This window comes from Eubalaena glacialis, chromosome 16 (assembly GCF_028564815.1).
Source record: "Eubalaena glacialis isolate mEubGla1 chromosome 16, mEubGla1.1.hap2.+ XY, whole genome shotgun sequence".
Classification (NCBI taxonomy): domain Eukaryota; kingdom Metazoa; phylum Chordata; class Mammalia; order Artiodactyla; family Balaenidae; genus Eubalaena; species Eubalaena glacialis.
The window spans coordinates 33,983,047-34,055,135 of record NC_083731.1 but is presented as its reverse complement, the minus strand read 5'-3'; positions in this window follow the sequence as shown (position 1 = coordinate 34,055,135).

The window sequence follows — 72,089 nt, the reverse complement described above, 5'->3', positions numbered from 1 at the left end:
GACCTGATCCAAACAAGACTGTTTACATTGTTGACCAACAGCTGAATGAACATTGTTCTGACCATGATGAGCTTTTTATGGATAGTCAACGCTCACAATAGTGGAGAAACAGATCATTCAGACACAAGCCAGACATTTACAGAGAAGTCATTCATCCCTGATGCTCTCATTTTCAGACTGAAATTTTCCACCAGTGATTTAATAATTATGCTGTTGCATATACCCTGCAAGCTAGACATATGTGTTCCTTTATGGGACCTCAAGGCCTTGTCTGGGCAGCACTCCGTTGGCCCCGAGCCTAATGACCTCATTGTAGAGACTCCATCCCACTGGTCTCTCCAGCTTTGTTCAGGCTCAAGGAAGAGGAGCTCCTCTTAGTTTCCACCCATAGGGAACTAACAACTACTGAGATGATTAAATGTTCTGCCCCATTACATATGTTTATAATATTACAACTCAAATATGCAAGGAAAACATGGCTCCTTTATAAGTGATTTGCTCTTTCTGTCGAGAGACATTTCTGATAACTTTCCTCCCTTAACCCTCTCATCTTTTCCCCACCAAATCCCCAGCCTGAAGATTAAGGGAGTTGGCAGGGAAAGTGGGAGTCCACTTTCTCTTCCTAAGTGAATAGAATATTCTCTTATAGCATATCTTTCTCTTTACCGAAATGATCTCCTCATTTCCCTCTTACCTGGACCTAGTGCTGATAGAAGGAAACTGATCTGTTGTTAGGGCACGTAAGTCAGGAAAGTTTCTAAGGTATTATACTTCTTACATAGATTTAGGAGAGATCTCTGAGGCAGAGAAGAAAGAGGGAAAATTCTTTCGAGCCCAGCGTTTGACACGAGGTGGATTTCAGGATAAACAGGGAAATGCTATATACCATTTGTTTTGTCTCAGAGCTGTACTAAACGGCCACATTTTACAATCTTGTCCTAAGGCTTATTATGAAAGACTACAATAGCACTTTTTATCTTCTCTTCTAACTGTCTATACCCCTCTGCCATAAGCAATTTCTAGATAACAGGCCCTGCATGGGATGACAGAATATCCTGTCCTGTTTTCGTAACCTGTTTATTCTAGAAATTGTTTTCATAGTTTCAAGGACAAAGTGAATACATGGCTTTTTTATAGTTCCCTTTGGTATTTCAGTATTTGATTTGTTTGTTGTCCCGTGTTTGACTTGGATAGTCCAAGACCTTCATAAATGTTGGGTGAAGGGGAGAGGCTGTTCAAATTCATTTTTATGGTTACTACTAATAATACTCTTTCCAAAAGAAGAAATGTCTTAAGTATTTAGCCAACTTGAATAAAACTCCATATCCCTGAGGTAAGTGGGGAAAATCCCAAAGGTTAAGCAAACTAATCAATCTTAAAGGCTTTCATTGAACACATTTTCTCTTTCCTTATCTTCAATTGGACTTTTCCCCCAAACAAAAGCATTTTTATTTTTACAAGAAGGAATAAATAATCTCCTTCTCAATGTTCCACTTCAGGGCCCAGTAGCCAGAATCAAACTATCCTTGTCTCTTGAGGAAAAAAATCCATCCTTCTCCATCTTGGACTAGTAAAGGAAAGCAGTGCTTGCCATATGCCTTCCATGAATTGTCTTTACTAGCGCATAGCTTTTGCTTTCATAGAACTTTCTAACAGATAAATCACGAAAACAAAGGACAGGATCCCCATAATCCCCCTAAGTTTGCAGTTCTGTTTTGCACTCTCTCAGCAATTTAATTGTCGTTTTTCTTGCCATTCTCCCAATGGACGTAAATAGGCAAGCCAAAAATAAAAGTAAAAATCCTGACCCCAGAGGCTATTCAGTACACCCTGCTTGATAAAGGTTAACGTGTGTGCAAGGTTCTCATCTGAATGTCCACAGTGATTGACTGATATAATTGTCTAAAATAGGTTGTGTTACACCCTGAGATTGATCAATTGCCCCAGATCCGGAAGTTAGTATAACATGTCTGAACACTCCAGGCCAGCCTCTCATAATCTTCATCATTTGGCAAACATTAGTGTTTTCCTGACAAAGAAATAGCACTCTTGGCTAACAATGTGTTAGAGATACCACATAGCTATTTGCTGAGCTTTTCAGTGTTAAGCTATTAAAAATCATAATGTCTTACATACTCTATTCTATATAAAAGGCCTGTGGCCAGATCTACGTCTGGCCCAAAGGAAGGATCGCCTTTCATATTCCAAATCATATATGCAAGAAAAGTACTCTCAAATGTGAATTCCCCAGTTCCCTAAGCAGCAAAACTTATGGGTTGTGAGGATCCAGCTTATATTTAACATATTTAATTTTATATTTTATAAGTTGCAATACACAGATTTTCACACAAATAAATACTGGAGGGTAAACGCTAAGACAATGCTGAGATTCATGAAGGGTGTGATTTAAAACATCATTAACGATTTCAGAATTAAACCTCATATTCTTAGTAGCTTTCATGTAATCCCAGTCCAAATTTCATCCAACCATAAAAATCATTTTGAACTAATCTGATAGGAAATTAGTTGAGCCATAATGTGTAGGCAAAATCAGCTAAGTTTAAAATGTAATGGCATATATACATGTATATATTATAAATATAAATGAAACAGATCACAGGGTAGTCAAAAAGTGACAGCTGCTTTAATTCGTAGGAGTTTAGACTTCCAGCCCCTCTGGAAATTATGAAATGAGGAATAACAAAAAAAACTACCCCCCATTATTATCCAAGCACAAGCGGTATAAGATCATTTATCTTGATGTATGTCACCTTAGAGCACATATTATCCCTAACTCTCGAAGTGTTTTTTCCCCCTTATTTCATCTCTGACATTCATCGTAAATTTAATGATCCACATACGATTTGCTGGTGTCTCAGTCTGGTGTTTTGAATCATGAAACTAGTGCTAAATTTATGGCACTGTGGTACCACTTAGTGAATCATTAAGCAGTACAGTGATTTTAATGATTTGGATCATACTGGACCTCATCACTATATAATGAGGTTCCATTTAGTGTAAATTTTATGTAAAAATTCAATTTGCAAACCAACAACATGAAACTACAACATTTTTTCTAACTTGACATTGTATTTATTTACTATATATTTCCACCAGGATCTACCTTTAAGTTCATTAACAGGATAATACTTTATTCCATTTTCTTTTCATTAGCATAATATTTAAATGACCCTAAGAATGAAAGTGACCAGTGACACCTTAAACCCCCTTAAACTCTTTCGTTGTCAAGTTTGCTCAACTCAAAGATCTCAGGAATAATTGAAAACTTTTATATGGTTTTATTATCTGTGATAATATATATTCACCTTACCATTCCCAAACTTAATTGCTTTAGAGCCTATCTTTTATTACCAGGACAGGTTACAAATGCAGAAAAGAAACAATCGTTACAGTATGCCTCTCTCATCTCTTCGTTTGATAAAAACCCGTGTGTGACCTTCAACAATTATGATTTTTCTTCTGAGGAGATAAAATAGAACATTCCAGATAGTTAAAATGCCAACTACAGTTCATTTGTGCCATATCAAACCATTAGTCAGAAGTTTCCCTTAAAATAAAATTTTGGCCTCAAAAAATGCATTGATTAGGATGTATCAGTATGGATGGCAAGAAACCTTATGACTGAAATTAGCTTAGTGCTAATTTTTTAATTAGCAGAAAAGAAAACTGAGGCTAAGGAAGGTTAAGTATCTTGACCAAGGTTACGTAGCTATTATATGATGTCAGGAAGCAAACTCATGTTCCGCGACTCTAACTGCTTCCTCCAAAATTCACTTTAAAATTGAAGAATAACATAACAATATAGTCATATTATGTCTGCAGAATAAGTGTCTGATTTTATCTTTTATATTTCAGTTCCCTCTGAATCATTGATAAGCGTGTCTGCATCATGACCTGCTTCACCCTGTATTAAATTATGGTTTTAAAAACTTAGTTCTAACATGCGTACTAACAATAGTAGGTTCACAAGGTACACTGAAACTGAATTTTTTACAGTCTGCGTGCGTAGGAAAGAATAATTTTTTAAAGTAGTTCCTTAACCTAAGCAAAAGGTATTCAAAGGGCTACACACCTAGATGATGTAGAATTTCTTTCTTACTCAAAGTGAATAATACATTTAAAAAAAAAAAACTTAGGAAGGATTAAAGAGAAATCAAGTTCCTAATTTAAATGGACCCATGTTTTCAATAGAAGCAATAAGCTATGCTGTCTTTTAAAGTCACAAAGAACCACGAGGTCCAATCTCCCTAGAAGTTACACTTAGACCTCAATATATTAAGGCCCAAAATAAAAAATAAAATATAGCCATTTCAAGACTTCCTTCTGTGCATCAAGAAACATGGTGTGTCTTGCTTGGTTCTGTATTTATATTGAGAGTGTTAAAATGTTGATAGAGGTTTTAACATTTCCTCTTCTCAGGTAGATGAAGTCACAAAAGCCACTAAAGACACTGATTTTCAAGAGGCCCTCAGTGTAGAGTGCCCAGCTTGGAGAGTGGCCATCATATGTCCTGAGGACCCTAACAGCTTAGGTGATTTTCTCTGTATTTTTTATTTTTTTATTTATTTTTTTATTGTTCTTTGGCCGTGCCATGAGGCACGTAGGATCTTAGTTCCCCAAACATGGATCTAACCCTCACCACCTGATTTGGAAGCACGGAGTCTTAACCACTGGACCACCAGTGGGAAGTCCCACATAGGTGATTTTAATCATTTTTCCAAGCTCTGTTGTCACTTTTCATCTTGTTTGGACTTCAGCATCTGTCTCCTTTGGAAGGGTTCATACTTGAGTATGAGAATACGCCTGGATGAGAGTAAGAAAGAAGGGCTTGTCAAGCAGTGCATGGCAGGCCAGCCTAGTGTTCTATTTATCCCAAATTCTTCCCAATGTTTCCTCCTATTTCTAAGCACTCAGGTAAATGCCTACATGTTACATGAATAGTACTAATTTTTTCAGAATTATTAATCATCTCAAAAATGAAGACAAATATTACTCTTCTTCTTCACATCCGTACTTACTCCTTTTTTAATAGGAAATGAAACTATTTGAGTAGCCAAGACACTTGATTCAGATTTACCACAGTGACATCGAGTTACAAATCCCTCAAAACAATATGATTCCAGTGTGGCCACTCAAAGCTCCTAACTTACATGGGAAGACGTTGGAGAATAAAACAAACTTGGATGTGGTCAAATGTGGGAAGAGTGTAATTGGAAATAAGCCTTGAAAAGCAGGTTAGGTTCAGATTCTGGCAGACAACCAATGTCCAAAAGAGGAATTGTGGAGATACTTCAGGAAAAAAATTGAGAAAGTCTGGAAGGGGGTTTGGATTTCAATCCCTAAATCTCCCCATGGGATATCTATTTTGATCTCATTTCCATAGCACCTATTGTTTACACTTCACTTGGTCTGTGCAGCCATAGTCTTGGTGTCATGTTTTAGATAAACCTTTTAAACACAGTTTTCTTATTTTACTATAGGGTGTTCTTCATTATCCACTTGTTCTGGGGATCTCAGGGAGCTTCAGGAAGCAGAGTCATTATGAAAGATGTTTACTGGTCTTCAAGACACTCGGTCACTCTTTGCTATTATCTTAACCTGAATGTTCTCTGATTGGTGGTGGGAGGGATGGATGCTCAGCTGCTAGGTGGCAGGAATTCTAATAAAGCCTGAAGTCCCAGTGCCAAGAGCCCTGCCCCTGAGATGCACCATAAACCTTCCCACCAAGTCCTGTATGTTGCCAAGGGACCAAGGAATATGGTCCATTCCTTCTTAGTCTTGAGGACTCACTCTCTAATCCGGATGCAGCCACTCCCACCTTTCATTCTCTGAGCATTTTTGCCACCCGTTGTCCCCTCTGATGGAATCTGTCATAATGTCCTGAAAGAGAGCTGGCTTTTGAAAACTAAAACCAGTAGTAAGTACGGGTTGGCTGCTGGAGAAGCAGTTTAGCAGTATCTTCAAATGAAGTCTATTTTCTGCTCTTCAAAACAATAACCTTGAAGCAAGGGAACAAGAAGTTCTGGTTAATTTCTTGGTATAGAAGAAGGCAAAAAAAGAGATTGAATTTTTAATTTCTCAATAAATAATTATCCTGCCGAACAGATCAATTACAATAGCATTGAATGAGTATTTACCCTGTACAGAGATCGGTCCTCACCCCTATGACTAACAAGCATTTATTGAGCATCTACTATGGGCCAGATACAGTTCCAAAAGTCCCTGTCCCTGTTGCATTCACAGTCAAGTGGGGGGACAGTCTGTATTTACAATAGAGATAATAAGGGGGGGATAAAACAGAGACAGGTGGATTACCTATCATAGCTTCAAGTGGCGTGTCCATAAGTGCTAAGGAATCACGGGGCTGGTTAAGTGACTAGTGCAAGGTAGATTACATAAAAATGTCTCAGTTATGTTAATTACATTAATAATATTTTGGCATTTTTATCCTAGTTCATTGAATGCTTTCTACAACCCATTGACTACTGCACTGGGAAGCAGGCAGCAAAAGTTACATTCACAATGTTATCAGCACAGAGGGATAAAGTGCCTGGGTCCGACCCTCCAACCATTCAGCTGCAAATTCAGGTCTCTAATGTTAAATTTTGACTCCTGATTTATTAAGTTCTACTCCATTCATGAAAATGCTTAGAGCTGAGAAAAATAACTTCAGTCTATTTTCACAAGCCTCAGAGACACCTCGGTGTGACTTGTCTCTGATGTAATTGCCAGTTTGGGAAATTCACGCAAGGTTTAAGCAAATGTAAGAGACAATGACCTATGTTCAGTGATACACACTAGAAAATTTCTCAGTTCATAATCACACCAAAAGTTTAGTAAAATGCACCCCTTTTAATACTTGTCAAAAGTTGGTCCTTTAAGAAAATCTTGAAAAATGTTAACTATATCTTAGTGATTGGATGAGTATTTGACTTCATATATTATAGACTTGCAATTATGTCCCAATGAGTTGGACTTGAATGCTTTTGGTGAGATGAAGATCAAGAGAAGTGAAACAATATTTAAACATCACTAATTAGGCTACTATGTTAAGACTCCATTAGAGCGAATAGTGAACCCTCACCACTGTCCAATCTTCTCTTTTTACCCACTGAAGCCAGTTTTTAAGACAGGTTCCCCTTCACCTCCCTGACCTCTGCTAAAAGTTCTAGGCTTCAAAAGTTCTATAAGAAGTATTATATAAACTTAAGTGGACAAGACTTCTTGTTAATTGCATAATACTAAACCTACCATCTTCAAGAGTCTTGTGTTCAGTTTCACTTCTTGGTATAGCATTTATTGTAGGAATTTCCTAAACTCAAGAAGTTAAATTCCAGTAATTTGGGGTTTAGGACCAGGTCCTAGTCTGATTCCACTCCCTGGCATGCAGCAAGCTACAGGAGTAAAGTTCCCTAAACCAAAATGGTAGAAGTCTTTTGAAAAAAGCATGTGTTCCAATTAGGCCAACATGTGTAAATAGTCATAAAACTAGCATTTTATAGCAAAGACAATCTGTAATATTTACGGCCTAAACAATTCATTGCAGTGTTCCAGGATACATTTTTAACACATGACAGCTTCCTCAGTTACTAAGACTTCATGGAACATGAAACTTTACTTTTTAGAATTTTTTCAAATTTTCTAAATAAGTGATGATTTGCCAGCTATAGGTAAAATATACTTAGCAACAAACCTGAACGGTAGTAAATATCCTCAGAATTTTAGTCATCTGTAACCCGGTTCTGGGATAAGAACAGCATTAAACATTAGCATTAAACAGCTAGACAGAAGAGTCTCCAAGCCTGGCCCACCCCGTACAACTCTGGGGGCACGAGTAAAAGCCCAGATGCTCCAGGAGTTTTGGATAAGGTCACCCTCTTACCAGAGTGGGAGAGGGGATCCAGAATGCCAGGGGCCCATGGCAAGACCCTACCACTTTGTCTTTCAACTTCCACCTCCTCCCCACTTACCATCTGCCTCCAGATGAGTCTCAACCCTTTATGTTGAGACCAATGTTTCCATTGGTCACATGAAGCCCAGGACTCCCTGCTGGTCCCTCACCTTCTACACTCTAATCATCATATGGCTCATGAGCAGAGAAGCCACAAATCCCCTACCCAAGCTCCCTGGCACACTCTTACCCCCTTCACTGCCTTGATTCTCTTCACAGCATTTAGCAGCATCTGAAAAACTACACTTATATTTGTCTCACTATTTTTCTCCAGGAGGACGTACAGTTGGTAAAGGCTGGTCTGTTTTTCACACTGTTGTAGACCAAACACTTAAAAGAGTTCACAGCAAATCATAGGGGGTCGATAAACATTGTCATGGAAAAGAATGAATGGATGAATGGATGAAATACAGAGAAATCACGTGAAGTGGATTTAAATCAAGTTATAGTTAACATGCACTTAAATGTGTCAGGCACTTATATGACCATGTTACTATAGTGTGAGGCTGCTACCACAAGTTAGGTATTAGAGATATGGAGATAAAGGGTGAGAGAGTGAGGCCTCTCTCACCCTTCTGGGGCCTTCACTCTACTAAGTTTTGATCTTTCAAACTTGATATTTGTCTTACAAATGTGTGTGTGTGTGTATATATATACACATATATACATGTATATATATATATCTGTGTGTATGTGTATATATAGAGATATGTGTTTCATATATACGGACAGAAAATGAAATATATAGACATTTACACATATATAGAAATAGACACACACACACACACGTATATACACACACATACATGACTTTGAAGCTAAGCCCTAGAGAAAATATTACCAGTTTTGACTATTAATTCCACCTCTGTAAGTGAAAGAAGAGAAAGTACAGACATGGTACTCCCTTTCATCATCTACAATTTTCAATATGTAGGCATGTAAATCTACCACATTATGGGGAATATTTAGTGAGAAATGCGTATTTTGCAAGGACTCAGATCAAATTCCCTTATCTGGCGAGTAAAAATAATTCGTTTGAATGAGAAATTTTCAACAAGGGAAATAATGCGCCAGAAGACATTGAAAGCCAGAAGAGAAAGCAAGGTTATTAGTAGGCCCTTATGCAATTTATAATCACCTATCTCTGGAGGGGTAAAAATGGTCCCATTTCTCATTGTTGGCAATTCTTCTCAATGACCAATATGTCTACCAACATTTTCTTCTGGAAAATACAGTCAAAGCTGTAACAGAAAATCACAGATGCAATCAAATTCATACTAATGGTTGAAATGCACCATATGTCCTCTGATACCTATGCACAATGGCGTGCAGGTTTAATGACTCTCTTATTGTGCCCCTGTTGTAATTAGGTATTAAAGGACATATGGTATGTTCCCGTTTTAACAGTGAATTTCCTTGTTTTTTATTGTTTTCTATCAGAAGCTTAACAGTCTTTCAGGGTAGTATTAGTAGTGAGAATTAAACCACATGTTGATTTCATTTTTCTAAGGCTTGGAATCTCATCTTGATTGGCCTTATTAGCATAGTGCCAAAGAAAACATCCAAATCAAATCTAATTTCAGTTAATATGGAGTGAAACACGTTTGAATTGGTAAGAAATAAGTGAAAACTCTTTGAGGAATAAAGACTTAGGATACTCCATGTAGAGTTTAGAAATCAAATAATAGCTTATCTGTCCAGAAAGACATCACAGTGTGATGATTTGGAAATTTTTCAACTTTCTTGCAAAATACTTACTATCAAAATCATTTTTTAAAAAATAAGCAACTACCTTATAAGAGATCTCTGTATAATAAAATCCCAAACAAATACACAACAAAAATCCAACTGAAAACAAAAGTCAGTGGAATAAGAGCATTGGAAGCTATGACTCATATTTAATTTAGCTTGCTCAAACACAAGCTGAGATTTTTCCAAGACCCAAGGAGCATGATTTATGCAAATTCACTAAGTTTGAAAAAAATCTGGATCAACTCAGAAAACTATTTTTATCCACACACACACACACACACACACACAAATAATTTGAGGAAACAAAGATATGATGGCAAACATTACTACTTCAAGGCATTTCAGCATTCACCTTAAACTTAATTAAATCTATCCTCAGATTTTTAGCATATCTATCAACCAAGCACTGAGTAGTTTTAAATTCAAATGGTATTTAGCATCTAGAAGGCATGTTACAGATTCTTAGGAAGGAAATTTTCACTGGATACTACAGCCTTTCACGTGAGCTTGACTAGTCTGCATTTCAGGTCAAAGAAAGGGAAAGATCCTATCATGCAAGTTTATATTCTTCAGTTGTAAGCATGGCTACACAACCCTGTCCCAGTCAGCACGAGGGCACATTACAAGATAGCCAGCCAGGCTTCCAAATGAGCCATGAAGATTAATAAAATACAATCTCCAGCGGATGTTGGCACCTCCCTGTCAAGCTAGCTAATGAGTATGGTGTTACTGTAAGAGTCAACTGTCACATTATCTCCGGACTAATAAATGGACTCTAAGACAAATAACAATACACAACTAAAATTCAGTCTGAAAAGAGCTTTTCATTTATTGCGGACTGGTGCAGCCCTAAGAGGCTCTCTGGCTGTCGGCACCATAAACGTTGTCAATTTTTATAGGAAGCATTCAATACAGACAAAGTCAGTTTAGGCAAAAGAAATCTGGAATTGTTTTTCCAAATACAAGGTTTACAATTCACAGCAAGCAAGTATTAAGTTTAACCCATATATATCCAAATATCTAATATCTAGAGAAAAGCATGTCTACCCTGAGGCTACCAAAAATATAGTGAACGAAGCTTGTTTTGGGGAAATAGTTCACAGTTGGGGAATTTTTAATTTAAATGAGAATTTATATCTCGTAGTGATAAGTTTATTAAAAATTAGCTTCATGTCAGAAATGAGAGGCCACTACGGTCTTTTTGTGTCTGTGTGTCTTTCCAGAATCTGTAACAGAGGACGGAGGCTGTCCAGGGACTATAAATGCAATATCACATTATGAATCCTATTTCTGAAAATTGTAGTTTGAGTATCCTTGAATTTACTCTGATTAGGAAAATATATTTACAGTATAATAATAAGAATTAATTACTGAACAGTTATAAAAGATCAAATTTTGTGACAAGAAGTGTGATGGACAGAGTAAAGTGTAAGACATGGAAAGCATTTTATCTAGTTTTCAATTATTGAGAAGAGGAAGAAGAACTAGAAGGAAGGAAGGGAAAGAAGAAGGAAAGAAAGGAAAAGAAAGGAGGGGAGGAAGGGAGGGAGGGGAGAAGAAGGAGAAAGAGGAAGGGAGAGGAAAGAAAGAGAAGGAAAATATAGGATCCACTCTGTGCTTTCAGATACCCAAGATACATTACTATTATTTGTTTTAACACATCATCTTTCATAATGTTACTCCTGATCTATCATTTGTAATAAGAATACAATAAACCTGAATCCTCCTCTTAGCATCAGGGAAAGTATGTTCCCAAACACCAATGGTAAAGAGGTTCATTTACTCACTGACTTCTGTGAAAATTTCAGAATGGGGAAAAAGGACGAAAGAATGACCATAATGGGTCTGGTCCTGGTCTACCCAGTCCGATATTCTAAATTATTCAAGTAGCTTAGGACTTTGTAATAGGAAATGCTTGTTCTAGTTGTCTTCAGTTTCTGTCTATTACTTTCACACTGCAAACTGGATTGCAAAGACCTAAGAGGTCTCTCTTTATCCCTTACAACGTGTGTACACACATAATGCGCTCTGCGCGGTACTGGCTCATAGTAGGTGCCTGAGAAGTATCAGTCTTCCCCTCCCTTCCGCGTTAACTCTTTCTCCTCCCTCTTTCTCCCTGCCCCTACTCTGGATTCAACTTTCAAGCATTAATTGTCCGGAAGATGAAGTCAGTTGTTCTGCAGGTGTTCATTCTACAGCTCTCCCTGCTCCTCCCTACTCCACCAAGATAGATATCAAACAAGACACTTCCAAAGATTTTGCATAATTAAAGGATTGATTTTTCATTCCAGTACTGGAATCATTCCACAATATTCTGGTTTGGTTTCATAAGCAAATGAGACAGTGAAAATGTTAGCTACTATTATTGTCATTACTATATTGTTGTTATTGTTATGATCATTATTGTCCCAAATCTCCAAAGTATTTTCTTCAACCTATGTCACCCCTGAAAAGTGATCTCCCTGGGTTTTCTTCCTTCCATCTGAAATAGTGCTTCCTTTTATTTATTTGCTCCTTGAATTTCCTACAGACTTGTAGAAAAAAGATTCTAAACCCAGACTGTTAGGTTAGTTAGCTGCTTCTAAATTAACATCTTTTCAAATTTTAAAACCTGCTTTCTCATTCTCATTCATCCTCACCTTACCATTCTTCCACAGTTTTGAAGAACTTTGACATTATTAAATTATTATTTAGTTATCTAATAAATTATTATGAATAACTGTCATGTAGGCGGTATTCATAATCTCCACAGATTTTCATGTGAAATCAAATCATTTCCTAGATTCTTAGACACTTGTGAGGCAGGTATTAGGGTTATACGAATGAAAAAATTAAATATCACAAGGGATAAATGACCTGTGTAAGGTCATACTGCCAGAATGCAGAGGGTTAACTGAAACGCAGTTCTTCTGACCTCCTTACCAGCCCCTTCCAGCTCAAGTGTTGTCTGAATGCATATCTCTGTCCATTCCACTTTTAGAGGAAAGAGCTTTTACCTTTGCCAGGCTCCGGGATAGTTGCAATCTTTCTGATCTGCCTCAAATGGCACTCCTGTGCTTCCTACACACATACAGCATCGATCGTTTTCACTGTCATATCAAGGCTTTCTCCATAATGGAGTTTTTGAGGTACATTTATGTTGCAGATGTAGACACCTGATGGTCTTACCCAAAGAAAGAGGAAAGGAGAAAGCAAAAGTTAGGGTGGCAATAGATGGGGAGAAAAATTGCTTACAACAAGCTTTACTACTGCATAGATGTGCCCTATTCTTATTCCTTATGCTACCTTTACAAGAAAGAGATCAGAGATACTCAGAGATCAGAGGTAAGTCCTTCAAATGTGACACATGTTGAGAACAGTTCAGCCAACAATCTACAGAGGAATATGACAGAATCCTCCACAGTGATTCCTTCCAGGTAATGTGTAGATTGGCAACAATGAAAACAAAGGTTAAGATCTGTGTGCCAGGCACTTTACATGTATTATTTTATTTAATCCTCACAGTAACTTAAAGCTAAGTACTATTATGGTTCCAATTTTACAGATGCAAAAACTGAGACTTTGCAAGTTAAATAATTCAATTAAGGTCACACTAAGATACAGTAGAGTCGGGATTCAAACTCAGGCTATCAGACCCCACGCCCTCCCCTGTAAGAATAATATTCTGCCACCAAAATGCCACTTGGGCATTTCCTGTTAGGGTGTTTCCTGCGGGAAGGATTATAATCAATATTTGACATTCTCCCTTTTACCAAGCAGCTGTCCTCAAATCCCCAGGCGGGGATTGTAGAAACATAGCGGAGAGGCGGTCACATAATTTCATCAGCCCACTGAGAGAGCAGTTCTGCTCAAATGAATCACTTGTGCACACACACTGGAAGAACCACCTAGGAAAGATTTTCCCCTCTTCCACCCAGATCTAAGTAATGTACTGTTGTGTGTTCCAGGCCTGAAAGGAAGATTCGCAGTAAATTACATATGCCAGTAACATTTGTGGGCTCTTTGTCAGCAAACAAGACTTCAAATGGCTGAGCCAAAAGCCTGAATTCATTGGGGAGGACACTTCGTTCTCACTAAGCAGGCTCTCATAGGCAGTGTCAGAAAAACACACTGTCTTTGTTGCATCTTCTTTGTGTAGGGGATGGGCTGCTTCTCCAGCCGTGTCAGTTTCATGCCAGTTTTGTGGGCTTGGAACTTTTTAAAAATTCACTTAAAAAAAAAATAAAAGAGCATGTCCAAGAATAACAAATGAGAAATTTCTATCTTCAAAATATGTAGATTTGAGATTTGTTTGGGGGAAAAAAGTGCGCGAGCTCCACCGAGCATCTGTAACGATGATATATCTACACATTCTATGGCCAGCTATCTTTAGTTTGTTTTTATATCCCGTGGAGTATGGCATCTGTGCAAAAATTATGAACTGGCTCATATACATGAGGTGCCTATTCAGAGTTTGAAAAATGGGCCTATTCTTCTACAGTCCAATTCTTTATGAAGAAATTAGAAAGAAACTTTAAAATCTCGGAATCTTTCTCTTTATTTGCGTGTGTCTCTAGTCGGTCTGATCGAGCAGAAGCCGTCTGTAACAAGGGTGAAGGTTTTTCTAAGTGGGTTAATTATATTTATTTTCATGGCCACCAGTCCCTCATTTGCTTTTTATAAATTACTCAGGGCAAGGGGCTAATCTCTGTGATCGCTCTCAATCTAGATGTAACAGCTGAACCTTTCATTTGAAGTGGATCTTTCCTATTACAACCTTTTTATGAATCACCTGTAAAAGGAAGGCAGGCTATCTCCACATGGAGATACAGATATATGCATATAAAAATTTATAACTATTCCCTAATCACTCAGACGTGTAGGCTAAGCATCACTTATGATTACTACACAGATACTATTATACAAAGAAGTACATTTATATGGAAACCTAAAGAAAGCTTTTATTATAAGAATAAATGTTCACTGATCCTTAACTCTAACTATCCTATTAATGCAACAATAAGGAGGTTCATTCATCTTTGCCAGTCCATACTTAAGCCCCCTTAAGTGTGTCTTCAGGCAACGAAGAAAAATGAGATGATTTTCTCTCCCACTTTGCTACCCTGGCATGGAATTCTTTCCCCCCGCCCCCTTCTGAATGTTTCCCTCTACTCTTAAATAAGTTTTCAATCAGCATTCCAGTATTGGAATGGAAAGTGAATCCTTTATTTAAAAATCTTTGCAACCAACTATTCGTTCCAGCTGTTTTGACATGAACCATGGTGAAGGGGTGAGGGGTAGGGGGATTAGAGAATGCACACCTCCAGACTAACTGGCTTTCATTTCTGGACACGTCACCTTTGAAAGTTGAGTCCAGGGTAGGGGGAGTGAGAGAGGGAGAGTAAGAAGCAATAGAGAGGATGGGAGGAAGAAAACTAATTCTCCTTGAGCAGCTATGATGTGCCAGGCACCGTACAATGTACCTTTATGTACAAGGTCATAAGGGATGATTTCTTCCCAGCTTTTCAGGTTATGGGAGTTAACTTTGTAACACGAAAGTAATAGACAGTTGGATATTTATGATTGGCAGTCAATTTTCCCTTCAGCTTTGGGAATCCTCTGTATGTAAGACTAGACATGCACCTCTCCGAGACAAGACTGCATCCTCCTAGGCCTGTAGTTTTCGTGTCTCTAGCATCCCAAAGAGCAGGGAAAGCTTTACAGATGAAACAGGTAACTGCTCTGTTGGGTTACAGGAATTACCTAGTAGCACCCTCATCCACAACTTGTTACCCCAACCTACATCATTTTACTAGTGTAGTTTTGTGTTTATATTCTCCAAGATTCCCTTTTTAAATCTATAGATGGGGGTCACGTGTTGACTCAGTGTGGAGTACTACCTTATTTGTCAGTTAATAGTCTAGAAAGGACTAGTGAGAGATGATGAATCCCTTTGGAATATGGGACGTGGGCCTGACAGGTCAATCCAGTCTAGGGAAAAGGGTGGATAGTAGGAAAGGAACTGTGAAGGGACGTAAGTGTGTGGGTGCGTGGGGACGAACGGATGGATTGATACATAATCAGTATTGGCTAGCTGTCTGCCTTTTGGTGAAGTGGTGTGTGGAGGAAATGTATAAAAACACTGAAAAGAAATAAGGCCATGGATGGACCCAGAGGTTACCATACTAAGTGAAGTCAGACAGAGTAAGATAAAAATCGTGTGATATCGTGTATATGTGGAATCAAAAATACGATACAAATGAACGGATGTACAAAACAGAAAGAGACTCACAGGCACAGAAAGTAAACTTATGGTTACCAAAGGGGGAAGGGGGTGGGGGAGGGATAAATTAGGAGTTTGGGATTAACAGATACAAACTACTGTACATAAAATAGATAACAAAGACTTACTGTACAGCTCAGGGAACTATGTTCAATATCCTGTAATAATAATGGAAAAGAATATTAAAAAGAATATATATAACTGAATCACTTTGCTGTACACCAGAAACTAACACAACATTGTAAATCAACTATACTTCAATTAAAAAAAAAAAAAGTTAAAAAACGAAAGAAGTCCATGACAATTGATATTTTTACAAATTCTACCGGTTGCTTTGACTTTTACAAACTGCCATAATGCAAATTCAGTCTCTCCCACCAAAAAAGGAAAGCTGTTTCCCCACACCCCCATAGGCACTAAGCTTCTATTGAATATCTCATGAAAACTCAGTAAAATCAGCTGTGAGAGGAATATGAATACGATGTTTGATTGCTGGAGAATCCCTGAAAGCAAGATTGCCAATGAATTGGCGATAGTGGGTTGTGAAATAGTGCTATTGCTTTTTTTTTTTTTTTCTTTTGTAAATACCTTGTTATAAAAAATGTTTTTCAGGTCACTAAAAACAAGAAAAAGCAAGCCACGGGGACAGGGCCCCTTTAATATTTTGCAAGGCTGACGTCATCGTTGTTAATAAGGCAGTTACTGGGGACCTACTGAGGGCTGTGACATTCCACGCCCGCACTCCCAGTTCCCGCCACGCTCTCCGCTGGACGCCGGCCTCCCCGCGCACAGTTAAATGTCTGCGATGAAGCCCTCTCGGTTTATTGTTACTTAACTTTAAGTCTAGATTCCCTCCACATACGACTTAAAATACAAATTGTGTGCACTTTGAACATAAAGTCTTTGAACATTCCTCACTAATTGTTTAAATGATGTGTGGATTTTGTCTCTAGCAGTTGGTTTCACTCTAACCTTTGGACAAATTGAAAACTTATTTTCAGTAAAACTCCACTCCTCTTTGCAGTCTTAATTTTGTACCACAGGGACTGTTTGATAAGCACTTTTCAGGTAGAAAAGAAAGACATGATGACCCAATAGTCTCTGTTTTCCCCAATGATTAGATGTAGAAATTATTCAAAAAAAGGAAACTGGATTATGATTGGTTACATCTATCCAGGAGCAATTCCCTGAAGTCGTTAAGGGAGCAATAATGAGAGAAAGTTGTGGCTAAAATTGATTTTAGGCGGAAGCCAGGTTCATTTCCCTAAAAAATCTTTTGTATGTTTATTTAGTAATTGTTCATGAAATAATGCTTTAGACAGGCATTTTAGAAAGCATACCTCCTGTTTAATAAATCTGAGACTTTGATAATCATTAATGCACAAATGCCAGCAGAGAGATGCTTTATTCCCCATGTCATAGTACAGCTATTAATGATACTCAAAGGAGTGAAAATTACCATTTCGGAAGTGTCCAAAGCAGTAAACGGGTAAACAAGCCTGCAGTTAGGGCTATGGATGATGTGAATCAACAAGGGTGAAAAGATTTGGTTACTCTGTGTATTAGTGTTAATAGGAATAGATTATAGAGGAATATTTGTGATGTGACCTTCTGTGCACTAATTGAAATAGTATTCAGAGTCAGCATTGGCGTAATCAAGTTAAACACGGAATCATAAATCATCATGAAAAGTGCTGTCACAACTTCGCCGTTAATGCCCTAGACTGCTGGGCAGCATCAAGAAAATATCTGCTATGCCGATCTTTAGGTTAATAGGAACAGAAATGGCATTTAAAGACTATTTGGATCAAATCTGCTCTGAGGTTGAAAGTGTTCCTCTGTTAATTTACTGGTAATTTGAAGTGATGTAGTTAGGGTTAGAAGGAGCACAGCTGAGCCCTGTATAGCAAAACAAAGGGCTGTGGGAGTTTCTTCTAATATTTATTTAATTGCTTTAGGGTACAATGCTAATCAGTTTTAATACACATGTGTAGTTTCCTTTGTTTCTCTATTTAAAACAGTTGGCAAGGTGATCAAATGCCTATAGCTAGCTATATAGCTTGAGGTGATGCATTTGACAAAACAACTTGGGCATCCTTATATTTGTCAAACAGAAATGTCTTATTGTGTATACATGGAAAGACTTCTGAGAAGTTAAACTCTGACGTGTCCGGAGAAAGAATAAGAATTTACTAGCAATATTTTTCTTACAAACATTTTCTATTGATTGAATAGAATCAGATGAACAGGCTTAAGAAAAATCACAGAGGAATTTGTTAAGAAATGATATATACTATTGCCAATAACTCCCCATGTCTCAATGCAGAGAAAGGTTTTGCTAATTTCATCAGTTACTCATCAGGTCATGGAGACAATAAGATGTATGATGCTAAGAAGTAAAGGGCTTGTTTATTATAATTTGCTTCAAATGCTATAAATTAATACAAATTCCAGCAATTGATAATAGAATCTTTTCAAAAGTACCATATTTTACTTCAAATCTGAAAATACTTCAAGTCTACCCAGCTTTAAATAATGTATTTAAAACTTGCAGGCAAGTTAGGTGGATAAATGTAGATCTGTTTGATAAATAATCCTAAGGGAAGTTCTTTCTAATTGTCATTCACACAATTAGAGGGAATGGAGGAAAGGATGACTCACTTGTAAATAAAATAGGATATTTTTAAGTCATCACTGAATTTTGAATGATCTTACAATTTACCTACAGTAGACAAATAGATGCTGTAGGAAATCTCAGCTCACTTTGCAGTTTGGATGTGAGAGTCTTTCTCTTAGGAGAAGACTTGTGATTTTTGCAACCCTCCAGGTTACTTGAGTACCATTTTTAGGATCTTGAACCCACAAGTTGCAGAGCCCAGGTAGCTCTTCTCTGCACATGCTCAGTTTATAGATAAGGTACCTGACACTGGGGGTGAAGCAGCTTGTCTAAATTCCCATAGCCAGCCAGGGTTTGCAGCATTGAATAACCAATCGACATGAATGTCCCTAAAACAGTACTCTGAAAATTCTCACTTTAGAGCCTTATAAGTGTATTATCTTTTCAGTGATATTTTGCTTCTTTTATATGCAATACTTTTCCAACTTTTCTCCCTTTGACAATGCTTAGTAAGAACCTTCAATTCATACTCTCAGGAGCTAATCAAATTTCATAGAATTGGCAAGGATCTGAAGTGATTTCTATAATAAAATGACTGAAATGCTGGCTAACAAAATATGTTCCCCACTTTTAAGAACTGGTGGTTGTATTTTTGGAAAATTACTTAAAAGAATGTTGAAAAGGAGTTTCAATCTGCATTGAAATGGGGTGTTGGTCATGGTACCATAGGCTGATGATCTCTTTGTATTAATTTCTCTAGCAATAAAATGTACTGGTTGTCATAATACAGGGAATTATCTGCCCTTTGAATAGGAAGATAGAGCTACATCAAGTAAGCAGGGTGAGGAAAGGTGGAAGGAAGCTTTGCCCCGGGTGGGAAATTTTATCTCCCACCCTTCTTGCTTTATCACTAGAGATGCAAACATGAATTAGACATAGTTGCTGATGTTGATAAACTCCCAATCTAATAGACACATATCCCTAGTATTACAGAGCTAAATATGACCTTAAAGAGCTTAAAGATGTGGATTAGTGATAGGAGGAGGACATTAAGCCACTTCTCCAGACTCCAAGTCTTGTGGCCCTGGCTTCTCCACCTTGTGCTACGGGCACAGAGGAGCAGAGCACAGCCCATCCCCTAGATCTGGAAGTGAGTGGGAACAGAAGAAGAAAAATGCTAGAGAGAGTCCCCATATCTCTGGGGACTCTACAAATGTACACAAGAACATCAGCACAGGCTGGAGTCAGCCAATAACACATCACCTTTTCCCAGTGGAAGTGGTCCTCTAACCAGAAAATCTGAACGGGGGTGACAACAGAAAACCTTCCTCTCGATGACAACTAACGATTCGACGTTTCGCATCATTGCGGGGCAGGTGACACAGCATAATACCGATTGGTATGTAAGGTTGTCAAACATATGTCTTTAAGGCATTTTTTTTCTTATTTCTTGCTCTCTGTTGTCTTCTGGAAACAGCATGCTGTTCCTAATTTTGGGTTTTCTTTCTCATTAAGGACCTAGAATAATGCCTGGCACAGAGTAAATGCTATATTAATATTTGTTAGATTTTTTTAAGTTATCTAGGGTCAATATTTTACATGTCTACACAGTAGTTGTAATTTGAAGTTTTTAAGATGTGTTTTCATAGATTTTTAAATGGTGGGGTTTTGAGAGGTATAATAGAAGTGTGAATGCAATTGACATCTGAGTGGAGATGTTGTACTTCCGCATAACAATTCCACATCTGACACTAATTTTAAAATGTTTTCTCCCAAATGCCCGCTCACTACCTTGGCTTTACAGGCCAACCTGCCATCCGTGAGCAGAGCTGCGTGTCTCCTCCACTTGAAGAGCCCCAGGAGAATTATATAGTCAGTGGGAGTGCAGGACAGAAAAAAATATACACTGCTTTGCACACAGCCTGAAAATCAAGGCATAAAAGAGGGAAAATAAATCAGTGTGCCTCATTTGGCCTTTGCATGTATAATTCATCAGTAGAAATAAGTATCCAAAATGTTTTACCAGTGAGTATAGGACAAGTTACTTTATTTTTCATTATTTCTACATCCCAGACAATTCCAGTATAGATCATTAACTGGATTATATAAGCTATATATTTAAGGTATATAAATATCCTCAAGTTGTTGATTTTAAGGGTGTAGTTACTGTTTTTGAATAGAGTCCATCAGGTTGATCTATTAAACTGAAAATCATGCAAACCAGGTAGACCCTTTTACAAATAACTGAAGGACATCAAAACGTCAGTGCCCAAGATTGTGAATGGAATTAACATGTATTGAACTCCTGCAATATTTTGATCACTATAGTAAGCATTTCCACATACATTATCTCATTTAATTTTCCTAACTGCCCATGAGATTAGGGCTATGTTTTCCATTTACAGGTGAAGATACTGAGTTTCAGAGAGGTTGAGCAACTCACCCATGATCATACAGATGTTAAACAGCAAAGTCAAGATTTCACCCCAGGTTTCTTTGATCTAAAGCCAAGTGCCTTTTACTACCCCATGCTGCTTCTCTAATTGGATCAAAAATAGTACATAAAATAAGCTATATTCTTGAAAATAGATGTGCATGTATATATACCCATACTATTAGGTCACTGAGTAAGTGGGCAGCAAAATTGAAAGGCCCAAATTTGGGGTCTATTAGCTACTTATTCCTCTTTTGTCCAGAAAGTATATCCCTGCCAGCCCCTTGTGAACATTTGCTACTTTGTAGTTTTAAAGATTCGAATATGTCCCCTTGCAGATAAAAATGTTATTATAAAATTTACCCTAATTCCACTTCATCCTGTGGTCTTTGAAGAAACCTGTAGCCAAAACCATAGCTGACATTTAATACACTATGTGAACATCAGCTTAAAGTTACCATTGTTAAGAATACCATGTAAATTGCATTAAATCCCCCCAAATATTAAACAATTACATAGTTAATATAGCCAAGTTTTATCACGTATTTTTTAAACCTCCAAAATTTAGAAATGCAATTATTCAACTCATGAAATAAGTACATTCATATCAACGTTGACTATGTTACGATATTTTTTCCTGGTCTATTTTCCCAAGATAGTTTGTCTCTATATTCACATCATGAGCTTGCAACATCTGTACACAAAAGACCCTAACTGAATTTTCTTAATGTTGAGTTTTGACATAACGATTATATTCATCTTTTGAGATGTTGTCCTACATCCTACTTCATTTAAGGTGAAGTCCTTAAAGATTTGCAAATTAAGTTGTTCAATTCTAAAACTCCAAGCATGGTTATTTTAGTTGAGAGGCAAAATAAGAAAAAAAAATTCTTGAAATATGAATTCATAAAATTCTATCCCATACCTTATCTGGCTTGGCAATGAACGGAGTGCTTAAAAGAGAAAGATAAATCTAATTTAACATTATAACTCTGTTAATAATAAAAATATATAGATTCCAAACCTCTTCAGTGACCCTGTCTCACACAGTATAATTCCCTAAAACTTCTAAGTCACTCAATGATAAGAGGCTGATCTAAACGCTTCCACTGCATTAATCAAATAGCAGGTCTAATTAAAAGAGCCATGCACAAAGCTTTTTCAAAATGTTGCTCAGGTATTGCAATAATTTCTGATCACCCAAGCCTGGAAGACAAATAATTAGAGCTGCCAGAGCATTCTGATGAGTGATGTCAGCATCTCCAAGTGACCTTCCCTCCACTAATTAATTTTCATCTTAAGAAAAGAGACCCTGTTGTTGCACATTATTAATTGAGTTCACTAAAAGATGCGCCTGATTAATTTTTGTTGATAATACTTGTCATTCTAGGCAGTGGCTGTAATCATTCTATTGGGTTTTATTTTTTTTAAGTTGATCTAAGTCCTTTGCAATGTGACTGATATATCTGATACAAAATATCATGCATAAGGGCATATCCTATAATGTGCCTGGGCTATTTTTCATTGCAGTTGTTGGCCAAGGTAAAATGAAATGTCAAAGTGGAGTCTTCTGAGCTGTTGGAAACTGCAAAGGTGTCATTTCACTTTGTCCTCATAACTTAGGGAGGCCACTCATTCTCAAGTCCCCAGAAGAGATCACTGCACCCATTTGATAGCCTCCTCTTGGGTTTTACGGTGAATTGTCCCTTCAGCAGAGAAAACCCTGGTTTGTCTTACAAGACTTCTTCATTGTATTTCTGTTACTACCAAAACATTTTGTGCAACTTCCTTTGTCCTCAAAGTGGGATGAACAGTCTGCTAAGTAATTCCAGCCTTCTGACCCTGTGTGAGAGGCCCAGAACTTGGATTGGTGCCCTGTTCATTCATAAAATATCAGGATTAGAAAAAAATAGAGAGCTATATTAAAGTATTTATTTCATTAACCTAAAATTAAACAGGAAATTCAGTCACACACCTAATGAATGTAAGCTGTACTCTAATATGGGGACATTCACATGTCAGTGAATTTCAGGACCCTTATTAAAACCATAGTTCGTTTTCTGCAGAACCTTCTAAATGTAGAATTAATTTCTCGGGAAAATATCGTGTTCCAGTTTCAAAGTGAATATATTTTATTTGTATTGGGAAAATGAACTCACAGGGCTTCTTAGATTTTAAAGTTGTCCCATTAAGTGAATTTTGATAAATTAGCCTAAATGATCAAAAAATAAATGTAATTTTGTGGGTACATGTGCTTAACAATTAAGAGAAAATGCTTATTGAAATGCCTTTTGTGTTTTGCTGAATCTGAAATCTTTGTAAAGTATCTTGAATCTTTGCTGAAACAGGCAAGGTTAGATTTTTATCATCCACGCTATATGCTATTTGCTTAAAAGTTTAAAGGATTTATCAAACATATTATAGTATAGAAGGAAAACTAAATAAAACTCTGTCTCTTATATATCTCTTTTGAGGCATCCTTCTCCTCAGTTGTAAACTTGTTTCTTTGTTCTATTTCCCACTGGGTTAATGCAAGATGCCCCTAAACCATCCTGGAGCTAAAATCAGATCAAGTTGCCCTATCTTTCAAGCCAAATTCACACCTCTCCGTGAATGATCTTCAGTGGGGAGAAATGTGGCAGTGATTCTCTAATAGTAGAGTTCAGGCTCTATATTATTAAATATGACCAGAAATTAGGCATTCTGTGTATCTTCTCTGAAATTTGGAAGACCTAAAGCTGGGAGATTCCATGCCTTGTCATTCCCAAGGAAACAGAAATTGAAAAACACCCTAAGATTTGGGGGTAAAGGTAATTCTTATGAGAGTAGAAACATGGATGCATAATGCAAAAAAAAAAAAGCAGCATGTATGGACACCAGATGTTTCATGAGATGTTTCATTGTCACAGTATTTTAGATCTGAAAAGAATTTTATTTTTTTTAATTGAAGTATAGTTGATTTACAATGTTGTGTTAGTTTCAGGTGTACAGCAAAGTGATTCAGTTATACACATATTTATACATATATATATTCTATATATTATTTTTCAGATTCTTTTCCCTTATAGGTTGTTACAAAATATTTAGTACAGTTGCCTGTGCTATACAGTAGGTCCTTGAAAAAAGCTTTAGATACCACCTGTCCAATGCCAATATTTCACATATGTAGAAACTGATTCTCAGAATATTTTGAATATTTGAATAACAAAGGATGTAATTTGTTATGCAAAGGAAATGAATGGAAAGAACCATGATAAACACTGGATTGTATTTAGTTAAAACACCTTTATTTAGACTCACGAGCAGTGCGTATTTCTCATGAAATAGTACACAGTTGTTTCAGACCATTGCTGGGTACCCATGTGTATCACCACATATCTATTTATCAGTGTTGATGTCTTTTTTACATTGTGGTGTTAGGGGGCCATACCTATTTATTCTACCTTATCTATTCACGTTATTGCCTTTTTCATGTAGGAGGTTAATAAATAGAAGAACAAAGGGGAGAGAGATGAAGGGGAAGAAAAAGAACAGAGGAAGGGGAGACAAGGGAGGGAGAGAGGCATAAGATCATTTGGTCCCATCTCAATTTTTTTCTCATTATGCTTTCAAATTTTAACATGCAAACCTAAGAAAGGCTACATCCATCTGACAATTTGTGGGCAAGTGTAATTTCTTTCCTTCATGAAATTAACCCCAAATATTAAGAAAAAGAGGGGAAAATGAAATTGGGAAGGTTTTATCTTGTAATATTTCCCATAAATTCACTTGTGTAACTTCTACAAGGTAGAGTCTTACATACTGCTAGATACATCTTAGTGACTGATGTCAAGAAGTGATAGTGTATTTCCAAAATAACGTAAATGACACATATTAGGGTATATGATTTTAATTAGTGTGGAAAAATTAAGGTTTTTCCTTTTTAAGTTGAAAAAAGTATAATGATCTTGAGGGAACAAACTTTTGGACTTTAGGGAAGGAAAGACAAATAGGTTCCCGAGGACAATGAGGAGGAGGACGAAGCCAAATGTCAGGTATTGCTCTGAATCCAGGTCGGTATGGCTGAAAGAACACTGACACTTAGGAGAGACTGTAATTTAAATCAGTATGGAGAGATCATCTCTGGCTAATGTATCTGACATTAATTTTCTAATCAGATTTTACCTATAGTCTGTCAGTGTTCCTTTCAGAAGTCATCAATATTTTACTTGGATGAATATATCATAATCTTTTTACTTTCTCTTATGGCTTTATTTCTGTTTTAATAATATTGCATTTTAGTAATTATATTTAACCAAACTAGAAACTGAAAAAAGAGTTTCTCCGAACTTGGATTCTGCCTTTTAGCTATGTCATCACTCTTCATGGCAAGTGGAGTCTTGGGTTTTGTACAAAGAACACTTGTATAAGGCAGGTGTCATTGAATAACACTTGGCTCTGGGATACACATCTATCTCAGCTAATTAACTTCAGTTTTCACCACAATTTATATTGACTGAGCTGTCCTCAATCCAATAGATATTTGCTCAATGAGTGAATGAATTTAATCTATAACCACAGTATGTGTGGACATGGCATCTCCAGGCACCCAAAGGCATTCACATCTCTATTCAATGTGAAAGATATAATAGCAAGTGGGGCTCAGAGGATTATGTATAAGATCTGGGGTTAGATTAACTTTGCATCAGTATGGCAAAAAAATCTGCTCTGTGAGATTTGGAGTCAAACAATCTTTAGTGGGAATATTTTTTCATAGAGAAGTTACTTAAATTCTCTGAGACTCAATTTATATATCAATAAAATATAAATATATTTTACATTCCCCTCACAGGATTGAAGGAAAATAAACAAAATAATAAATGTGAAAGCATCCAACCCAGTGCCAGACAGATTGCAGGAGCTCTATAAAAATTATTTTACACTCAATCTAGGTTGATTAGTCCATTTTATTTACAGAGAGACTCTGCTATTTTAGTATCCCAGCTGTTCTAACTTTCTTCCTGACACTGTTCTTCCTTCTCAAGTAGAGGAAACACGGAGAAACAATGAATTCTCTGGAATCACAGTGGGACCCATCCAAGTGGGCCTACTGGTCAACCTGGAAAGTGTGGTCTCTAAGACTGTTCAGTGTTGCATGATAGTGGTGGAATCCCTGAGATGTAGGGCAAAGTTCAAACCTCTACTCCAGGTCAAACTGTTAAGGAGTTTGAAATCATATATCATGAAATATCTTGTGTTCAGCAAGTATAGGAGGGGTTGCTCAGAGGTTTTGAGATGCAAATAGGGTAGGGAAGGGACAGCTGTTTTAATGAAATTTAAAGTAACAACTGGACTGTTTTTCAACTTGATCTGGAACAAGTTTTAAAGCTTAAAAACCTGGCGAGCATCATGATCTATGGTAGTATAACTTCTTAAATGGAGTTCCACAGATCTTACTAATTTTTGACAATCTCACATCATTTAATTTTTTAAGAGGTGTGTATGACCCAGGGTTTTTGCAATACCTTTATATTTGACCTAGAAGACACCTTCAGCCTAACCTCTTTTAAAGATAATTTTGACAGAAAGCTAGCTTTGGCTAGTAGCCATACCACCATAACTTTTGACCTTGAGTGAGCTCCAATTTCTAGTAGTAGTTGAATAAATGACTTTTAAGTGAAAGTAAGAGGTCAGGAAATAAAGTACCAAAGTTATCAGGATTGATTTTTATTATTTCTTTCTCATTAATTGCCTGTACACTACTTCTTCCCCTCCAATTTAATACCTTCTGAAAATTTCCTTCATTTGGAAGTCATTAACAGTAATTTTAATGTAGGTCATGTCCTATTATAACAAATTTCAGACTTGTCTGAAGCAAAATGATACAGTGGAAAGAGCTTTGGGCTTGGAGTAAGAACACTTGGATTCCCATCCTGGTTCTGCCACTAACTAGTCTGATAAAGTATCTTTACCTTAGATGAGATGAGGATAATCATCTCTCCAACCTCACAGGGTCTTTACATGGTTTAAATAAGTTCCTGCCTTGTGAAGGAATATGGAAAGCTGTAAAATATTGCACACATAAATCATTACACTAATTAAATTATGTATTTGATTTATGGTCTTGAAATTTTGAGGATCAAATATTGTTTCACTAGATGACTCTTGGAAATAATTTCCTTTTAAATATATATTGATATAAAAATATTTGTATTCATGGAATTTAGGCTATAAAATTCAAAGCTGCGGTTCCTAAAATAATTATATTCTATAAAGTTAACCCCGTATAGTAATAAGAGCCTCTTAGAGGTCATGCTGCTCCTATCTTTGTCCACTTAGAGTCTATTTTCAGCAATTGCCCTAATGATGTAGTCAAATAATAAGTAAGATCATTTCACTCCTCTATTTAAGTTTATCCAATGACTCCCCGTCACTCAGAGTAAAAGCTAATGTGCTAACAACGGCCAAAAAGGCAACATGATTGGGCCCCTTGTTAACTCTCTGGCCTCATCCAGATTCACATTCTGTCCTTAGGTCCTCTGTGTTATCTGTTCCCATACCTGGAACACTTTTCTCCCTCATGTGGCTAATTCACTCGTGGCATCAAGTCCTTGTTCAAAGATCCTCTTCCCAATTGGAAATACGCTGACCACTCTACTTAAAATTGAACTCCTCCCCAACAAAGCCAATACACTTTTCTACTTTTTTTCTATAGCATGGATCGCCTTCTAACACCTTCTAACACACTACATAATTTGCATATTTATCTTGTTTATTTTTGGCCTCTAGCCACCATAACAAAAACTCCACCAAGGAAAGGATTTCATCTGTTTTGTTCACTGATATAGCCCATGTACTTCAAAGAGTGTCTGGGCAATATGGTAAGTGCTCAAAAAATTACTCATTGAAAAGAATGAATGATAGAATGATGATACCATATACACCTTTGTCAGTAGGTGTGCTGTCTTCTCTGGCTCATTCTTGTGACCAACCACAAACATTTACAGGATCTGTGCATCCAAAAAAAGGTGAGAAATGTGGCTATAAAAAGAGAATGAAAAAAAAATTAAAAAGAGAGAATGAAACTATTCAGCTCTTCTAGACACAGCATTCATGACCTTGGAATCTTTTTATACATTTTTTTAACCAATGGTGTTATCAGGATTTTCTTTGTCCTAAGTCTATAGAACATGACAACATTAATCTCTTAGTAAATTTGCATAAAATTTGCAAATATAATTTCATGATCTGTAAAACCAAAATCAAAGTATAATATAGGAATTTCATTGACTTAATCTCACAGAATTCTGTCAAAAAAGTAATCAAATTTTCTTATCATTATTTATTCTTTTTTAAATGCTTATGGCTTATCATTCTGCTATTATCTAGCGGTTGATTAGTAATTTTCCTCTTTATATTTATTCCAATATTTTAGTTGAGATTGAACTGATTATATCTAGTACCTAGAATTACCTGACCCATAAGACATTGCTTTTAACTTATATTTAGAAACCTCAAGTTTCATACTAGCTCTCTAAAACCCAATCTCTATTGCATCAATAACTCTACTGCTTGGGCATCCTATACTAATGGGCAAGTTAGTGCCTATAATTAGGGCTGTGTCACACCTCCCTTAATTAACACTATCATTTCAGTGGTGGCAACTGTGGTGTTTGGTTTACAGTTCCTAGTATCCGTCTTCCTTTACAATTCACAGCTGTATACTAAAATTTTGGTTCTGTCCCCAAATTTCCAGTCTGAAGCCAAGGCATTCAGTTTGAACTGATCATTGTACATACTGATGAGAATCAGGCAACAGAACCAGAGACGGTCTTATCAATAAGTCTTAAAACAACTTCTACACATAGTCTCCATACCATTAGCAATGTTGCACCATACAACAGTATGAAATCCATTTGTGCAGTCATTGTACTGTGAAAGTTATCATTTTTAACTCAATCACTCAGTAACTTATTTTTAAATATGTTGTCCTTTTTTTTTTTTCTTTTTGGGCTGGCTGAGCAACAAGAGTACCAAAGGGTTACTAAACACATTTTCTAAGGATTTTCATTTTTCTTACTTCTAATCTAAAGCTTGAAATTTCCTCTTTTCTCTTCTGTCTTCACTAACTGTGATGCACTCAAACATAATGCACTCTCACTGGATTTTAGGGGAATTGAAATATTTATCAAAATAGAAATGAAAGGTAAACCTAAATCTACCTCACTAAATGGCAACTATATGTCATATGTGAAGAAAACTGGAGCATTAAACCTCCTTAGTCTGTTTGTGTAAATAGTACTTTAAAGACATTTAAAGAAAAAGACAACAACAACACAGATTTCATGGTGCTTCTTATTTTCTATGCATAACCTGGTTTGTCTTCTAAAGCTTCAAACGTGAGTATTATACAACATCATTCTATAGATTTGTTTCCTAAAATTTCTCCATTCCCCTCATTTATCTTTAAAAATTGCATTATTTGCTTCCTTACCAGAATATATTTCTCTAGAAACATTATATGGATATTATCCAGGTGTGCTAACGCCAGGGTTTTGGCTATTGTCCAGCTTGAACAATTAAAATTCTCTTTTAGCTTTAACCAGATGTTATAGTCCTCATTTCCTGAGCTAAAAGGCTCTTTCAAATTATGAAGAACTTTTAAATACATGTCCCATTCTCTTTCTGTGCTAGTTGCACCTTAGTGCTAATATGGTCTGATTTGCAGCATGTATGTCTAATTAGTGAGGTTTATACAACATTTGGCATAAATATGGCTTAAAAATACTTTAAGTATGAGAAGGCAAGCATTAATTAGCAAAGATTTACCCATTATATATCTTTTGACCTTAAATCTCCTTTTCCATGGTTTTTAGTTGAGATTTCAATTACTAAAAAAAAAATCAGTGCATTAATTTTAGAATTTTCTAAATTTCATGTAGTTTCATCTATTCAACGAGACTATATTCCTTCTGAAGATATGCCTTTTATCCATTTTGCATCTTATCCAGCACCCAGTAATGTTGCTAACATTACGTAGTCCCCATATATATACTTACTAACTTGTAATATGATGAGTAGTTATATATCTTATATTTAAAGAATTTTGAAAAGCCACTAGCAGGGTTAAATTATATTTTAGCCCTAATACACACTAGTCATTCATGATCACAACCATTTAATAATATTTCTCTTAGCCTTTTATTTACTGTATTTAATTCCTTATAGATCTTCAGGAGCCAAATTAAGGTCACTCTCCTCCCTCATCATTGATTACTGAAATCACACAAAAGAGTAGCTGCCATTATGTTGTACACCTGAAACTACTATAATATTGTAAATCAACTATACCTCAATTTTCTTAAATGTTCTTAGTTAAAAAAAAAAAAGAGTAGCTGCCCACAGACCTAAAACAGTTGATGGGCAAAGGCAGCTCCTTTCATTTCTGAACGGTTAGGAACAAGGGTGATGGGTTGGATGGAGGAAAAGGAGTACAAGGAACATTTTAAAAGTCTAATCAACTTCTTTGGGAAAAATCCTCAAGATACGTTGCACAAGCAATAGACTTCCAAGGGAAAAGACTGGCCAGAAGCTATGCTTAACCTTCCCTGTTCCTTACTTCTATTGAAACCAAATGCTTAGGTTTTTAAAATACAGCCTTTGGGTTTGTGGTGTTCTGTGTTTACATAAATATATGTTCAATATTTATTAATTTTAGTGGTACAACAGGAAGGGTGTAACGCTTTGACACAAGGAACTCCAAGTTACTACGCAAGCACTCTTCCATTAATCTTTAAAATATATTTGTTGGGTGAGCAGCCAACATAATCCTGCCTAAACAGATAAGAAAATGGAGAGCTGGTGATAAGGTGACTTGTTTAAAGCTGCGCAACAAATCAGGCAGAGAGATGAAGTCCAAGTTCACTCCCCTGCTCTGGGCCGCGGGCGCCCCTACTGGCTCAGGCGTGTAAGAACAGCTAGACGCTGGTGCTCGTTAGTCACAAAGCACTTGATAAAAGGGCCTCATACTGACCATTTCTGGAACGTTCAGAAGAGAAAGCCACAAGCGAAATTTCTGGAAAGTTCAGAAGAGAATACCACAAGTGAAAAGATATATTTTTTGTCCTATCAGTATTTTGAGTTGTAGCCCTTGCATAGCGTCAGCGTTTAATTATCTAGAGAATGATTATCCACTAGTGGCTTATCAAGGCCCCTTTCTTCTCTCCTGCTTCCTGCCTTTGGGCCGTTCCACTGCTCATTAACATTTGCGTCAGGGGCCAGATCTGCTGCTTTGCCAGTGAGTCTGGTAAAAAGATCTGGTGGGCAAAGAGATTAAATAGTATTGAATATGTAAAATTTCGTGATTATCTTAAGGTTTAATTCATCCATACTAGACTAGATAGTTGGACTCCATAACAAATGATAATGTAGTTCATTTGTCAGAGGAAGGTCCACTCCTTTTTGCCTTTTATTCTACATATCTACTTTTCCTTAATTCTTTATTTGATGCTTATTATCACAGATAATTGAAATTTGACAAAAGACACAATCCTCTGCTGATGATTTGGACCATGTTCACGTTTTTGAACTTGGCATTTCCCTACCCCTCAAAAAGAAACCTCAATAAATACATCTTACATGTATTAAGGAATAAATGAAAGGTGTGCTTGTTCCGTACTCTTTGTGGGTTGGAAGATAAAATATGGCAATCAGCATCCTGACACTCCACCCCCCTCAAGGATTCTCCCTGGTTAAAGAGCCAGTGCTGGTGGTAGCAGATTAGTAAGAAGTCGTGATTGCCTCATGAATCAAGGTGAAGCCACTCTCTGGTGGCAGTTAGTTTGATCTTCCTAGTCACTCTAGGAGGTTATATATGTTTTGTGATGATCACTTACAAGGATATCCTTGAAGGAAAACGAGGCTGCCTCACCAAAACACAACTAAATGAAACAAAAAGGAACAGTGACAGGGTAAGAGGGGCAACAGAGAGGATTCTTTTAGCAACTACACAAATAAAATAGAGTGGGTTGGTAAACTTTTACTGCAGCTCAAAGCCCTATTCCTAGAGCTATGCTGACCACATCAAAACAATGCTGCTGCCTAAGCAAAGGAATAAACAAAGCAAAGACCCATTAGCTCTGCTTCCATTAGACACGCGGAGGGTAAAAAAAAAATCAATAACAGGCAAATAGAAGATAAAATTGATAGGAAAGACATGTTAATTTTAGAGCTTTAAAATGAGGTATTGCAACAATGGCACGCAATAAAACATTAAAAACTATTTTTAAAACTTTCAAAATCATTTACATGGGGAAAAGAACTCTAGCGGGAACATATACAGCATATTAAACTTCAGTGCATTTTTAATGACTTGCCTTAAACAAATTATGCATGAGATAGATTACACATCCCTCACCCACTTAACAAAAAGGCATACGCACGAACAAAAAACAAAACCAGGTAGCTTTTAAAAAGAAATTAAGTGTATACTTGGTGACTGATTGGGAGAAATGCCAAGCAATGTAAAGAACCTCACAGAATAGAGCTCTTTTGAAAGAAGCTAGATTGATGGGCTTTTCTGCCCAGACAGTAGGCAGAACAGTACAAACGATACCAGTCTCTGCTTTTGGATTCCATCCTGTAAATGCCCTCAGCAGTCAGAGTAGGGGAGCTGAAAGAACAAGAACTCTGGGATGACAAGTCTTAAATTCATTCCAAGCCCCACCACTCATTAACTGCAAGGCTGAATGAGTACTTTACCGCCCCTTCTTTTCCTCATTTGTAAGATGGAGATGATGATGATGATAATAATAATAATAATGCTGTCTTATGTTCCTAACTTGGAAGAAGGCCCAAGCCTTGGTATTTTTTTAGGCTCCAGCTCACTATAATATACAGGTGTGGTTCAAACCCATCGGTTTAGAGCACTGGTTCTCAAACTTCTGGATGCATCCGAATCACCTGGATGAATTTGTTAAAACACAGGAGCCCTGCTCCCAGAGTTCCTGATTCTGTAGGTCTAGGATAGAGGAGGAGAATCGGTATTTCTAACAAATTACCAGGTAATTCTGATGCTGCTGGTATGGGGCCCACACTTTAAGAACTTCCAGTCAAGCCCTGAAATGCCAGCATGGTCCACCGACCAGTAGGGTCAACATCACCCGGGAGCTGGTTAGTCATACACACTCACCCAGACCTTGTTAGAAATACTGACCCATTCTGCTAAACCGGAACGAGCATTTCACAAGATCACCAGGTGATTTGTATGCCCAGTAAAGTTTGAGAAGCTAGGCTCTAGAGCATCTTTGAGGGAAGTAGAACCAATAAAAGATTGTGAAAATCTGCTGTAGCTTGCTTGTAAGAAGGGCAACAAGTATGAACAACACAAATCCAGGGTCTTGGCATTGGCATTTCCCCAGGAAGTCCTGTTTGTGAAACTGACTATATACACCAGTTGGAAACAGCAATTATCAAGCAAGGGGCCTAGACACACTGTTCTAGGTACCATATTGCTGGGCACCCAGCTGAGCAGGGAGGGCAGGGTGAACAATTAGGAGAGTATCTTTTCACTACTAATAGGAATTTTGTTTCCTTAAATGATGGTCTTTGCAGTTCTTTCTTGTTCTTTTTTCTGTCATCCCTGTGTTTCCCGTGAATTTGCTTGTTTCTTATCTAATTATGGACTTGGTGGTGATATGAATTTGGGTCAGAAGCCAAGTAAGCTGAAAACACCAAGTGCATTTCCATCAAGGAGTTCCTTTAGGCCGAAGAGTCACTGGGTTAAGTGTCAATGATCTAATATCAACCCAGCATCACAACAGCCCCTTCACTCAAACAAGGCTTCCCATTACTTGGACTATAAATCGGAGCACAGCTTCACATTTGTGAGATTTATACGACCATTTAGAGAAATTCTTCTTGTAGCTCTCGGATAACATCATTGGCAATACAAAGCTGAATTGTTCAAATCAGATTTCATCTCTACTATGTAGTGGTTTAGTGTTTGAGGATGAACTCACAGACTATTAAATTTATAAAAAACAAAGACAAATATACAACATAAAACAATTCAAGCTCCAAATCTTTCTATTAGCTTTTGGAAAAGAATCACTACAAAAAGAAAAAGGCAGTGAAGATTAAATCTTTTAAAATTCAATTTGTCTATCCTGCCATGTACGGCCTAACCTGCAAGGTCTTTGCAGACTGGAATTACGACTTTATTTTAGTCTGCAGCTAAGCAAGCAGCAGATATCATTTCGATGATAAGTTTTACAGTAAAATCAATGAGAAAATATTCTGATTTGCAAAACTACCCCCTACAAGTGATATTAATAATGTAAGTATTATGGCAATAATGTATATATTACATTAACAATGTAAACATATAAACACAGGGACTTTTTAATTTTCATATGTGATTTCCTTTCTAAAGGCGAAGACATGGTGAAAAAAAGTAAGTAAACTATTAGAACCTAAGAGATGCTTTGAACTGAATTATTTACCAGCCTTACGGGCTATCTTTTTTCTTACCAATATTAAAAAGGAAAAAGATATCTTTCTCACACAAATAAATCAGAACTCTAAATACTGTCTCCCATGCAAGAGAATGTCTTCTACTTCTATTAATTTTGCTTTTCTAATCAAATATTTCTCTATATAAGCCTTTTTTTTTTCTTGATGCTAATTTGCTGCGGCATTTAAAATTCCTCCTTAGTTTTGTAGGAATTCGAGATTTCATGTTTCTTCATTGCAAGTGATGGAAATCTTTCTGCTACCTACTTTCAGGCAACAGACTTTATTAATAAATCACGTTGCATCATCCACCACCTACCTTGGGAAAAAAGTGGGAACCCTCCATCTGAGCTATGTGTAGAATTAAAGCTGCTCAGTTATCCTATTTGTGTTCTGTGTATTTATCCCATAAATGACTTCTCCCTGCATGAAGGAATGATTTGTCTAAAAGATACCATACATATTTGAAAGATTCCTATTTATGCATTATACTAAACCTTTAGGAATATTAAATGTTGCTGAATTAGTGTTGTCCTAACAAACAAAATCTCCTAGACCACATTTTTTTTTAATACAGTAGCCCAAATACTCTCTCAGACATCAGGAGACCCAGGAAGTTCAGAACTGAATCTATCTCCAGGTGGTAAGGCCTTGAGGGCAGGAACTGCGTGCTTGTCATTGGTCACCTGCACGGGGCCCTCAGTAGCAGGTATTCTGCTGATGAGTGAATGGATGGAAGAACAGAAAGTCCCCCACTTATAACCCCCGTGTTTAACCACTTCCCCAGCATATAACCACTTTGTTATATGCTGTTTCCAGCTAGCAGTGTTGGACAACAGACACCAGGTTAGACCCTTGTCCAAACAAAGGGAGGCTTTGAACTTTTGGAATAGCTGCTGTTAAAGTAGACTAAGATATTAAGCTCCTTGATGGCAGGTTCTTTGTCAACCCTTCCTGGCCTCCCTCAGAGCTTTGCACATCGTAGTTGTTTGTCACATTGAATTGAGTTGACTCAGTAAAAGCCATTAGTGTGGACAAAAATAAATACATTAATACACTGCTCCAAATCTTACTCACTAGAGTCGTCCTGTTGGAAACCTTCCTTTCAAATTTCATATTAACATTTTTGTTAGGTAATGCATGCAGATGACACAAAATTCAAAAGGTGTAAAAGGGCATACGGTGAAGAGTAAGGCTCTTACTCTGACGCCCAGGGACTCAGAACTCATGGTGAGGGGGAAACTCTGAAAACTTACCTTTTTATAACAGGAGGTGTTTTGTTGTTGTTGCTGTTTTTAAGTACCATGGGAAGCTAATGCTTTTTCCTTTGGCACTTTAATGCTCAACTTTTTCTTAGTCTTTTTAGATCTGGAAAATAATTTCTTTTGTAAGATAAATAAAACCCAGCACACCAACTGAGATCCACAAGCAGTATTAGTAAGGCTAAAAGCCATCCACCTGTGACCAAATGGCCCTACCGTGCTTTCTCCTCTCCTGTCCACAAAAATCATGTCACAAACAGCACCATCAAGGGTGGTTTTTTAGGTCTAACAACCATATGCCATGGACTAACCAGCTGTCATAGAAGTTTGCATTGGAAAGTTTCTGTGTTTCCAAGGTTATTTCTCAAAGAAATTCAGACAGTCAAGCAGTACTTAAGAAAGCGGTGAGTAGTACGCTGCTTTTTCTAATCCAGTGGGGGGAGATAAGCCACTCCAAGTAAGAACAAAGATTGAGGGTTAAAGGCAGCAGACAGAGCATTTATACTACAGCATTTCCTAATCTTCCGAATCTCCAACTTTTGTTTTTTGTTTGATTGTTTTGCTTCGCTTTGTTTTATGAGATTACATGGACTTTTCACCTATATGTAGAAGCACAAAAACTTCACTGAAGCCCAGAAGAGAATGTATGTATTTGTGTGCTAAATTAACACAGGCACAAAAATGCATTTCGACCCTATAGGAAAACAGTAACTTTACTAACACCATTTGTGATTTTACATTATGTTTCAGTGACTTTATAGAAACTCTAACATTTCTTGATATTTTTAGCAACATTTGCTCTAAAATTATTTTTTAAATTTTTTTACTGAAGTATAGTTGATTTAAAATGTTGTGTTAGTTTCAGGTGTTCAGCAAAATGGCTCAGTTGTGTTTGTGTGTGTGTGTGTGTGTGTGTGTGTGTATTCTTTTTCAGATTCTTTTTCCATTATAGGTTATTACAAGGTATTGAATATAGTTCCCTGTACTATGCAGTAGTTCCTTGTTTTTTATCTATTTTATATATAATAGTGTATATCTGTTAATCCCAAACTCCTAATTTATCCCTTCCTCTCCTTCCCCTTTGGTAACTGTAAGATTGTTTTCTATGTCTTTGAGTCTGTTTCTGTTTTGTAAATAAATCCATTTGTATAATTTTTTTAGATTCCACGTATAAGTGATATCATATGATGTTTGTCTTTTTGTCTGATTTACTTCATTTAGTATGATAATCTCTATATCCATCCATGTTGCTGCAAATGGCATTATTTCATTCTTTTTATGGCTGAGTAATATTCATATATATAGCACATCTTCTTTATCCATTCCTCTGTCGATGGACACTTAGGTTGTGTCCATGTCTTGGCTATTGTAAATAGTGCTGTTATGGACATTGGGTTGCATGTATCTTTTCTAATTAGAGTTTTTGTATTTTCCGGATATATGCCCAGGAGTGGGATTGATGGATCCTATGGTAACTCTCTTTTTAATTTTTTAAGGAAACTCCGTACTGTTCTCCACAGTGGTTGCACCAATTTACGTTCCCTTTTCTGTGTGGAAGAGGCTTCCCTTTTCTCCACACCCTCTCTAAAATGATGTTAAGGAAGGAAAATAGAAAGGAAAAGAGTTAACATTGACAATGCATTCAATGAAGAATCATGAAATATTTCATACCATGCCTGCCTCTTTCACACCATCCCATAACACTGGCCTCAACCAGAGATAACTATTTTTTTAGGCATTAGATGAGCATTAAGCTATCTTTGAATTTTTTAAGCACTGAGATTTCTCAGGTAATACTTCATGCTAAATTAAGTAAGAGAATACTGAAAGCAGATCATCTCAGGCATTAGGAGTTTGCAAATCAATTCCACAACTCAGGATGCTATTTTGTTCTCTGAGCAGTTGGTGTAAAGCGCTCCATAATAACTTGAACAATCACCTACTAAAACTTGCAAACACATGCCTGACACTGATTTTTCCAAAATATGTAATAACGCATACTGTATATTAGAAGGTAAGATAGAGCCCTTAACTTTCCCCTAAGGATGTCTCTCTCTCTTTTTCTTTCTCCATTTTTCCAACAATGGTCTTTGCTTCAGGTTCTCTAGCCTAAAAATGTTTTATAAATTATTTCAACATTGGGAAAGTGAATCAGATTTAATCCAAAAAGGAAAAAGGGAGATAGTAGCATTTATACATTTCTGGAAGCTGGCAGCAAGATAAATCCAACGTGACAAATCTCTGTGGGCTATTAAGTGGATTTTGTTATGGAAAGCCCACATAAGGCATACCTAATGAGAATGTAGGGTGCTGATTTTGAGAAACAGGCTATTATTTATGGATACTAGGTAACATCCAGAAAAAACAATGCATTTAAGGATTTAAACACTGATTTCTCCAGGGCCTGGACTTGGTCTAAGCATTACTCAGGACAGAAAACATGGCATGTATGTGATCCTTCAGATACGCACACATTTTATAGGACAATCCATGAGTCTTTAAAGCCTCTGGGCTTTTGGTCTTACTAAACAAGATCCTAGCTCAGGATTGTCAAGGAGAAAATCTATGCCATAGTGAAAAGAGCTCCACCCTAGGAGTTAGAAACTTGGGGTTCAAATCCTGCTCCAGGCCCCAGTTTTTCTCTCTATAAAATAGTAGGATAATATCTGTCCTACCCACTTCACAATGTCCTTGTGAGGTTCAAGGAGATTATGCAGTGGAACAATATTTTGAAGTATGAGTGCTTTAGACCTGTAAATGTTAGCATCGTTAATACCTGGGAAATCATCATGACCATTTAGAACTTTCCTGTTATCAGAATAACCTCATGGCAAGAATCTGGCCAGGCAAGTTCCCCCACCAGCCCAGGGGAACCAGCCAATCCAATTTCTTTGCAATGAAGGCCGTAGGAGCAGAGTTGCTTGGAGCTAATCACATTAATATAGAAGCTTTACTCTTGTTCCACTAGAGTGTGTACAACTTGTAGACCCAGATCCTGCTTTGTTTATCTCTGTACCCCAGGCATCCGGCAGAGTTAACTCACCAAATGACCGTGAACGAAGTGAAATGAATGAGATGTCTGCTATGGGCAGAGGACCACGGTAGGCACTTTGACAGATATATGAGTCAATGTTCAAACAAAGAGGCAGAACCACTAGGAAATACGTACATGCTACGGGATTTACAAAACTATGCTCTTCTTCGGGGAAGTAAACACACACCTGGCCTGGGAGTGAGAGAAGCTGAAGGAGGAGATCCAGCGGCCCAAACGCTGTCCCACACCAACCAAGTGAGCCAACAGGTAAGTGACAACATACACAAGCTGCAGCAGCCTCCCGCCTGTTTAAATCTTCCAACCCAAAATAATATGGCCGCAGTTTCACTTGCATCTTCCAGATGTCGCTCAAAAGGTCTCTTGTGGTCCATGCACTATGCAGAGAAGGGAATTCTGGGAAAGAAGTGTCAAGCATCTGCTGGTTGCCTGGCACTGTGTGTACTCATCGGAATCCTCCAACTCTATTCGCAATAGTAGAATGGCTATTTTCCTTGTCTCATAGATGAAATCTCTAAAATCACTTACGTAATCCTCCTCAAGGCTTCGAATGCACCCACCTCTGGGTGCCGCAGTCCCTGCCCTTTTCCTGCCCTTCTACCTGGAGCGGAACAGCTGGAGAATGAACACGTGTCCTCAGCCTGATTTTGATCATTCCTCAGGACAGCCCTGAGGGAAATTCACAGCATCTAGAAAGAACTTCTTTCAGTTTCCCCATCCTCAACAGCAATGTAGATACAGAGCTGATGACACACACTCTTTCACATTGTCCCTTCAGTGTCACTTAAAAAGGTCTCAGGAGGAATGAATGAAGAACCCCGGAGAGCACACCCTTGGAGAGTGGGAAGAGGTGGGAAACACTGATGGAGCCCTCTAGCCCGCACCCCTAAAGCTCTCCCCTCAAATGTTCCCGTGTGTGCTCCACGCGCAGGTAGAGAGGAGCCTCCATGTGCCTGGGTGACTTGGCTTGTGTCTCTACCGCAGAGCGAACACCGAGACAGCGCGATGTCATAGCGTCCGGAAGACACTTGTTCGCCACCTGGGGGCCTCCTGGAAACCAGCTCACATTCCTGAATATCATTATTAGTCACGCTGGGTGCATTTTCTAATTCTTAGTTTCTTAAAAGTACAACTACTTACACATCCATTTCTGGTAGATCTGCCTCTCTCAAGTCTACCCCTCTGGCATCTCTTCAGGCTAGAAGCTCTTCCGGAAGTCACATCTCATTTCATCACAGAGTATTTTTAAAGTTAGAAGGAAGACAAAGAAGTCTGTGGGAAGAGAAATACATGAATCTGTGAACTTGAGGTTCATTAATTTTTTAAGAAAATTTTTATTTTTTTAAAATATCTTTCACAGATTATAGGTACCAATAACGTTCCAAAGAGTGTGAGTTTTGAAGTCTCAAATATTTAAATAGAAACACTAAGAAAATCAACTAAAACGTAAGTGATATTTTTTTGTCTCTGTTTGTTATTAATTGTGTGCATAAACTGAGTGAAGAGTAGAATCAGTTCTATTTCATTTTAGAATCAGTATGTCTCCCTTCTATCCAAGGCAGGCCTTAGGCAAATTGGGAAGTAAATGAAGTTGAATATTTCAGAGCCCTCCAAACCTGCATCCTGCCAGAAAGCATTCTAGAACCCATAAGCCAGAAACTTCCAAACACAAAATTAATCTCTCCTGGGCCCATTCTCTCTGAGTCTGTCTATAACACACAAAAGATTGGATTCATACATGTGTGTACCAGGGATGACAATGACTGGAGTCGATAGCCACATTTCCTTTATACAGAGACCTTCAAAGTCCTAAAAAGTGACTGATGGAGGGTTTTCAAATTTTTCTGGAAGGCAAATGAGGTAGCTGTTTTGTTAAAGGGGTCAAGGAAAGTCAGTCACAGACAAAAAGGAAATTTGCATTTTTAATTAAAGAAAGATGGAAATTATACAGAAAAAAACTGTGGTCGTAAAGTAAATAAAATGTGGCTCATGGCAAAATGCACTTTCATGTCATTCTCCTTTAGGTAAGACAGTATTTCCATGCAGTAATATATTTTTAGGAGGGTAGCAATCACCTTTTCCATCTCCCTTCCTATTTCACATTAGAGTTTTTTTCCAAGGTCCTTAAAATGAAAGAATGACAGTAGACTTTCTTATCAACAGCTTTTTCCAACAGATACAATGCATGGGTTGGGGATCAAAAAGAGCATGAGAAGCATTTCTGCCAACGTTGTAGAAAATATTGAACATCTGCTATATCTGGGATCCTGGGAGCTGTAATTATAATTTTTTGAAATCTGTACACAAGAGTTATAAATATTAGAACTGTAGCCTGTGAAAGCCATGAAATATTTAATTTGTTTGGCAGGCTTAAGCAAAGCTCATAAACTTAATTTAAGCAAGCCAAACACTATAGTTTTACCAATTTTATATCTTTCATGTCATTAGTTAGATAAATTAAAGCCAACTCTAAAACAGCCTTGAGATTGCCGACTAGAAGTCCTGGGATATATCCCAAAAAAAGGTGCATTTCGAGAATTAACTCATTTTACTATTGGTTTACCTTTCACCTTTCCCCGTTATCCACACTTGTCAAAGACTCTTTGGTTTGGGGATGGGAGGGTGGGGGAGATTTGCTGTTAGGAAATTGCTTCAGGGTAAGTAAAAAGAAAAGCAGGCATCAGGCATCTTAAGCGGGTTCGCCAACAGCCATGATAGGAACCAAAGGCCACTGGTGATTTCTGCAAGTGTCAGTTCAATCTGTTAAAAACCCATTTGCCACCCTGAGTGAAATCCTTTCCAACTTGAAAGCAAAGGCCTGGTAAAGTAAGCTGAGAGACTGAGGGAGCAGAGAGAACCCAGGTTTCCATCTTGTTAGCTCTGTGGCCCAGTTACATTGCTGAGACTTGCCATTAGAAAGGAATGTGGGCTGGAACATATTCTGTCTTGCACACGTACAGATTTAACGCATGGCAGTGATAACCAAACCGACTTCATGCCTATTTTTTCAGTTAAAAGTGTTATACAGTTAGCTTCAACATTTCTTCCTCTACATCCCCTCCATGCTCCCTACCCTTATCCCAGGCCCAGAATGGTCCCCAGTATGATACTCAGCATAAGAAAATTCACATTACAGATTCTGAGTGAGGAAAGTCATCAATGATGCTACATTTCTTTCATAGCACTTTATTTATACGATATCTTTTTGCAATTGAACCTCACGTTTATGCGTAAATGACTTTTACAAATTAAAAAGTAAATAGCCACAGAAAAGTGATGGGCTGTGCCCACGATCACACAGCTGACGGTCCTGAGCCTGGCCTGAGTCTCCTGAGACTTGCTTGGTTCAGCACGCTGGTCACAGGGGAGGCAGCCGAGTCACAGAACATCTGCCCAACAGGGGAGCGAAGCAGGAAGGAGCTGAGGGTCTCCCAAGTCCAGGGTCCCGCTGGCGGTGCTCCCAGGACCCCCGGCTTTCCTCCTCCCAAAGCTTTTCAGACTCAGTATCTCTATTAAAACTTCCTCCTCCTCCATCCCCGTTTTGTCTCCCGCTCTTAATCCCGACAAAGGACTGAAACTGGCTGTCAGCTCCGGGGCTCGCCACAGTCACCACAGCCTTTGTCAACGAGCTAAGAATCTACAGGAATCCCCTCTTTGCTGTCTCTCCACTCAGTACATGAGAGCAATCAAATGCATCGGCTCGAAACCCCTGGCTGCGAATGCACAAAAGAGCCAATGAATAGGAAAGTTCAAACGAGATAGTTCGCTAAAATATCCTGCTGATCCCGTTTTATTCTGCATTTAAGAAAATAATACCCATGGCCAAACAGCCTCTTTCTCCCTGAAGGAGAGGCTTGCTATCGCACAGACTTGTCGACACAGGGGAACCAATTCAAGGCAGAACTGAAAGTTCCAATTCAATCCGATCGGCCTATGTCATATGTCTGGGGCCCGTCCAACTGGGCTTAGAATGTGATTTGAAAGAGCCCACGTGAGTTGTCAGAGGCCCACACAGGCAGGAACTGATAGATACCTCAGGTTTACTTGGATGGGAAGCACACATTAAGATTTTTTGAGTGTCTCCTGTGTGCAAGGCTTTTTATATAGGTTTCTTAATTCACATTCCCAGTAAGCTTATGCGATAGATTTTAGTAGTAGTATCTCCCTTTTAAACAGACATTAAGTCATTTCCTTAAGATTGAAAAGCCAGTAAGTGGAAGAGAGAAATATTGTATGCAAATCTGCAGCAAATGGGAATTTTAGTGAGAATCTACATTCAACTCACCCTTGAGAACTGTGGATTTCTAGGCCTGCCTGGACCTGGGATACAGAGCCAGGATGAAAGGAAATAAGCTAATTAGACTGTGCTACCCCTTCCCACATTCTTGGGACAGCTGTGGAGATGCTAAAAACAACCCAAGTGCTAGTTCTAGGAGGGTCCCCATGCAAAGGGATGGGCCTGTATTCCTTCTGCAATGCCTCTCCTCCAGTCCCCCTGCAAAACAGCCATGGTCCCTGGACGGCATGGAGAGCGTGGTCCCATCTCCTAGCAACCAAGTGGTAAGGTACATGACAAAGCAAGGCTGGAGAACCAAGGGCCTTGTCTTTTTTCTTCTTGTCTTCTTTTTGATCTTCATCATGGGTAAAGTTTAAAAAAAAAAAAAAAAAGGACCAGAATCAAGGCACAAAGACGTTCAAACACGGAAATTAAAAGACATAATTGCCGTGATTTGACATGATTTTTTTCTTTTACAAAAAATAAGAAATTGGAAATTCCAACAGCTTGCCAAGGTGTTCAACTCAGTTCCCACTTGAACTTGAGAACTGCATTTCTACTGCCCTGGTACCGAGTCTTCTCACCCACAGCAGGGCATCACCTCTGGTTACACAAACAGGTTCGAGGTCCTGAGGGTCAGACTCACTGGGTGAGTGCCAGGAGAAAAAGAGTAGGAGTTTTTGGCAAGACTTGCAGCCTGTGAGCCTTGGGCTCCTGGGTGCTGACACCTCACTACTTTGCACATAGGCAGTGCAGACTCGGAACCTTTCCAGGATGGTTGTGTGAAAGGGAAAGCTGTGACTCCTCCAAGACTGAGAAGGGAGGCAACTCCACTAGGATTCCTGATCAAGCCACCACGTCTGGTGGCAACCACATTTTTCACTAAGATTGCTGGCTTGTTTACATGTGTTTTCTTCTGAGCTACAGTAATCTGTTCACAAGAGACAGAAATCCTGGTAAATCAATCCTGAAAGCCCGTTGACATTTGTCCAGTTGGCAGATCATAAAAGCCCCTTGAAAATCACAGGAGTCAATGTGTAAACCGCTTACCAAATTATACGATGTCAACGCCAAGAGAAGGCGTTCTGCAGGATAAGATCACTGAATCGTGACTGCCTCCTGAACATAACTTTATTCTGGTCTTGGATTACATGTGAGGTGTTGCCAAGATCAACTGAAAGAGAGACAAAGACATATGAATTCAGCCCCAAAGCTGACTTTTAAGTTGTCTGTCTTCAAAAAGACTGGAGATTCTTTATGAGATGGAGTTTTGCACAAACAATCTTTGCTAGCAAAAGTTTTCCCTAAATATCAGTTAAAATTTAACTAGTTCCCTGTAAATGTTTCAGGGAACTAGTGCCAGAAATGATCTAGGAGTTTTGAAAGAAAAAAATAACTAAAACTAGAGAAAACAGATAATATACACCCTGAAATGGTTTATGACAATCAGACTGCAAAGGGCTGAGAGTTCAAAATCACTGCCACCACTTTCCCAAGAATATCTCCAGAGAGATTGCTCAGAAGACTTGAAGAGGAATGTAATAGAATAATTATGCATGAAGCAATGATAAGTGCTCACCATCTTTATAACAGTGCAGGTAAATCTCTACCAGAAGCTGTTATGCCTGAACTGAGGCTTTTCCCAGGCTCTTTGACAAATCAGGTCCAAAGTCTAAAACCATCTTTATATATCAGGGTAATCTCTCTAGATTCCACTTTCAATATTTTGCCTCAGTTACCTAACAATTCATTACATGTATTTGAGTCTTCTGTAGAGACAGTGTATTCATTTCATTACATCTCTTCACTGTTTTACACATTCGGCTAGAGTGAGAATGGAGACTCAAAGAAGAAAGAGGGAGAGAGAGAGGAGAGAGGTAGGGGAGGGAGAGGGAGAGAAACGGAAATGGATGCTCTTATGTGTACCTGGGTAAGGAATTCCCTTGATATTCACTCATGTCTTGGATCAACAGTAAAGCTAACGGATAAGGAGTCGCTCCCAGGTCTCTGAGGTGACAGGAAGCCCTTCCTGTGTGGCACTTCTTATTGACAGAAGGGGTGTGACTTCCTGTGAGAGGAGGCTGGGTGAGGTTTCTGACCCTATCCAAGGATCCCACCTCTTTACCAGGGTGATTACTGTACATGTACTTCCTGGCATCCAGGAAAGGTTTGCTAAGAGTTTGTAAGTTCTTTTACAACCATCACATATGACAACACCAGTGAATCTTACAGTGATAAGGGGCCTTACGAGAGCACCTGTTCAACATCTCCTAAGTGCACACATACCCTGTCCAAGGTCTTCACCCGCATCTCACCCAGCCTGCACGGTCAGAGACCGGGAATATCCTGTCTCCAAGGCAGTCCTTTTCATCTTTGAACAGCTTTGACTTCCCAAAACCAATTTTTCTGGGGAAAAAACAGTGTATCATCCACCCATTGGCATTAGTTCTATTCCCACAAGATCCTAAAGAACAAACATAATTCCTCTTCCTGAAATATGAAGCAGAATTCGGGGCTCCAGAGCCCGCTGTCATGTGTGACTTCCCCCCCCCCCCCCACGCTTCACAGTTTAGGAGAAGAGACAGTGTCTAGGCTGCATGCAGCTGCCCCTGGCTGGACCCCTTGGTTTGGGGACTCTGTGACATGCCTTGGTGGTACCCTATCCCTGTGCCTCTTTACAGAGAACAACTCTTCACAGGTCTCTAACATGTCAATTGTGCTGCCTCTACTGATAGAGGAAGTTTTCAATTTAATCCAAATGACCCGTTCCACTTTTCCTCTCTTCACATCGCACGCATTTGGTGGGTAACAATTACATGCCAGTTCCACATCTTATGCTAAGTTCAGGGCCATTTAATGGTGGTCAAGACACAACACCTGTCCTCAAGGAGCTGATTGTCTAGAAGCAAAATCTAGATGAGTACACAGGCAGGTCTAGTACATCATGGTTAGGACCACAAGAGCTCAGGGAAAGGGCTCCAACCAAGTCATAGGCAGTCCTAGAGGATCTGATGTCTGAGAGAACCAAACAGTGGACCAGTAAGGGAGGAGACAACAGAATGCCTCCCCAACAAAGGGAATCGCTTTTATAAACGCCCAAAGCGGGGAGAGAGCGTGATGTATTCCTAGAACTGCGTAGGACATCAGGTAGATAGGAAAAGTGTTCATCAATATTGTATGATTGTATCTCTGCCTGCAAGACATGTATATGACATTGTGGTCTCCACAAAAGACTTTATGCAATAAATTGTGTGCTTGCCTTGTTATTCTTGAATATTAAGGATTAAAATAAAATTCACTCTCTTATTCAAAGATCTAAGCACTGAGATACAAAAAAAAAAAAAAAAAAACAGATAAAATGTTGTTCTTGGCTTTTGTGGAGCTCACAGTCTGGTGGAAGCAATATTTTTTTTAACTTGCATGTTGTCCAAAGCACCATTATTAAATAGTAACTCTGGTTATTCATGAAAGGTTTTTAAATTGTTTGAGGTACTTGGGTTGAATTGATAGTCTTCTGAGACGAAAATCCAAAATAGAAGTCTCCTACTCTGCAATGTTCTCTCTCCTCCTAATCAAAAATAGTAATAGTAATCAAAAATAGTCATTCCTCTCCTTGAATGTTTATCGAACATCAGAGTGTATTTTGGTCAGCGATTAGCTCAGTGAGTGTTCTTTCTGTTGACCCTTGAGAGTCTACAGAGCTAAAAAGATAAAGAGCTGAGTTGAGTTGGAGGGGAAACTAATGTGTGTAGAGTGTGGACAGGGCAAAGAATGGGCTGGAAGAAGAAGCTTCCCGGGAGAAAATTCTGAAAAGAAAGGAAACCATCCCTGGCAGTTAAATGTTTACCAAAAAGGAAAGACCAGTGGACTAAAGTAAGGAGGGAAATTTGATTAAAGGAAAATGTTCTGGATTCTACTTAAAACCTCCCCTTACTCCGATTCAAGGACTGTTTTCTTGAAATCTTATTTGAAGCCAAAGTGTCTCAACTTTGGCACCATTGACATTTGGGCTGGATCATTCTTTGTTACGTACATTTAACAGCACCCCTGGCCTCCACCCCCTTCATGCCACTAGCATCCCAAACACACACCCGTTGTGACAAACAAAAAATGTCTCCAAACATTGCCTAAGGTCCCCTGGGAAGCAAAACTGACTTGTTTCAAGAACCACTGATTTAAACTAACAGGGACAAGGAGGCAGGACATAGTCAAGAGAATACAGTGAGACACTGGAAGGAATCTTTATGGCAAAAATGATTGTTACCCCGCTATTGTAAATTATAAATGTTCTCTCAAATTCTTAACCTGAATAATCTTTATGGTCTGTTTGACACACATGCACCTATACAAACACACACAAACACAAATAAGTAGATTTTTCCTAACCGTCTTTATATTGTGTTAGTACTAAGAAATGTCATGGGGCTTCCCTGGTGGCGCAGTGGTTGAGAGTCTGCCTGCCAATGCAGGGGACATGGGTTCGAGCCCTGGTCTGGGAAGATCCCACATGCCGCGGAGCAACTAGGCCCGTGAGCCACAATTACTGACCTGCGCGTCTGGAGCCTGTGCTCCGCAACGAGAGGCCGCGATAGTGAGAGGCCCGCGCACCGCGATGAACAGTGGCCCCCACTTGCCGCAACTAGAGAAAGCCCTCGCACAGAAACGAAGACCCAACACAGCCATAAATAAATAAATAAATAAATAAACCCAAAGTTTAAAAAAAAAAAAAAAAAAGAAATGTCATGTGTTCTGTAATATAAAAATTAAATGGATTTCCAAATCAGCTTCCTGGGGTTTCAGAATAATTTCATGTTACCATATCACTGTTGGAAAAAAAAATGTATCTCATCAAAACTATTCCAAAAGCACCTCATTTTGATAGGAAAGTACTTTGTGATGATTACCTAATAGGCAGCATTTGTTGAAATCCTTTTAATAGACCTTTTTTATCACATGCAAAAGAATTTCAATGCTAGTTCAGTCTCCTGTTTCATTCTGTCATGAATCAATTTGTAGAGACATTTAGAAGTCAATAATCCACTGCAGCTTTGATGACAGGTGATTAATTTCTACATTTTAGAGACATAATAAGATTTAGTAATAAAAAGGCCTTGAAGTAACCTACCAAACAGCTTTAATCTCAGCCTTGGGACTGTTGCTAAATATGAATGCTTGTACACAAATGTGAATGATTTAAGTTAGTAGGTTTTATTGCAGACTCCTTGTGTTTTCATATTAATCTTGCTCTACAATCAGGCTATCTATACAATCAATTTATGTTGGATATTTTTTCCAACACAATGCTTGGGGGGAGGAGGGCACTAACAAATTATTTACACACAAAGGATTTGTTCTACAAAAGAAGTCATTTTACATGCTTATTGCTGAGGGGATGACTGATTTTACTGGTGTGGCGAGGAAAGAGAGAAAAGAAGTGAAGGTGGCCTTCAAAATATTTAGACGCGGAATAGGTTCGGGAAATGGATGGTGAGGAGTGTTGAAGGAATGTTAGCTAATGTTGATGATAGCAAACACTTCCTTCCCCAAAATCAGCTGCCCTCTTCTTCATAATGCCCTACTTTCCAACTTTTTTATTCTTAAAATGAACAGAAACCTCAGAATTGTTTCTAATCCTTATCAAAAGATTTCTATAAATGCAAGTGCTAATAAACAGAGTGAAGGTAATCTAAACTAAAAAGAAGAGTTTGCGTTCTACTGCTGAGGGATGGTAAAGACCCAAGTGTGGACATCTGTTTAAAAATAAATATAGAAACATAGATGGATACATTCGATGTTCTACATGGTTTCTCCTGTCTGACCAATAAATGGTATGTTCTTAGAAAACACTCTAAGGCAGACGTTCCAAGTTCCGTCAAGTTGTGCCGTGCTTGCTAAATCTTGGTAGCTGGAAGTTTTGCTTTGTTCTGACATGCTTTAGATGTAAGTGGAGGTTCACTGCTGAAAGTCTTTATGGAAAAAAATGTTTTCTTTTTTCTTGTAGAAAGGAATGACTAGAGAAGAGGTAGCTGCTAGACACATTACAAAAAACAAACGGGGGAGAAAGAGGAGACAGCATGCTTCTGGGAAAGATCCAAGAACAGGACATAGAGACAAAAATAAAAGACTACTCAGGAGACCACCCAACAAACCGAAACTTAAACTCCCCTCCGATCACTGTGTTCTTTCCCTTCCCCAAACCCCACGATCAAGATTTTGCTTTCCTCATTATTCTTCTTGTTTTAAAGATTAGACATCTGTTATCTTTAATTCTTTCTCCTTTTTTATGCAAACTTTGGCATGTTTTCCACTAAAGTGGTTCTTAAAACAGCTCCTTCTTCTTTAGTCCCTGATTTGGGGGACCAAGCCCTCCTAACTAGGTTATCTCCGTGCCCTCAAGTGGGCTTCACTGTCTCCTCCTTCACCCTGCCTGCCCTCCTCTACATCCCCAACCCTGCTGCCAGACTAACCTTCCTACAGGACTCCTTGCTTGCCTGTTTACTTTTTTTTTGTTCATTCACACATTCAAGGAGCAAGTCTGAGAAGCTAATACATGTTGGACACTATGGTAGAGACTGGGAATTTAAAGATGAAGACATGGTGTCTTCATTTAAATAGATCAAAACCTATCCAGAGACAAACACCAAAGTGACTAGCAGAGTGGTGAGTGCTGTAACAGATCTGCATGTATGTCTTCAAAATGTGCAGTAGGTGCTTGGCTGAAGTTGTTATTAACACCTCCTAAGTGGAAGACATCAAGGCTGAACCCTGCCTAGTCTTACCAGGAAGACAAAGACTCTCTAGACAGAGCAAATAATAAACATACAGAGTCATCCTTTCCTTAGGATGGCCAGACAGACAGGATTTCCCCCTTTCTCCTGACTCTCTCTCTCTCTTCCTTTCTCCTCCCATCTCCTACAAATTTCTTGAAAGACTAGTCTACGTTTGCTGCCTTCCCACTTACATCTCAGTCTACCACTACATTGACACATCGTTTCCCCCACTTAGAAAATAAGTGACTCCTAGATGCCAAATTAAACCATCTCCTTCCTTCCTTCCACTCTTGCACTTAAAACTTTTGTGTATGCCCTCATTTTAAAGACTCTTTATTTCCTTCGCTTTGACACACAGTGAAATTTTCTTGTATGCCTTCTCCTATCTCTCGGGATCCTTTGTGGGTTCTGCTTCTTTACCTACCTTTAAAGGTTGAGTTCCTGAAAGATCCCTTTTCACAGTACACACCCACCTTTAGGGCGAGTCTTCATTCTCATGGTCATCACCTGCACCTTTCATTATTCCCCATCAGTCTCCAGCTCCAACTGAAGTCAGAACAATTATATCCAACTACCTGTAATACAGCTCAAAATGCTGTATCTAACACCTGTAGAACATCTGTCAATGGGCCACAACATATTGTTTTTCAAAGGCAAGGCAGAGAAGACACAAAAAAAATGAAAAGCAGGCTTTATCTAGATTAATCAGATCCATTAGTCAGAGAGGTGGTCTGTAAAACAAGGAACACACGCCCAGGAGTTACACAAGATGTTCCAACTAAAGTGAAGGGAGAAGGTATGCTAGTACATGAATCTAGTAAGTGAGTGTGTGTGATGTAAGCATAAATAAGAGTTTTATTGATAGAGTGCATGATCAAAAATGCTTGGAGACCGCTGAAGTAAAGCATAGTTCCTGTAGAGACAAGGCTGTGAGAGACTTCCCTGGTGGTCCAGTGGTTAAGAATCTGTCTTGCTAATGCAGGGGACACCGGTTCAATCCCCGGTTTGGGAACTAAGATCCCACATGCCGTGGCCCGCACGCCACAACTAGAGAAAAGCCTACCTGCCGCAACAAAAGATCCCGCATGCTGCAACTAAGACCCGACGCAGCCAAAAAAAGAAATAAACAAATATTTTTTAAAAAAAGACAAGGCTGTGAGTTGTCTTGTGGGGGATTGTTTTTTCACCCTGTAAATGACAAAATCTTCTCTGTCACTAGGGTTTGTTTTCCCTTTGCTCAAGAATCCAAAATCCAAACTTAAAACTTTAATGTAACTGTCATCCTATCCCTATAAAACTTTATTTCTCATTTCAGGACACCCTTTGAGTTCCAGGAACTAAGTTCCAGAGATGCCACCAAAATTAACAATCCCATGAGTCTTTGCACCAACACAAAAAGATTGGGATAACTGTCCATTTTCCTTCAATGGTCTTTCAACACTTCTCATTGGCCAAATAGAAAGCTTTAAACCATACATACACACATGCACATGCATGCATACATCTGTTGATCTCTCTTTTGTTTAAATAGCAAAATATAGCATTAATTAGTATTTCCAATGACAAGTTCTAAGTGCATTATATGCATTAACTTATTTTAACTTCAGAAAAACCTGATGAGATAGATACTATTATCCCACCAATTATATACCATACAGAAAACAGAGAAACAGAAAATAAGTAATTTGCTCAAGGTTTGGCTGGATTCAGGTCCGTCCACAAGATGCTTCAGCTCTTTCATAATTAACAGGCAACAAGAAGAGAGAATCTACAAGGATGAGAATCTATATGCACTGAATCCATTTCTTCTTGGGGGTCCAATGTAATATTCACTCCCCACTGTGCTCCATCCTTGCCCCAAGCTCCAGGGAAGAAAATTTCTTCAGTATTCTCCCATATTCAACACTTCAGTCCATTGGTCAATCTATTCTTGTCCCCCCTCAAGTGTCTTTAATTTTCTCTTGTCCAAATCCTTCCTTCCCTCAAGCACAATTTATATCCCTGACTCTGAAACATCTCTAGGCTCCTTTTGCAGTTATAATAAATATTACCATTTAATAGTTACTTGTTCTTGAATTGTTTTCATGTTATCAATTTTTCCCCATTAGAGTACATTTATCTTGAAGACAGAGAACCATCTTGTGTGTTCCTTCTCCGTAACTTCATGGCTGGCATATAATGTTATCAATAAGTACTTGTTTGAATGGTTAACTGGATGAAGGACAATCAAGAGTAATAAAATAAATAAATGGAGACAGTAAGAAATAAAAGATCTTGTACAAGTGTATCTTGAACTTAATGTGGTTAAAGCATTTTTAAATTTCGTATAATTGAGATATAATTAACATACAACATTGTCTGTGGATTAAAACATTTTTAAAAGCTCATCTCATATAAATAGAAACAGGACACTTCTAATAGTTTCAAAAGTTTCATAAAATGATTTTTTAGTGTTCCCACTTATAAAATGAAGCTGATATAAGATGAAGGAAGGACGTTAATCTTGATAAGAGCACTTACTATGTACAAGGTCTCCACTGTGTATTTTGAAGTGTAGTACCTCAGTGAAGCCTTACAACAGTCCTACAAAGCATTATCAACTCACTTTTACAGGTGACGAAACCGAGATTCAGGAGGGCAGCTAACATTTCCAAGCTGAGACAGCCATCAAGTTGAAGAGCTGTACTTTGAACTCAGGTCTAGTGGGATCCCCAGCCTATCTCTTTTTAACTGGTTGTTTTTTACACACTGTAAGGTAATTGTTGTTCCTTGACTTTTGTAAAGTGAAGCCAACCCAATGCTTTTCTAAAGATGTGCAAAGAACATAATAAAGAACACTCAGTTCTTATTCTCTTCTTTGCAGGTCAACCATGGCCAGTCAATATCAATATCCATTTCAATCTCTACAAACACCAAGAATCCCCACACTTTCTCTGCATCTATTGCTACGTATGCTGAGGTCCCACTCTGGAGAGTAAAACTGCAAAATTTTATATATATATATATAAAATATCTTAATTATATATAATAATTTTATACATAATCTAGCTAATGATACTTAATTATATATAACCTAGATTTTATGTATATATATATATATTTATATGTATATAATCTAGAGATTACCTCTTCAGTGACACTTTCAATACCCAACATGCAAAAGTAAGACAGACTTTTTTGGAAATCGCTTTAATGAGAAGGGGGCAGTGAAAACCATGCTGAGGCTGCTTCCTTCCTGCGAATGTTCAGCTTGAGACCCACACCTGACTCGGAATCACAGAGTCACTTGATAGGTTGGAGAGAGCATAGGCTATGCTTTGACAGAGCTGGGTTCAGTTTCTGGCTCTGCCATTTCTGTGAGCCATTTCCTGTTTCCTCATCTGTGAAATGGGGATAATAAATGGAAGGTTGCCACAAAGATTAATTAAGATAATTTACATAAAGCACCTGGCAAATAGTAGGCAGGCATTCAATAAATATTATTTTCCATCTCCAGTGACAGAAACTTTCTCAATAGACGATATTCATTCTCAATGTGTATGCAAGAAGAACACATAAAGGAGAATACAGCCAAGTTATTATTCAGGGAAAATCTGACTAAAATATAAATTTTGACGATTGCTATAATAGATGAAAGGATCAGAGCACATGCAAATACGATAGAAGTATAAATCATCAAGAAGTATAGAAGGTAAAAAATTCTTAATTTGATAGATATTGAAAGAAAAAATATTTACTCCAACTTCTTTCTTTCATTTTCAATTATTTACTTTCATAGATTTACCATTTGTAGATGCAACATAGTTAAGGGACAAAGAAAATTATTAAAAACCATAATAGCCCTCATATCGACTCTTTTGTAATTTTGCCTGATTTTCCATGAGCTTAGGTACCAAAAACATATATCAAAGGTGGAAACACTGCTGAGAAAAAAGGACAACTGTTTGCTGGGTTAAACTCAGAGAGTTTGCAGCACAGTAACATCTGTAATAAAACGATGGCTGCCTGTTTTTTCACCAATGTCAAATCATCATGAAATACTGAGGAGAAGGGAGGGATGAAATCTTGCAGTCCTCGAAATCTGATATGAGGTCTATAACCAACCCTGTGCAAGACAGGTAGCTTTTACAAGAGGGTAAACACACTGTAAGGGAATGAATCAAAGCACAGGATTAGATAATTGAGGAGGTGACAACACATCACATAACGGGTGGCAGAGTGAGGTATGGAACAGGAGTTGCCTGCACAGTAACACACAAGAAGAGTTATGACATTTATACATTTTCATTTCTACAGGTGGGAACCTCAAATCATTCCATGGGCTAGCCTCTGAGTACCTCTAATCCAAGCCTGCCAAGGCTCAGTTGATATACTCCTATATCATCAGAGATGGACCCCACATATTTTCAACAATATTTCTTTGGTCCTAACAAGATACATTTTAGTCTAAATAACCTGTAAATTCAGAGATCATTTTCTACATTTAAGAAATATGCCCATACGGGTTCTATTGTACATGGCCAAAGATCCAGGAAATATTGTTTGACCACCTACTCTGTGCTGGTTTTGTGCATGACTATTGTCTAAAAATTTCACATTGAATCCTAACAGCCATGCTCTGCTGTATGCATTATTTTCTCCTTTTGCTTGGAGCCTTAGCCCTAGTTGACTCCTCTCTCCTCCCAGGGCTTTGAGTAAGGATCTCACATCCAGGAGTCCTCAGTCAAGCCTGTCAGCTTTTGGCAACGTGTTCTCCATTTTATTTCAGACAATGGATTTGTCCTTTGTTAAAACAAATGATACAAATGAACTTATTTACGAAACAGAAACAGACTCACAGACACGTAAAACAAATTTATAGTTACCAAAGGGGAAAGGGGGTGGGGGGAGGGATAAATTAGGAATTTGGGATTAACGGATACACACTACTATGTATAAAATAGATAACCAACAAGGACCTACTGTATAGCACAGAGAACCATATTCAATATCTTGTAATAACCTATAATGGAAAAGAATCTGAAAAAGAATATATATATGTAACTGAATCACTTTGCTGCATACCTGAAACTAACAACATTGTAAATCAACTATACTTCAATTTAAAAACAACATATTTTTCTGCTTTAATTCATTTGCTACACTTGACAAATTTTCAAGATTTTCTCCTCTTAGTCTTTAGCAAATGAAATAACAGCATATGGTTCAAAGGCCTAAGGATAAGCCAGCCACAAAGGATAATTAGTCCTCAAAATAGATTCTGACCCCTCCTAACAGATCTCCATTCCAATTTTAAATTATCCTCTTGACCTTAAAGACGATGCTCTGTGGGAGTGAGACACCTAAAACCACTGCTCTTCATAACTCACTCGAGTTCTGAATTTAAAGTTTCTCACAAAATAGCAATAATTCCAGATCCAAAGGCAGTTTGGGAAAGCCACAGGAAAAGTGTTGTTCTCTCATCTCAAGGACTTTTCAGTCCTTAAAGGACTTTTGATTGTTTAAAATCTAGGGTCTTGGACTTTTAGGACCTTTTTGAAATTAGCTAGATGTCTCCAAAAATCTACATTATCACCTTAAGAGACATTAAGGAAAGCTCAGACTTGGGGAACCCCTCAGTGTAATCTTGATGGAGATTTAACCTGGAAGACAAAATGGTCCAAATTTTTGATGGGAATCAAGATAGGGAGTCATGTTGAATGAGAAGCAAACACTGAGGTGAGTGAAATAAAATTAGCCCCCATCCTTGCTTCAGCTCTACCAATGATTCATCCTAAGATCTTGCACTCGTAACTTTTGGGGTGCTTTGTTGCCTCACCTGGAAATGTAGGCTCCTTGGCTAAGTTATTTAGAGACCTCATCTTATGTTTTAACTTCAGAATAGCCCAATGAGACTTCTCCATCTGGGCTTCAGAATGGAATTATCTAATATCAAGTTCTCACCTCATTTCATCCTGAAAGCCAAATAGAAGCTGGCTGGAGTTAGGATAATTCCACCAAGGTCTTTAGGATAAGGTTGGTCATACACTCCTTTCAATAGGACAAATTTCAGATTTTTATTTAACAACTGGAGCGTGACTGGGAAAAAACACCATAATAATAATATGATAAGATAATAAAAAGCTCTGTTCTTCCATCAAGTGCTGGCTGCCGAGTGGGTGGGTGATAATTGAGAAAGGAGCCAGTTTCGAAGCCAGGCAGTAATTGGATGGTTCATTCTCTACTGTTTCCCCAGGAACTAGAATAAGAGCTAACACACAGTAGGGCCTTGATGCATATGTGATAAGTGGATAAATAAATGAACAAATTAATGAATGTGATTCCATCTCTTTGTTTTACATATAAGACCCATAGAAGCTAAGGAATTTATCCTGGACTATTAGCAAACTGAAATTAAAACACAGAATCTCTATGTTTTCACCTGTGTCACATTGTGACTTTCCCTCTTATTAGTTTGGTTTGGTTTTAATATTTAGAAAATGTAAGCTTGTATTGAGCAAGATATAAATCAATTGAGGTACTGACTTCTCTCAAAAAGCCATAGCACAGAGCTTTCCAAATGTGCCTAATTATAGAAATCACCTGGAATATTTATTAAAAATAAAGGTTCCCAGGCCGCTGATTCCATATCTCTCACCAGGCAAGTCCCTAGAAACATTACCTTAACCAGGTCACTGGAGAGGGGAAGGATTTCCCTTTGCTCTCCACAAGGACACCTAGCTCCAACCAGAGAGGGGAGGGTTAGCAGACACAGGTCTGCTCAGTTGGGATGCAGTAATACAGGATGATTTGTTTACTGCCGGTAAGTCAAAGGATGCTGATGAGAGAAGTGAGGGGGTGATTTTGAGGGCAAGAAAACACCTGGGAGAGACAGCACTCACCTTTGATTCATTAATTAAATTTGTAGAAAGGTAGCTGCCCAAGAGGTCCTGCAGCTGCACAAGTTTCTCTCCACCTTTTTATGAAAAAGAAATGAATGACCTAAAGGCAGACTGATGTAGGGCTTTTCTTTTTCCAAAAACTAAGCTTCAACCCCACTGCTAGGATTGGTGCTCAGCCAGCTCTATGTTCCGTATCACTCACGTGGGCACGTTCACTGTAGCGACCATTGACCAGAAAAGGTGAAAATATAAATATTTGGTGAATAAATGACTGGAGAGTTTTCTCTTCAACCATTAGTACCAGTATATGAGAATTTATCTTGATAGTCCTTTTCTGGAATCATTATCATTTCCTTTCAAGACTATGCAGACTGTAAACTACATTATTGTTTATATTAGAAGAGAAAATGGAGGAAGTCAATGACAGAAGAATAGAAGATAGACAATTTAGCAAGCACACATGTTAAAAGCCTTAAGGAAAATAAAATGATCAGAAAAAGTAAACTTAGGCATTGTAATAGCAGTCTAGTCACTGTACCAGTGAAGAAGGACAGTATGTAGATCTGCTTAAAGGGGGTTCATATCTTTTTGTTTGCAGTGTTCATGAACTGAACTAATGTAATCCTAGCAAACTGTATGAACACTGTATGTATTATAATTGCTACAATGCAAGTTTTACGAGGGTAAAGCCAATGTCTGCTTTACCTACTGACCCCCAGAGCCTAGCACAGAGCCTGGCACATGGTAGACACTCAATAAATATTGGATGAATGGACAAATGGATAGATGAATAGATGGATCAATGGGGGGATAGATGGATCTTGGATATATGAGGGGTGAGCATATACATACCTACAAATATCCTAAGCTCTTTTCATCTTTAGGAGCCAAGCTGTTCTAAGTCTCTGAAACCATGGTGAGATATGGAAGATGGGACCTACAGGGTCATAGTCAGTAATCCTCTTCATAAAATCATCAAGGCATTAAATGTTGATGGAAGACCACTGTATTGGTCTACTAAGGCTGCCATAGCAAAGTACCACAAACTGGGTGGCTTAAAAAACAGAAAGGTATTATTTTACAATTCTGGAGACTAGAAATCTGAGATACAGCTGTCGGCAGGGTTGAGTCCATCTGAGAGCTGTAAGAATGAATGTGTTCCATGCCTCTCTCCTCTGCTGGCAATCTCTGGCATTCCTTGGCCTGTAGATGCATGACCCAAATCTTCACCTTAATGTTCATATAGCATTTTCCCTGTGTGTGTGTGTGTGTGTGTGTGTGTGTGTGTGTGTGTCTGTATGTCTCCACATTTCTACTTTTTATAAGGACACAAGTCATATTGGATTAGGGCCCACCCTAATGACCTCATTTTAGCTTGATCACCTCTGTAAAGACCCTTTCTGAGGTACTGAGGGTTAGGACTTCAACATATGAATTTCAATTCACAGTTCAACCCACAACTACTGGTTATGCAAAATAAGTGCTGCCTAGAATGCTTATTATATGCAACAAAGTGAAACTAAATTATTGTTTTAAGTTTCTCATTGATGGGGAGCCTATATCCCAGTAACAAAGCGATAGTAAGTAAAAATTAGTACAAATTACCATTGTTACTTAACATTTCTAAAACATCATTGATATTCTCTAATTTGATTGCTCTCTACTAGTTTAGTGAGCATATTCACTCACTGTTTAAACACACAGTTCTAGTGTAAACATATTTATAAGAGCCTTAATAGCTTTACTTAAACATCAGTTCCCTCTCATCCTCTTTTACATTTAATAGCTAAATATACCTCCAATGCAATGTTTTTAAAGAATCTAGCTACCATAGTTGGAAAATAAATATCATATATAGTGCTGCATATATTTTGGAAAGATGTCGATCTAAAATAAATTTAAAGTTCTGACCCTTGAAGAGATAATGTCCTCAGAAAATTTACTTACCCAAATAGCTTGTTTCCTGACAATGATGAATAACTGAGATTGTGCTATTTATAGAAGTGATTTAGCTAGATATATACAAATGATAAAGTTCAGCTCATTTTATGTGAGAACAAGTCCCTTTATGATGAAGGCAAAGGGTTGTTAAAGGAATATCCAACAGAAACTTTTAAAAGCCTAGATATGTTGTATAAGTCACATCCATGGGGAGTCTGATAAACATTTAGAGGAAAAGATCAAATTCATTGTCATAGTAACAATCACGGTATTTGGTACTTTTGCTCTATGCAAGAGGCATCAGACATATCCTCTGAGTACGCTGCACTCGAAAAGAAAAAAATTATGAGGGCTAAATGTTGTCATACATTCAGAAAATTCAGGGAAAATATAGCTATGATCGCACAGGCATAGATTCTAACTGGGAAAGTAAACTAAGGGTGAAGAAATTCTGAAAATAAAATTTATTTCACTTCCCAACAATTATAATTGATCCTGAAGAGGAAGGAAAAGTTTTTTAAATCAACAAGGCTTTGATATAAAATCAAGGATCCATGTATATTTTCTACAAATGCTCAGATAAAGAAATACACTAAAGAGAGTATATTTCTAAATATCAGCAATATTCAATTAAAAATATGTAGTTTTTAAATCCCACTCACAATTGCATCAAAATATATAAAATATCTAGGAATAAATTAAGCACAAAATACACATATCTACATGCAGAAAATATGAAATGTTTTTAAGCAAATAAAATAAAGAAGCATATCAAGTTATTGAGATGATTTAATGCTGCATAAATGTCAGTTCTTTCTTAATCTACAAAGTTAAGATTTTTTTCCATTGAAAACTTCAATAGAATTTTTTTACAAAATGAATCTAAAGTTCATCTAGAAGAATAATGTGCCTGTATAATCAAGAACATTTTTAGAAAGGAAACTGCATGGGGATTTGCTCTGGCAGATATTAAAAGTATTTTTGTAAAGCTGTTGTGAGGCTACAATAATTACATGAGTTCAACGGACTACAGTGGTACACTCTGACACAATATACGGCTGGCAAAAATAAAAAATAAAAAAATTTAAAAAGCTCTTATAAACTTAGACTGCATTTTCAAAAGAGTAGGACAACACTGATGAACTAGAGTTCATCTAAAGAAGGGAAAGCTATATACTGGATTGCTTCAGTGGTAGAAATTTGGCCTGGGGAGATTTCTGATGTTTCTACCCACTTTAAGACTCTATAAAAACAGGGACTTCCCTGGTGGTACAGTGGTTAAGAATCCACCTGCCAATGCAGGGGACACGGGTTTGATCCCTGGTCCAGGAAGATCCCACATGCCGCGGAGCAACAAATCCCATGCGCCACAACTGCTGAAGCCCGCGCACCTAGAGCCCGTGCTCCGCAACAAGAGAAGCCACTGCAATGAGAAGCCTGCGCACCGCAGTGAAGAGTAGCCTGCGCCGCAACTAGAGAGAAAGCCCGCGCAGCAACAGACCCAATGCAGCCAAAAAAAAAAAAAAAGACTCTATGAAAACAAAGTAGAATGTATGCAGATGACTATGACTCCAAGTCTTTTTCAAAGTTTTCATCACAGACCTCATATTTTCTTACAGTGCTTTAGGAGTTCTTGTGGCAGGTAAGTGGGAGGAGAAATGGGTGCATTCAAGTTTGCATACCATAAAGATCTCTTGGCAGTCAGGTAATGGATTAGAGAGCGAAGGATAGGCAGGAGAAAAACCAACTTGATGGTTATTTTCATAGTCCAAGCAAGAGGGCTGATGCAGCAGAGTAGCAGTGGAGGTGCACAGGGAAAAAAAGGAATCATGAATCTTACAGAAGATTTTTATTATTATCTTGGTGATCAATGGCATATCAGAGGAAGTGCGAACAAAAGTCCAAGATAATTCACAGGTATTCAGTCTTAAGCAACTGGGTAATAAGGAGTAAAGAAGAGTGGGTTTAGGGAGGAAGGCAATGAGTTCAATTGCTAGGTCTTTATTTTTAGGAAAGAATCTGCATTTTTACATATTTTATGTATTTGATATATTTTTTTACATATTGGGGTTCCCCACATAACTGTATTTGTAAATGGATTATGTTGCTTTTAAAAAAAGATTGAGAATTTCTGGACTTTAATGACAGTCTTTGCATAGTTATGCCAATTCTCTTTTTTTTTTAGAGATTGGAGTTTATTTATTTATTTATTTATGGCTGTGTTGGGTCTTCGTTTCTGTGCAAGGGCTTTCTCTAGTTGCGGCAGGCAAGCGGGGGCCACTCTTCATCGCGGTGCGCGGGCCTCTCACTATCGCGGCCTCTCTTTTTGCGGAGCACAGGCTCCAGACGCGCAGGCTCAGTAATTGTGGCTCACGGGCCTAGTTGCTCCGCGGCATGTGGGATCTTCCCAGACCAGGGCTCGAACCCGTGTCCCCTGCATTGGCAGGCAGATTCTCAACCACTGCGCTACCAGGGAAGACCCAATTCTCATTTTTAAAAGGGGGAAACTAGGTGCTTATAAAGTTATGTGCTTTTTATCCTTATATGTACCTAATCAGTGTCAAATGTGAACATTTTAGCTCCAAGACTTGTGATCCTAGCCATGTGTTCAGATCACTAGACCACATGTGATACAGAACATCACGATCGTTAAACCTCTGACGTGGTAAGGACCTGAAAGTTCTCCTAGTCCAGCTCTTTGATTGTACAAGAGCCCGAATCCCAGACATTTGTCCTGGCTTTCATGGTGAGTATAGTAGTAGAGCCAGATTAGAATCCAGTAAAGTAAATCCTAATCAAACATGTGACCCATTGCCATATCCTGCCTCACCACGGGATACTAAATCAGGCAGTGGAATTAACATCATTTGATGACACTTTGAAAATAAATTGCATTTTCTATTAACAAAACAGATTAAATGTATTATCTTATTCAATCCTCACAACGCCATGAATTAGGAATAAGGTTCCTGCTGTACAGATGAGGAAACTAAAGTTTGTAGAAAATAAAGTAACTTGCTCAAAGTCACATCGCTAGTAAGTGTTAAACGTGGACTCAGATCTTGAAACAACAAGCTCTTTTCCCTAATGCCCCCATTTACAAAAAATGAAATTAAACACATACATATATACCCCAGGAAGAACTAATGCTAATTTCACATAGGTCTGTTGCAAGATAGTGAAAAATAAACAAACCATACAAAGTTTGTGTATCCTACTGAAATCAAAATTTTAAAAATTGATTACCTGATACATTTACCTTGACATCATAGATTACCTTTAACACTACCCTTGCCCTGATATATTTGACCTCTATTCATAGAAAATGAAACGCAGCTTGTAAGGATTGATTTTTAGATCTCTTTATTCAAAGTAAAGGATGAGCCACAATCAAATTTTGGTATGTCTAATATTTATGCTTGCAAAGACAGTCTAGCAAGTGTCAATATTGGGTGTATACCAGCATTATGGAAAATCAGCAGGTACTGGGTGAAAAAGCTATCATCAATAAGAAAGTCCTATGCAACAATAAACAAGCTTCAGAATATTGTTTTAAAAATATACACTGCCCCTTGTTTAGACTGTGGTTGTTTTTTAACAGTATTCCTGAAGTTCATTTTTCTAAAATGAATAAAACTAATTATTTTTCAATGCCAGATTCCAGAGAACTTTTTTCCTAATCATGAATTGAAATAATTGGCCAACATGGTAAAAGGAAAAACGAATGGAATCCAAGAGCCCTGGATTCTTGTTCGAGGCAACATGGCAAAGTGATTAAGGGCAAAGACTTGACCAGTGACCTGCATTCCAATCCTGACTCTGTCACTTGCTAGCTATGTGACAGTGGCCCTGTTACTCAACTTCAGGATGCCTCAGTTACCTCATCTGTTCATTGGGGATGATAATAATTGCACCTACCTCATTGAGTTAACATCAAGATTAAATTAATACTTGTAAAGCACATAAAACAACATCTGGAACAAAGTAAATGCTGTATAAAATTTTGTCAGTGAAACAAAATGTAGACAAGTCACCTTGTGCACTTGGACAAGTCACACTTAACTGTCCAATCCTCGATTATCTTCTCTATAATATGAAGTGATTGCACAACACTTAAGCTCTGCTTGAGTCACCCTGTTTGGGGATAATTAGAAGAGGAAACTACATAATATAAGAAAGGTAAAGCCAAGGAAAAATAAGAGTAGAATCATTGGAAATTAAATCTTTGGAGACTGCTAATAGGATCGTATTGCTTTGAAGTTTGAACTTTGTGGGCAAATTGACTTTGGTCAAATGCCAGCTTCTCCTGAACCTGTGTGATGACTGACAGATTCCTTGGCATCTGAGCCTCACAATCCCCATCTCTATTATGGTTTAACAGCAATCCCTACTTCAAAAATAGTGGGAAATGAGATTATGCATGTAATACATGAGGTTGACACATAGTAAGAATGTAATAACCAGTGTTCTAGTGGTGATAAGAATGATGATGATCACAATGTCAATAAGGAAATTTAGCAATTTTATAACTCTCTTATCAATTCACATAGTCATTATAAACTATAAAAATGATATTAAATATGTGGTGTGAGGCTTAGCTCAACTTAATTCCTTCTTTTAGTTGTCAGGGATAGCACTCGAATTATAAAAACAAAATGTGAAAGTAGAAAAAATAATTTGCCATTATAATTTACCTCTTTTATTTAAAAATTTTTTATTTAAATGATCACAACTTTAAAGTTTCACATGGAATTTTAAAAATAACCAATACAGTATTAGATGATTTAGTTTTCAGTTGGAGTGAAGCAGAGTGCTCTTAATAACTCAAGGATGTACACATGATTGCCCAGCAATAGAATTAGTACAAGTCATCCTGTCCTTCAGATTTGAAGATGTTTTCGCGGGTGTCACTGCCAATGTGATTGGTACAGCTTAAATAAACAGAATTACTAACAGTTTTGCAGGCTGAATAGATTTTAGTAGACCTAATAAAATTTTAAACTATTTTCAAGGCTACCCATAAACATTGTATCAAATCCATAAGAATGTCTTTGGAAGAGAAAAAATGATGCTAAGTCCTAATTTTATGTGTTTCTTTTTAATCCTTATAAAATTTCTAATGTTTTCTATCTGTGTTTTATTGCATCACTGTTTTAGTAAAACATGGCGAATGCTACTGAAAAATAATGTGCAAAAGCAGAAAAAAATCATCCAAAAAACTGCCACTCAGAAATAATCTCTATTAATACTTCAGAAAATAATCATGTTAGGCCTCTCTCCAAACATATATACACATATGAATTATGTACATATGGTGTTTCATTAATTATATCATGCCAATGGTATTCCTTAATATGTTTTTCACTCAACAATATGCTGTGGTCATCCTTTTTATCTCAGTAAATGTGGATCTATATCATCATTTTCATTGCCATATTGTATTCATTAGCATATGTTAGCAAAATGTACTTAGTCCACCATTGATTCACACTTAAAACATTCTTTTGTAATCATTTTGTGAAATATGACTATCTTCTCCCTCTGGTAAACCTTCTAGCCAAATAAAAAATATTTTTTAAAAAAAATTTGTAAAAAATGAGATCCCATTCACAAGTAATTTAAATATCTAACATGTTATATATTAACATAGTATATAATTTAAAATGTTTTTATTCCCAAAAATATATAGATAAAGAAATATGTAGGTCCGATAATTAGAAAACTATACAATTGTACTGAAGGACAAAGACAAGACTTGAATAAATGGAAAGATAAACCTTGTCTTAGATATGAAGATTCAATGTTGTAATAAGGCTAGTTCTCCCTAAATGATTGCATGAATTTAGTGCATCCCCCTTTTAAATCCCAGAGGATTTTTTTAATGATTCTGAATGTTATCTAAATAATAAGTATGCAAGAATATTAAGAATATTTAGGACAATTTGAAAAGGAAGGAGGAGGACCAGGAGGAGAAGGAGGAGAAGGAAAGTGCAATAAAAGATATGGGAAAGTATTGTATAGCTACCATGATTAAAACAATGTGGTACAAGAATATGTAATGAGATCAGTGAAACAGAAGACATATCCAGGAAGTACATAGCGATTTATCATAAGATAAACATGTCATTTCAAACCAAATCTGAACTATTCAATGTATACCACTAGGGAAAATTGTCAGTGTTTACAAAAAAAAAATAATAATAATAATAAAGCTAGATAATGGCCTTAGTCTTTACACTATAACAGATTCCAAATAAATCAAATATTTGACTGAGTAATATTCCATTGTATATATGTATTATACCACATCTTCTTTATCCATTCATCTTTTGATGGACATTTAGGTTGCTTCCATGTCTTAACTATTGTAAATAGTGCTGCTATGAACATTGGGGTGCATATATCTTTTCAAATTGTGGTTTTCTCTGGATATATGCCCAGGAGTGGGATTACAGGATCATATGGTAACTCTATTTTTAGTTTTTTAAGGAACCTCCATACTGTTCTCCATAGTGGCTGCACCAATTTACATTCCCACCAACAGTGTAGGAGGGTTCCTTTCTCTCCACACCCTCTCTAGCATTTGTTATTTGTTGACTTTTTGATGATAGCCACTCTGACCAGTGTGAGGTGACATCTCATTGCAGTTTTGATTTGCATTTCTATAATAATTAGTGATACTGAGCATCTTTTCATGTGGCTTTTGGCCATCTGTATGTCTTCTTTGGAGAAATGTCTATTTAGATCTTCTGCTCATTTTTTTTTATTGGGTTTGTTTTTTTATATTGAGCTATATGAGCTGTTTGTATATTTTGGAGATTAATCCATTGTCAGTCCTAGAATAAGCCTACAAGCTGTTAGAAGAAAACTATGATGAGATGTAATTTTAAAACAGGACACACTTTTTAAAATATCACAACAAATGGAAATGATAAAGGGAATGGATGTATGTATCTGTTTGGCCACGTAAAATTTTAATTTTCTGTATGATTTTTTTAAGAAATAATGTACATAATGTTGAAAGTCAAACCACAAACTGGTATCCTTTTTATAGCATTTTTTCGTTTGAAAGGAGTCTTTTACTTAATACCATTGCCTAAAAAATTGTTCTTTCATACCTTAGAAATCCTAATACAGGCTGGATCCTTGACCCCCAACTTGAACCATATACCTGATATTAAAAAAATTTTAAAAACTACTCAGTTCCCTCAGTTCTTCCAAATAAGCACCCACCTACAACCTACTGATACTGCATTTTTGTTTTAACAATTATACAACAATGTAAACCTATTCAATCACAAAGTATTCCGATATAGTCTTATTTGATCATGCCAATAAATATCACATTTGTTACTGACATTTTAAAAAGTTATCTGTTCAGACTCTGAAGAAATATTTGGAAAGGGTTTCTTTTCTCTTATCTCAGACAAGCTTCCTTAAGTACCAGGGCCCCTGTGTAATTATCACAATTGATACATGATTTCAACACAAAACATTTTGCGGATCACTTCCGCTCTAACACAGGACATACAATAGAATCATCATACTTTAGCCTAAAATATCTTTTTGTGTATTTCACCCCCTCTTGCTGCCTGAAACACAGAATATCAAGAACTTAGACAGATGAATATCTATTTTCTATGTTCTGAGAATTAAATAAGTTAAAACATTTAAATCATTTAAAACAATGTCTTAGCACACTGTAAGTGTTCAATAAATGTGAATTGTTAATATCATTATTAGTAAGAGTTATTTAGTCCAAATTAAGGCAGGAACACCTTAGGGGTGGGAGACTATTGCCTATGTGTCCTGTTGAAGAAGCAGCACATATATATCTATCTGATGATACTGGAACCGAAGTGAGGAAACACATAATGGCTTTGAGCCACAGGTTCCCGACAATGATGAATGGTGTCTCACTAGTAACATCATGGAACTATGCAAGGGAGGGTTGGGGGAAGGAGAGGGGAGGAGGTCCATTGGTGCTCTTACCAAATTGTATTTAAATTGTTCCTCTCACACCAAGTGCATTGCTAGTCATGGCAGACGGTGAACACAAGGAAGAGAACAAAGACATTCAAGCTGCAAAGACAGCATGGCAGCGTCACACGGACAGCCCAGTCACTGATAAGTCAGGCAGCTGGGGCTCTTAGAGCAACTGCAAAAGATGCTATTTAGAGGGAACTTCTTGCAAGTGGAACAGGAATCGGTGACCTGGGGCAGACGGTCTGAGGCAAGAGCCACGTGGGATCTCTGAAGGGATTCCGAGGTGGAGCAAAACAGAGACTAATCCCCTTACCATGCCAGTTAAGGGTTAAGGGTCATATCTGTTCTTTCTAGCAGGACTGGAAATAGATATCAGAACTCGCTATATTTCCTTTCGTGTATATTGTACATTCAGTAAAACACGTGCTATTTTTCAGAATATGGTTTCAGCCAGTCTCAACAAATCCTATGATCTTTTTCAAAAATCCTTCAATTTAGTTTAAAATTTAATTTCAAAAATTAAAAGGCAAACGAAGATTAAAATTCTGGTGTCCTGAATGGACCCAGCCCAGAATAAAGACATATTTCCAAATGGTTTGTGAACAAACTTTTGGAAACCTGGGTATACTGCATATTGAATAAAGATCTCGTAAGAGTGTAAGACACCTGGAAATTCCTGATGACTTAACATATTTGCCTGTTTTGGTTCAAATAACATTTGCTTCAAACGAGGCTTCCATACCACAGAAAGAGGAAGTTTCCAGCCATAATATTTAATTAGTACCTAATTAGAGCGTCAACATAATAAGCGATGCAGGTTTGGGCCCCAATGTTTGTACCTGGATATGGGTAAACAGTTTCTAGTGAGTCTTGGCTGTGTGACAGCTCTTGGCACCGCAGAGCCCAGGGAAGGTGCTGAAGCTCATTGGCAAGTGTTCACTAGTAAACATTCAAAGCAGTTGGAGAAAACCAATCACACCAAGTAAACTACTGAAAAGAAAATATGGGAGTCTGGATATGACAGCATATTCACATGTATATGCTTCATATTGAGCCCGAGTTACCTGAAAGAGTTCATCAGTTCCTTTCACACTTAACTGAGGTACCAGCTATTCCAAGGGTATCTTCAAGAATATTGTTCACTCAGGTAGAGTTGGTACAACTGCCAAAAGTCAAATATTCATTTGATGCAAGTAAAATCCTTGATGAACTGTAATTACCAAATTGACTTGCCTCTGGGGAGCAACCTGCCTTATGTCAAGTCACTAAGGGAATAACATCACTGGATATCTGGAAGTCTCTGGGGTTATTCATCTTTTTTCCTACTACTAAGCAGCTTTTTTAAAAACTGAAAACAGGGTGACTGAGCTTCCTGTACTTTGTTACACACTAACCAAGTATATGACCTTAGACTAGGCAGTTCACCTTTCTGGACCTCAGTTTCTTCACCTATAAAATGAGGGGATTAGCCCGAGTGCTTTCCATGAGCTATCTAAAATGATATGATTTGGTTCTGTGTATTTACATAGCATACTCCTGCAGATTTCAAGATCTCTCAAGAGACTCTCTTTAGTATTCTCAACATTGCTGTGAGGCAGGCAGGTGGCAAGGTTTATTATCCCCATTTCTTTATAAAAGAGACGAGACACTTTGCTGACACAGCTCTCTTGACCAAGTAAAGACTAGAAGTTAGGTGTCCTAATACTAATCAAGAACTCTGTTAAACCACTTTGCTACTAAACTAAATGGAAGGCCTCTGATGAATAAAATATTCTGTTCTCGTGGCGGGAGAAAAACGGAGTTTGATCATCTTGCAGAGATGTAAAGGTTTCAAACAATGATTTCCAAATTGTTGCCCATACAATCTTCCAGGTGGTTTTCTCAGTTCTCTTTGACACAGCCCTATGCATAGTTTTTCTTCTTGGATATGAATACCAAAATGTGAATCTGCTAAAGTAAGAGAGTGTTAAACAATGTGTTTAGGAAAAGGAAGAAGGTAGACTGAGGAAGAAATCATTAAATTGCCTGGAAATTTTTCAGAGAATAAATTATGTAATCTATATGAATATATAAAAGTGATAGCTAAATTCAATTAAACCCATCAATGAAAGGAGATTATCATCCAAGAAATAATCCAAGCATCTTTCAATAATAGTATGTATTTCTCAAGAACTATAAAGTGCCTAAAATATTGCCCTATTTGCAAGCTACCAAGTTGGCCTGCCATAGTTTCATGGGTGCTGGCAGAGGACACAATACTGCTAGATCAGAAAAAAAGGATGTTAATAGCGATAGCTAGAGTATCATTATTTTTACTTGGATTTCCCAAGCCCCATTTCCCACGGGACAATGCAAAGAGGGTCAGGTGACACCTGCACATGCAGGAGGTTGCCTTAGAGGAGAGAAACCCTGAACTTGGGTTTCCTGGATTGTTTATTGTAATGGACAGCAAGCATGCCTGCCCTTTGCACCAGAGGGAGACTCTATCCCTATCTTCCAAGGTTGTTCACTATATAAACATGCCTGGAAAGATAGTCCAGAACAAAAGCAGTGAGTGCCTCCACCTGCAAAAATGCAGAAACACAAGAGCCCCATGGAGAAAATCTCCCAACAGTATTTTCTGGTTTTATTTGACTCTCTGTGTATCTGGCGTTCTGAGAATTCTTCAGTGATCAAAGCAAGTGATGTAGCAATACTGATGAAGGGGCACAGGACATTTTTTTCCCCAGCCTCAACTCCTGCTGGGTTCCTTATTTCTGTCTTCACCCTAGTGGTTCAACGAATTCAAAGCAGAAAATAATTTCTTCGGTTCACACTTCCCTGTCTTACCTTCCCTCCCTTCTGCTTATGAAAGTGGGCTGAAGTTCTCCCACAAGTGAGAAAATACACGTAAAACTGCCCTGAAATACATACAATCCCACATGAACGTAAAGCTGGGACTCCAAATCCCTTGTTTTAGCTCCAGGCACCCTGCAAAGTCATTTCATAATCACTTGAAACTCCCTTTGTTTCTGTTTAGCTCTGAACCTCAAGTCCTAGTTAAAGACCTATTATGGCCAGATACCCAGAAACAAAGAAAATCCCTGGGAGCCCCCAGTCATAGAAATAGGCTCATCTCCAAACATATGCTCTTGGGTAAAACTGTGGCCACTATTCCCCCAAAGTTTGGCATCACCTGAGAAGCCGCCTCGGCGGGGTGAGCGAGTACCCTCTAGAGTCAGGTGGTGGGCGTCAGATCGCAGAAGTGTCAGTCATTAGCTATGGAACCTCACTCACCCTGGTTATTAAAGCTCTCTGTGTCTCAGCTTTCCATTTGTAACATGAGCCTGATAACACCTACTTCTCAGAGTCTGGGGGAAGATTAAATTAATTCATATATTTAAAGCACTTAAAACACTGCCTAACACCTAGGCTTTTGATAAAGTTTCCTGATGAATGAACTTTCCTAGCTAACATGGGGGCCATCTTACCAAACTGCCGATGTGAACAGCATCATTGCTAAAATACTGACTTTAAGGGAAAGATGTAGATAATGAAAGTGCTGTTTTTTTGAAACTCCCTAGCATTACTAGTTTGTTCTTATAAACAACAAAGGAGGGGGGGGGAGGGGGAGACAATGCAATGTTAATCTACTCACCCGTTAAAAAAGAAAACTACTTCAGAAATTTTGCTGTGTTAGATATATCTCATTGACTATTAAATAAGCATTTTCTGCTGTGCTCAAGATTTAGCATCAAACTGCTAATTTTGTTTTTTAAAAGATCATGTATGGAATTATGATTGATGAACCATGACCTTACCTCTGACAGAGAAAGTTTGGTTTCTTGTAAATATAAATTGTTATTTTAAGGGGAAATGTGAAGGTCTTAAAAGTGGTACAATGAAGCATTTTCATTCCATACAAACAAATATAGAACAAGAAGAAGTAAATAAATGGCAATGACATTTTAATCATGACATTTTAGAACATTTAAAGGGACCACAAGAACAATAAATGCATCTTGTGTGCAAATGTCTTTGAAGTTCTAATCTCAGTTCATGCCACTAAATCATCAAGGAAGGTTATTTTTAACTTGTTATGTAAAGGCTTGAGAAAAGAATCAAGGAGCTCTCTCTGAATATGAAATGTCAAACAGAAAGAGGTTTTTGTTCATTCTTAGTGCACTAAGGTGATATATGTTTGGATCAGAGGCAAATTCATTTATCCCCAAATTTTCCAAAATAGCGTGAAGAGATTTACAGAACGGGAGCAATGTATTTTCCTCAACATCTTCTTTGAGATACTTGGTAAGCAGAATATTTGTGTGTGGCTTAACCACAGTACAGATTTAACCAATTAGCAAAATATCATCCCTTGAAACTAGATGTGAACCAGATTATGGGGGCCCCTCTGGGAAGAACACCAGTATCCCTGGAGTTCCCCCAGGGCAGGAGGAAAGACCCTGCCATCCTAGTGACAGCCAATCAACTGGCTCCTTAGGAAAAAGTCTTTCTCCTCTCTCTGTTCCCTTATCTCCTCTCTTTTCTTTCATTGTCCTCCTGTCACCTCTCTCAAGTACACATGCAAATCCTCACCTTTCTTAATCTAGTCTGTCTCTTCCCCCCAAATTAAAGTTTCCATGGTATCTTTCCTTCACCTGAAATAAATGATAATATGTATAATGGGTAATGTTTCTTCACATAATGAATTTTGTCAAATTCATTATTTGGGTAACATTTTGATTTGTAAACACGCCCTTACTTGGGTTGGTGTGAGAACCCGTTCATCCATCAGCTTTCAACCAAGAGAGTGAATTTTCTCTTTTAGTGCACTGCCCACCTTCCTTTAATCACGTCTTGAAATTTTTATTTTGAACATGGGAAACATAAAGGGTGCTATCTCTGCAGTTGGGGAGAAAACGGAAAGATCCAAATTTCTCTCGCACTTTAGTGTGAGTAAGCCGTGATCTACTTGTTAAAATTCTTGGATTGCTAATAAAAGTCATAATATACCAAATGGTGGTAATTTGGATGAAACAAGCATATCAGTCATTGAAGAATGGGCTCATGGCTCTTTATCTGGGCAGAATCATTAAGTAGAATTTATGATATATAATATATACTATTAAGCAGCTTCCATTAAACTTGTCTGCCAAACTCAGTCTACGTAGAGGCATGTTTCTAAAAACAAGATGTATGCAAGAGCGCCACCTATAGTAAAACTTCCACATTTATTTTACAATGTTTAAAAACCCAGAAAATTACGAGGTTTTGAAGCAGAAATTTTAAAGAAAAAAAATGAGGAAATAAGATGTTTAGTTTAATTTAAAAGTCCAAACCACCTCAAAAAAGAAATTGTATAAAATTTATCTGAATAAAAAATATAAATATATTTTAAGACACAACTTTTCCTA